The following is a 51,244-nucleotide window of genomic DNA, read 5'->3' on the forward strand; positions in this document are numbered from 1 at the left end:
TTTTCTAAGGTATATGGCATGTGGATAAAAGTTTATTAGCGAACTCTACACATATGTAAAGCTTAATACAGAAGGACATCCTTAGGCACACACGTGGGTGATTGCTTGTATGTACATACATTTCCTATCCGTGCGTTGATTTATTTTTCGGCCCAAGCTTTCATGAATTTCTTCAAATCCTGAATGCTTAAGTCGGCTGTGTCGAGTAATCCAGAGTTTGATATTTCCTTTCTATTCACAACGGCAAAGTTCAAGGCAGCATCGCGCAGATTCTTCAAAGGACAGAATAGAAATTTCTTTAACGTGAATCACATTTAGTAATAAATATTTATGCAAATGAACTGCACCTGCGCGTCACACTCGCCAGCGGCCGTGTAAAGCGTGAATACATTTTCCAACGCCATCTGTTTCTGTAAAACTGATTCGCATTTTCTCTTAAGACCAGTGTCGCAATACGTGACAGCCAACTTCATCAAATATGTGGTAAATTAAAAAACCTGAATATTTTGATCACAATTTAGACAACGTTATGTAATAATTTTGAACCTAAAATGTTATCAACTTCGATATCCGAGAAGTAGATTTTGTCGGTGTAAAGGTAATACACCAATGCGTAGAAGGTGTCCCGTTTGATATTTTGCAATTCTATAGGGCTAAGATTAAGACGATTTATGAAAATTTAAATTAGCCGAATTAAAATATTAATCCTTAGTTACTAAAGCACCGACTTATCTTGTTGCTTCCAATCACGTGAAAATTTCCGTGAAATGTAATCACTTCGTAGGGTCAGTATGGCTTTGTGGACCCGGATCAGGTCCCCCTCCACTTTAAACTCCACGTCTGTTCCGGCTCCATCCTTAAATTATATTTTATCGTTTGTTGGTTAGCGTATCATTAAAGCGGACAAACACGCATGTCAGTAATAATAGCTTATAAATTGCATTATCTACTCTCTTACTATCGCATTTTCCAAAGTTTCGAGGACGGGGGTTTGGCGTCCCTCCTATTGTTGAATCACATTATAACGGTTTACTGTACTTTGGATTGAAGACAATAAAAATTTCTTGCTTACCCCAAACCAACTTAAATAAGACGAACCCGAATACGACAAGCCACAAGATGATCCTGACTGGGATTTTCTCCATTCTCGAGTCAGATGGTTATTGGAAGCTCTGCATAGTTTGTTGCACATAACGACTTGCACATAACTTGCTCTGTTCCTCCAAAGATAGCAGGTGGGTGTGGAAAAGTAGAAAAATTCGAGTCCAATTTTGTTGGACTAGTGAAAATGCCGTTTGGATAGATTTTACCCCAAACAAAAATTCCATTAGCAGACTTTGCGGAACTTTGGTCAGCCATGACTGAAATGTCATCTATAAAGCCTAAATTTGCGGACAACTTAGTTGGTACGGATAAGTTTGTAGTATTTCCAGTGCCCAGTTGTCCTTGTGCATTACAACCGCAAACATAGATCTGGCCAGATGTTGTCAATAATAGGGTGTGCTTATGTCCATTTGCAATCTATTAAAGCATTTTATAATTTTAAGATTCCATACTGCAACGTATAGAAATATCTATTAATTTGGTCACCTTTTTTATCAGTTTGTCAATAACTAATTTAGTCGGTACGTTTGCAGATGCGGTGTTAGCTATGCCTAATTGGCCCTCTTTGTTATATCCCCACGAGTAGACCTTGAAATAGAAGTTAATTGTGAATTTAAAGTTATTAAGTATCTTTATCCATGAAACCTTACATCTTCTGATTCGCTCAAGACGAACGAGGTGAATTCCCCGCAGGAGATTTGTTTCACTTTAATGTTCTGTAAATTTGTGGTAATTTTACAAGGTTTATTCAAATCGATGTCACTTCCCACGCCTAACGGATGCCCCCATGCAAAAACCTCTGCTGTATCCAATGACAAAGCGAGAGCATGACAAAGCCCCACCGAAATTTGAGCAATTTTGACCCCTTCATCAAACTTAAGTAGTGTTGGAGTAGATATTGTTTTGTCGTCCGTTCCAATCCCCAATAGGCCGTTGGAATTAATGCCCCACCCGAAGACTCGTCCATCCGCGGTTATCGCGAAACATTGATTTCCAGTATTCCCAAAGACGAATTCTGTCGAAATGAGCAAGCGCATTTTATCCGAGCTGTTTGAGTTTTATATTTACGCGAATATTATTCCGATTATTGCGTGAAAATGAGTAAAATATTCAATATGAGTTCAAATATTTAAAAAATTCCAGAAAATGTATGTACACCAATATTTCTGACTGTATTAACTCACCTTTAACGGTTTGTCCACATAGGGCGTTAATTTTTATGGGTGTTGAAGCTTGTTTTATGCTTCCAAGACCAAGTGAACCGTCAATGCCGGTACCGAACGCGCACACATTGTCATCTGTAGTTACAAGAAATCCAAATTGTTTGTGGGCATGGGCGACACGAACATTTTCCAAGAAGGAGTCGCCGATAGTGTTGAAAAGTTTCCATTTTCTAAGTTCCTTTAGGGGAATTGTTCTCTGGGTCAGTTTAAAAGTACTCAATTCGACTAGATCGCCCATAATCGCACTATTTGTGAGAAATATGGTTAATTTGACGATGTTAAATAATGGAATGATTTTAATCCTGAATACTCATATGATGGAAAAGAACGAAAGCATATTCAAGTTTGTGGTTACATCAGGCCAAAACGAAATGATAAGGTCGGTTTTATCTTATCATCATTACATATCATCATTATCAAAGCTTTACAAATTATTTATTTCACAGTGAAGAGTTTTATTTGCGAAGGGTGAACTGAAGTCTAATCTAAGCATGACGTGTGTGTATGTCAATGTCGAACACTACTTTAAGCAAGCCTTATTAAATTTTCGATTATTTTTAATTTAAAAAAAACACTGAATTTTTGTTCGCAAGTTAACACAGTAAATGATTACATTTTATTAAATAAACAAGAATAATTTGTTAGCAGAGTAATTTATTTGTGTTACAAAAATATAAAATGTATTACTTTGACTTGAGTGCATACTTTCCCACCACCCACCCGCACGGCAAGAGTAGACCTGCATACGGCAAAAATTGGAATTACACCTGCAGGTCGCTTTCGGCGACCTGCAAGTCCAACTTTCACTCGTCAATTAACAAACTAAAGTGCTTTCAGGCCGCATATCTTCGTCATAGAGTTTTTAGCTTCACTAAACCCTTGTTCCATGTCTTCAAGTCCAATTTCTAAAGTCCAAATCAATTTTGAGTAATTTTATTGTTAAACAATGGTGAATGAATTGGCTCAATTTTTTTCATAGACTTGTTTGTAAATAGTACCGAGAATTTGCTTTAGATTAATACATTAAAAGTTGTATTTATCTCAAGGCTCACATTTATCTCAACCGACTAATTTTAAATTTTTCGCTCACAGAAAAAAGCTGACCTATAAATATTTTTGCGATGTTTTGAATGTGCGTTTTTTGCCTGTGACGGAATTTTTAAGCATGCAAATTGTCCGTCAAAATCGAGAGGTTTTCAAGACGCTGTAACTTTCAAAATTTTAACCTGATTTGATAACTTGAACATGTATGCTCAGAATTACATGTAGTGATTTAGAAAAATTAATTTTCCAAAATTTCATTTTTTAGCTTTTAAAATTCCGAAGTATTTAGCATAAAAATTTAGAACTTTGAAAATTTTTGGAAGCGTATTTTTCTTATATGTAATAATACCTAGCGGAAAGAAATTTACTAACAATGTGATGGTGTGAAGTGTAAACTTCGGATTTGGTAGAAATTTTAAAATTATGTGGTCCAGGTCAATACAACCAACGTTTCTTGAGGCAGTTTGTATGTACGATGGTTGGAATTTGTTAAAATACAGAGGACGAGCCACTTAACTTGAGAAATTTTCAAACGCTGGCGCGAAAAAACTGACCTAAAGTTATATAAACCCGGCCTACACTGTTCGATAGACGAACTAATTAGGTCAAACTGTGATTTTTGCTACTTGAAAATCTGAAAAACTGCTCCTTCCTGATAATTTTAAGTGGCGGTACTAGTGAAAAAATTTTCCAGCCAAGGTTGCACCGGAAGTGTTATAAAAAAAACGGTCAATGCACGTGGATATGAAATTTCTGTGGCCTCAATTCATGGAATATTAAGTACAGAAAGCGTTAGAAGGCAAGCAATTAATCAGGTACTGCCTACACCACATATAAAACGCCCCCCATCATTATGGACAAAAAAGATAAAAACGAAGCTCAACCGTTTGATCGGCCAGGAAACCCCAAAGGGCATTCGCAGTACGGCGAAACTGCTAAAATTGAATCCCACAACTATTCGGAGAGTCATCAAAAGAGATTTGGCCAAAATGAAACCGATGAAAATAAGACGCATGAGTTAAACCTGCGTCACATCACTAATTGCAACTTTTTTGAAAGAAAATTTGTACAAGAACCACCTTGCTGGAGGTAGGTACGAATGTGTGATCACAATCGACGAAGCTTTGTTCAGAGTAGATGACCTGAACGGAACAAGGTCAATTTACTGTACGTCGTGGAGAAAATGTATGAACTAGCTACGACTTGAGATGGACTTTGGAAAAGTTTTCAGGACTAGTGGTTAAAAATAATTCTTCAAAAGTGTCTGGAATTGTTTTCGTCGAGGAAAAAGCGGTTCAGACTTGTAGCTGAGACTAAGGGGCATCATATCGAGCAATTAATTATCATAAAAAAATTCATATGCGGGTAAGAAAAATTGTTGAAAATTTCTCAAGTTAAGTGGCCCATCCTAGATATTAGAGGTCAGAGTTGAAAAACGGGTGATTTTTACCCGGCGGAGGAAGCAAACCCCACTCCTCTCGAAGGAAAACATCGCCCATTTTCTAAATTTCACCTAAAATATTTTGACAAATTCCCAGCATCGCACAAACTTCCTCAAGAAACATTGGTTGTTTTGACCTGGACTACATAATTTTTAAATTTCTACCAAATTGTGGGGGTAGACTTCACACCATCGCATTGTTGGTCATTTTTCCCGGATTAGTTACATATTTTGGAGGAGGATGAAGATTAAATAATCCCAATTAATTGATTAGGGATTAGGGCTCATTGGCAGATAGTGCCATTTGCAAATTTCATACAAATTAGTCTGTGCTCCATTAGCACTTGTTTGGTCAATATCTATGAGAATACGTTGTTGGGAGACCTCCATTATATGTAAGATTTCCAATTTTTTGGACTTTGTTTATTATTATGAATCATAATTTATGATTATATACATGTGAGTAATTTTTAACAAACATCTTATTTTATTTTTGAAGTCGGATATAAGTTTTAAAAGTTACGAAGCGTCTAGAAAAAGTATGCTCTAGGCTGAATACTATGTAAATATCCATGAAATCCACTACAAGCGACAAAACTCAATGTAGTTCAATAAATTGCCAAACCATGGGTCAGCTTGTTTCCGTGAGAGAACAATTAAAACTTAGTCAAAATAAATCGGTGAAATGTGAATACGTAGTCCTGCCTAACCAAAAATGACTACAAAATACAAAAAGTGGGGGGGGGGAGTGATAACAAAATTGCCCAATGGCATAAGAAAATTACCCTGTGAGAATGAATTTCGGGATATTTGTAAATTAAAACCGTCACCTAATTAAAAACGCTCACGCTCATTAAAATCTTGAAGAATACGGGGAATATTTTGAATTCTTTACAATTTTCGTGAATGTATACATTCAACATGTTTGTTTTAATTTTGTTTGCATTTATAAATGCAAATAAAATTAAAACAAACATGTTTCCAAGGCTCAGTCAGGGTTCGCTACCCCGGGTTTTTGTGGGTTGGGGTTTTTGGGGTTTTTGTGGGTTTTTGGGGTATCAAATCTCCGGAAAAACCCTAATGCTTAATGGGGTTTTTGCGGGTTTTTGTGGGTTTTTGTGGGTTTTTCCGGGGTTTTTGTAGGAGTTTGAGGCAGATTGAAACAAAATCCTTTAAACTACAACGTAGATCAATGCTAATTAACTTTTCTGCTTCATCTTGAAATTTTGAGAATTTTCATTTGCGACTTGCCAAATATCATTACATATTTCCAGGTTTACATGTCAAACATGAATTTTCGATGTAAAAGTCCAAATCAATGATAACGGTTAAAATTGTATGTTAAAATTGTACACTAAATTAGTTTATCTCTAATATATAATTTTAGGAATTCTGGTTCAACCTGCCCCAAAATCTACAAAAACCCACAAAAACCCACAAAAACCCAAAAACCCACAAAAACCCCAAAAACCCCGGAAAAACCCCCGGGGTTGGGTTTTTCTACAAAAACCCCGGGGTTTTCCGAACCCTGGGCTCAGTGACTCAGTGACTCACGGGACGGAGCGCATGTGCGCGAAGCGCACAGGCGCTCGGCTTGGTTTGACCTGCATATGAGGTCAGCGTTAGACCTACCTGGCCTCTGGGGTGGTGGAAAAGTATACTCCTCCACATAAATATGTGGGTTAGCGACTTACAATGCGATGGTGTGAAGTGTAACCCTCCGATTTGGTTGAAATTTCGAAATTAAGTGGTCCATGTCAATACAACCAACGTTTCTTCAGGCAGTTTGTGCGATGGTCAGAATTTGGCAAAATATTGGAGGTCAAAGGTGAAAAATAGGTTATTTTTACAAGGCGGAGGAAGCAAATTCAACTTCCATTGTCTTCCCGTGCTAAAAATTACACATTTTTCAACTTTAACCTCAAATATTTCGCCAAATTTTGACTATCGCACAAACTGTCTGAAGAAAAGTTGGTTGTATTGACATGGACCACTTATTTTCGAAATTTCAACCAAATCGGAGGGTTACACTTCACACCATCGCATTGTTAGTATTGTTGAGACAAAGTTTGCGTGACGCGAAAACTGACCACGATTACATTGCTTTCATAACGTTAATTTAGATTGTTACAAAACTTAATTGTGTAAGCATGATCCCTTATCTAATCCAGAGGGCAAAATCGTATATAATTCACGTCAAACTCAAAATTTCCCAAACGAATGATTGATCAACTCATTCGTCCCATAAATCTATAACTAAGTGGTTTTTAATCCCTCGAATTGAAGCCTGACCCTGCATTGTAATGAAGAACTTTTGAACCACGCCAAACTTAACACTTTATCACTGTCGGTCCTGATTACAACGGGTATAAAAGAGTGGCCAAATTATCCTGCCATATTCACAATCTCTTTGCCAATTCAGTTGCAATTATCACCATGAAGCTGCTTATCTTCCTCGCTGCCAGCCTCACCGCCGCGCATGCCGGCACCGTGGATCCCGCCCTGCTCGACCCTGTTGAACACAAGGGCGAAACCGAAGCCATCCTCGAACTTCCCCAAATTATGGGGCAAGTCGAAGCCAACCAGGCTCTCCAATCACTCACCGGTGACGCTAAAGTATCCGCCCTCATCACTACCTTGAAGGGACTCACTTCCGCTGCCCAGGCTCCTTTCATTTCTATCGCAGCGTCCCTTGGTCTGACCACCGAACCCTATTGGGCCTCCAACATTATTCTGGTCAAGGGTCTAACCCCTGATAAACTAGCTTCACTAGCCTCCACACCGGGCGAATTCACCCTTCGCGCCCAAAACATCGCCACAATTCCACCGCAAGAAACAGGGGCCGAATTCAACGCTGACATGAACCAAAATACGCCGCAGTTAGGAGTTGCCCAAATCCGTGCTCCTGTCGCATGGGCGAATAATATTACTGGCGAAGGCGTTGTTGTCGGCATTATTGACACCGGCGTTAACAACGCTCACGTGGCTTTTAACCAAAGCTTTGCCGGTGTTTGGTTAGACCCCTACTACAACCGGCCGGGCCCATCTGACCAGCAAGGTCACGGTACCCGATGCGCGGGAATCATTTTTGGACGTGAAAACGGTGTCGGTGTCGCGCCTGGAGCGCGATACGTCGCTTGTAGTGGACTGAATCATCAAGGATCCGGACCAGAAGCTGTGATCATAAGATGCGCGCAATATTTGATGACGGAAACTCCACGTCCGCACATAATTAATAATTCATGGGGCGGTGGGTCGAACAACACGTGGTTCAACGCAGCTATCTCTGCGTGGCGAAATGCAGGAATCATCCCAGTGTTTCCGGTTGGATCTTGGGCCAGTTCTGCTACCTGTAGATCAGCCATTTCCCCCGGGGATCAACCAAACGTGATCTCGGTCGGAGCCACGACCGAAATTGATGCCCGGTCAATTGACTCGGCTCGAGGACCAAGCCTTGACGGACTTCTTAAACCAGAAGTCTCCGCTCCAGGAAGCAACATTGTCTCTTGTGGGGTGGGAGCTAATGATTATGTTGTCGCGTCTGACGTCACATTGGTGATTTTTCGGCAAAGATTTGGTGTAAAACTCTTAAAATGTCTAAAAAAATTGTTGTAGGCTGGCCCCCACGTGTCTGGAGCTATTGCCCTTATCCTTTCGGCTCACCCAACCTGGATATTCGACGAAATTTACAACGCCCTCGCCAAATCCGCGGCTCATCCAACTCTTTCGAGCGAGGACAGAACGTGTGGATTTCCGGGGCCACATGACTACCCCAATTATTCCTTTGGTTATGGACGTATCGACGTTGCGGCGGCTCTTGGTCTCTAAATTGGTCCTGCATCATGGTTTCAATTAAAACCCTATTTTTGTTCCAACTGTAAATTGTATTGAACATGCTGTGTTACAAAAACAATATTATATTTTAAAATTGTACACTCAATAAATTGCTCTTGGTCAGTTCTCGTCGGCACTTATATTTTGCATATGTGAATATGTTCCCAGTTGGTCGAAAGAATTACGCCTTCTAAATAGTCGTTCAATTGTTTAGAAAAAAGGGCAATTTTTAAATACTAATATGCATAATTTTATGGGGCCGTACATCAATTACGTAACGCAAAAATCGTCATGTTTTAAACCCCCCTCGGAACGGCATCGTAACGCTTCTCGAGTACCTACATACTTTCCCTTCGTAGCGTAACGCAAATTTGATTTCGTATATGTACCAATAGTCATTTGTATTCTTTCAGTCCTACAAAATTCTCTCGTTGGGAGGCTCTCTTGCAGAATAAATAAAATGAAAAATGTACAGAGAGTGCAACACGTTGCTGAAAGCGTATTTGACCTTGAATAACCCCGGAACGGTTTGTCGTAGAGGGCCAAATTTTTGAACAGAGGAGAATGTTATCCTCAAATAGTTGTGTGCAAAAATTCAACTCTCTGCTTTCAAAAATGCCTCCCCCACAGCCGCCAGAAGTCAAGACAGTCATTTCAACTTGTTCCAGAAAAAATCTTGCCCGTGTTTGCAAATAATTTTATTTGAATTTTCTGTTGAGGAATAGGAGTGAGATATGGGTGACATTTGACGAAGCACTATTTTCCCTACAAGTCACTAATTGGGTTCGAAGAGCTTACTACACGACAAAATGAGGTGATTTTTCATGATGACGCAGCGTCTTCCCAGACGGCAAAGTTAACCAAAGATAATGCAAAGGACCTTGAAGCTAGATTAGGGATAAAAATCATTTCAAATAGTGAAATACCTGTACAATCCCCCAATGTAAGTCAAATTGACTACTTTGAGTTCTGATACTTGAAAATTAAAATGTTTCTGCTGGGACCGAATTTTTTAGACGGAGTTTGGAAAGAGTTGAAATGACTGTCTCGACTTCTGGCGGCTGTGGGGGAGGCATTTTTGAAAGTAGAGAGTTGAATTTTTGCACACAACTATCTGAGGATAACATGCTCCTCTGTTCAAAATTTTGACCCGCTACGATAAACCGTTCCGGGTTATTCAAGGTCAAATACGTTTTCAGCAACGTGCTGGACTCTCTGTATGTATAGATCACTTTGCTGGTCACTTCATGGTGCAAAATTTTGTTACAAGTATTTATATTTTTTCATATCCACATTTTATTCATACATAATAAAATACTATGTATGTTACAGATTACCTGTTTCTTATAAACTGAAAATATGCACGCTTAATAAATAATTTCCACACAAATGAATACATCAATTTACATATCAATGATTAAGTGTTTATTATTATACACATATTATGTATCTAGATTTAAACGTGAGAATCGGGGAACTCATTGGATATCAGTACAATTTATATCAATGCATACATACGTAATCATTATTTATTAATTACACATTAACCAACACGGCCAATGTAAAGTCGATGACATGTGACATACATACATACCTATATGTACACACATATTTAATAATGCAAGTTGAAAAACAGGAAAACTCAGATATTGAAAACGTGTGACTAAAGTTATTCTTAATTCTAAGCTTTTGAATGAGTAAATATTTACAAAAATTCTAGTAAATTTCTAATATCCTGGCATCCTGGCATGCGTCCTGGCATAAGTACGTATGTAGTACAAACTACCTAACCCAGACATTTAAAAAGCATATAACCGTTTAGTAAAGTTGCCCACCGAAAAATAAGCTTTTTTGCTTTAATACACCAACAAAGAATGAGGACATTAACAAGACTTCTCGTTTTGGTTGCTGTCGTGTATTTAATCCCATAATTTAATACCACCGCCTTCCAAAAACATGTCACTAATTACCCACAAAGTTACGCATTCCTTAAGGAGCTCCCGTCAAAAAGCTCTGGCTAATGGTAAGTTGTTATCTTTTAAACAATGTAGGCAAATTTAGAATACAAAGAAAAAATTTATTTTAGTAAATCAGGTTAAATTATATGTTCCCTCAGGAGTTGTAGAATAGATAAAACATTATACTAATGTAACCGGGCTATGCAATGCAATACATATTAGGGCATCCAAAACCGGTTTTTCCGATTTTGCAAAACCGGTTAAAAACCGGTTTTCGATTTACCCGAAAACCGGTTTTATAATTTTCCAAAAAAAAAAACGTTTTGTAAAAAACCGGTTTTATCTACCACACTCGAAAACCGGTTTTCGATTTTTGATAACAATTGCTTTAGAACTACAAAATATTAGTCATGTCTTGTTTTTCATGCAGAAATAAATTGTGGTGAAATATTTTTTCCGAAATTAATGCCCAAAATTTATTCAACAATTTTACATTATACTTAACACGTTTTTAAAATTTTGTAGAAAACAGGTGTGAAAACCGGTTTCGGAGAAAATAGAAAACCGGTTTCACGAAAATTTAAAAAACCGGAAAATTCTAAAACCGGTTTTACGAAAGTTTTCCAAAATCGGAAAAATCGAAAACCGGTTTTTCAAAATTTTCCGATTCTGGATGCCCTAATACATACAGAGGCAGAAGAGATGAATACTATAGAACTTGGCATCTGGTCCAACTTTCAAAAATGAAACCAAAAATTATTTAGCGTTACCACAACTTTTCTCTCTCCAGCCACACGGATAAATACTGATACTCCGTCGTACAAAGTTGCGTCTAAATATGTAAAGTAATCTTGATTTCATTACTTTTGCATAATATTAAATTAAGTGTATTATTCAAACCAGGACACACTATTCCTGACGACATGTGTTAAGCACCTTGGTACACCTTTTCATAAACTACCCATGACGGAAATAATTCGGACCTCAGTGATTGCGCAGGTTGCAAGATATCTCTCAGAAGAAAAAGTATGCACCAGAAGGAATTTACACGAAAGATTTCTCATATTCTATAGTAAGTTAGGCATTCATTTTTACGTGAAACAAAATATAACAAAACATTGCAGTTGCCACCATAATTGCAATGCTAGCCATAAAATAGGTGTTTTACATAAACACCAGATGTATTTTAGTTGATTAATTCATGCCCTCTTCGCAAGTTAAATAATTCAAACACTAATTGAATAATTTTGAAATTGTCGTCACGATTTTAAGCTGAGTATTTCGAGAGGATGCAATCAATCAAGGGGATCGTATCTTAAAATATAACTGAGCCCTTAACTGGTTGGGACCTATCGTCATTATGAAACTCGGCAAAGTGCCTACCTATTTAGTACCCTTTGGCCCTGTAGGTATTTCGAAGGACTGTATAAGAAATTTCTCTGAAAGCAAAGAATAAGATATGCTAAAAAATTTCATTACACATGTGTATATATGTACAGAAGTGGCATCTTACCCAATAGTGTCCAGGGGGGGGCGATAATTTTCATACTATCCCCATATTTAAAAATCAAGCCCACCAGAACAATAATTTAAAAGTGCTTTACAATAATCCGAATAAACATGGATAAATTTTCTTCTCTAATTTCACCACGGTCAAGTTATGACATATGTAGTTCACACAAAAAATTAATCACCATTGACAATTTTCACGCTTTAACCACCGCCCAGTTCAAGTGTCTTACTATGCTTTTGGACCATAGATTGCCCATTGGATTGGCTGTCGCATTGTGCACCCTATTTTTGAATCGTGGATTTAATATCTCAGGTAAGATTTTTTTGTCTCCAACTCTTTCCTCATTTACATTATGATGAACAGAGCCGATGTTGGAAAGTCGGGATGCGTATGCGTCTTTACGGCAATATCCCGTTTTCAATTTATCACTACGTTCTGTGATCCTCTTCATTGGATCGCATTATGAATTCTCGCCTACCCAAATATTCAGTGGCTTTAGCAGATCCGGCCGTGGCATTGGTTATCTCTCAAATTAACCGACTACCCGTCAGTTGAATATGTATATATGTACATTTCTGCCTTTTTCGGACCGCATGCCCAATAACCTTGCCATATTTTTATTGCATTAAAATGATTGGTTACCACAACTGTTGGAATGGGGTGATCTCGTTCCAGCAGAGTTGGATGAAAATCAAGAAAAATACAAGTGGAGATGTTTGGCAATAGTGTTTTAGGAGGATCAGCCTCAACGTGATTGAATTTAATTTGAGAAATAAATAGATTTGAAATAAGTTCAACCAGAAATAAAAGTGTACTTTGTTTGATAAAGGAATTATGTATGCCTTGGTCAATCTTATGATTCTAAACATTGCGACCTTCCAGGATTTCAATCATATTTCTTGTGGTAAGGTAAAGATTGGTGGCTTAACACAAGGAATGCATTCAAGCTTCACACAACGTGAACCCTACTGTTTTCCTAACATCAGACATTTTAGCTGCACATATGGCCCAAGAAAATGGAACAATTGCGGAACAGAAAAAGTGGCCTGGAAGCAACCAACAAATAAGTAACCATTGAAACGTAGAAAAAGGTTTACAACCATAAGTTAAGAATAAATTTTCCAGAAAGTTTATATTACCGAAATTTGCACTATACATTCATGCAACATCGTAAAATTATCGTCAACTGTAATAAACGTTGTTTTCGCTACCGTACATACAGTCTTGCATATATTTGATCAGCTGAGCCGTGAGAAGCGCGTGCCCGTAATAAGTATTACCGGTTAGACACGGGACCTCCATAACCCAAGTCTCCGGCAACAAATCATGTCGACCTGTACATTTTTAAAACTTTAGCTTTTCAGATGCGGGCTTAAGAAATACGCAAAACTCTCTACTCACTCTGCCCTAACAAAAACTAGGGAACTTACTCTGGAAATATAAACAGTGATACTGTACAAGATTCTGTGTTTTTATTACTTAGCTTAATTTAGCAAGTAATTGAAATTACTTAATTTTCAGTAAATTTTTACGAAGCTGAATACCATTAGGCTTTGTAAACAGCATGACATATAGAAGGCTAGCCTATGCGCAGTGTTATCGACCATATTTATCAATCAATCCGAATCAGAAGAAAATTTAGGTTAAAGAGCAATCGTGATACGAAAATTTAGTGGGTACGTTAGGTATCCGGGATACCTAAGATTCTGTATATTCTAATATATACTTCCTTAAATAATCGACGCATAACTGAACCTTACCAAGGTTAAATTTTTCGAAAATATTTCCTATTCATAGAAAGGGTTTATGGGGAGGTCTGTCAACAATCGGCAATAATTTTTTCCGGCCAGGAACGATATAATAATTTTAGTTACGTTGGACACAGCTCTGTAAAAAATTTAAGAGACATAATAATCGCGATAATCTAGTCAGGCTTAATAGATTTATGTCCGCCAAATTTAGCAAAGAATTTGTTATTTGAGTGATTAGTTTGTCTTAGCATATCCACCGAATCAAGAGGAAATACTAAATAAAAAGCATGATAATTTCTTTTCATCAGTTGAAAAGTAATTGGAAGTTGATTTACAAACGAATGAAGAAGTCCCTATTTGGGTCTTACTCGATTTTTGTATGATGGTAAACCATGGTCATTTCCCATTAAATATGTGTTCAAATGTTACACATTTGTACAGATTTTGCAAACCAACCCAAAAATTAAGGATAAAAAGCTGGAGAATTTGGTAAAAATTCATTAATACATTGGTATTATGGGATGACAACGAGATTACGAAGGTATTACGAGATTATGAGATTATTATGGCCTCAAACCTCCACATAGTAAATCTTTATAGTAAAGCGTCTGTGAAAAAAAATATCCAAATTAAGTATTCTTCACTGAAAGAGGGGAGGGAACCACCATGAAAAGCACTCGTGGCAAATCAATAACGTTAAAAACTTCGGTTGATAAGGAAAAACTAAATTGGAGCAATCCAGAAAAGCGACAAGGTAGAAAGTAACTAGTGAGAATAATTTTGCCAGGAAATTACGAATGTAAGATTAGAAAGAACCGTAACACAAGTGGTGCCGAAAGTAATGTCAGCCTGTATTCTAAGCTTTCCCCCTATATTAAATAACCCATTCTGACTGCCTTCTAACAATAACTATGGGACTCAGGCTGGAAATATAAGTGCTGAAAGAGTACAATGCTTTATAATTTGATTTTAAGCACAAAATTCAGGAAGTTTCAATCACCGAAATTTACATTATACATGCATGCAACCCGGTTATAATCCTTATGACGAGGTAAAATTGTCGCAATTTTACATCCGTTGCATTCGCTATCGTACAGTCTTATATCGGATCAGCTAGAGCGTAAGAAGCCCGTGACCATGATACAAGCTCGACTCCGTACCCTAATTACCCCCGCAACAGAAATGGTGGAAAACGCGGTGAACCTGTGCAAATTTTTAATTTTAAATGTATTTTAAAAATACATATTGTACAGCTTAAAGTAGCAGTTCAACTAGATCTGTATACACTTATTTTACGTTACACCCGTAATTAAGTACAATGCTCAAATTAAAAATTAAGAGTGTAGCAAATTTAGCCAATGCATAACTAAATACTAAACATATGTAAGACATAGAACATTTGCTTTATCTAAATACCTGTACTTTACTTTATCAAAGCATGCACTCTTCCGAAATAAATTAGTTCAAAATAATGGAATTACTTTGTAATTGCTATTACTGTTTTAGGATATTTTCGGAAGATGTCAATAACACTCTAAGAAATGTTGTTACGATTATAACCGGAAAGTACATACATATGACTGTACCGCCATTGTAATAAATCTGGCACCAACTGGTTATACATAAATTCATCGCAACTATTTCATAGTAACCAACTTATGTAGTACCACGGGGTGAAAAATTTATAACCATAGCGGTAGAGTTATACATATGTATACATATGTTTAGTTTCTGGCTGTAATCGTAACCACATTTCTTAGAGTGTAGCTTAAAACGTAACCCACCCTTAAACTGGCTCGGACCGATCGTAATTATGCAACTAGACGAAGCACCTTTGAAGGTATTTTGAAGGACTGTATGAGAAATCTCTGACAAAACAAAGAATCCGTTATGCTAAATAATTTCATTGCAAATGTATCATAAAACTATCCAAGTACATATAAATTGAATTTAAAATTCAGATTGCCTAAATTTTCAGAATATTTCCGTTAATGCGTGCAAGCCGTATAATCTCTTGAACGACGTACCATTATCGTCAACAAGGTTTTCTCAACCCGACCTTGATTTGTTCGGTGTTAGTTTGTGTTATCCGTCCTATCAAATTGACATGTTTGCTGAACATAATCTTGGTAACCGCAAAAAGGACCTGGGGACCAAATACGGCTGTAACTAGCTAATTGGACCGGCAACCCTCTCGCAACATACCCTCTTCAATTTTCATTAAATTTTTTAGATTGAACAAGACCCAGCAGGACCATCCATTAATTCTCCCTTGCAAAATTATTGCACAGCTAAAGATTACTAATAATTTCTGGACTTGATCAGAAATGAAGGTCACCACTACAAATACCATTTTAATTTTACTACACATTTATCATGACATCGATAAATTCGTAGTTTTAAGTAATAAATAATTCCTGGTAATATTGCAAGCCTCAGCATTTCAAACGATTTATTTAGATTTTAATTATATTCCCTATAGATAACCATGTTAACGTTCTTAACCCCTTATTGACGAATTCTACTGCTCTCAACGGAGAAGTACCGATTCTCGGTCGTACACAAAACTGAGAATGTGCCAATAAATCGGTAACAGCAGATAGACATCAATACACTTAGGGACAAGCTCGCCGAAGAGAATACCCGTAACAGAAATAGTGCAAAATGAAGTCAACCTGTGTATTGTACATTCAAAATTCCAGTTTAGGAGATTCAAGCGAGATAAATACACATAACGCTCTACTACTTTACTTTAAAAAGAACGTCACGATTTTCTATTTGTGGTATCGATGAAACTTCCAAGTTCGGTGAGGCCACTGCACGTAAGCTAATGGTGCCTCCTTAATAAACCCAAATGTGTGTCATTGGTTTATTCTATTCGTTAGAATGCTTGCATTATTACAAAACTATAATTTACAATAGATATTATCACGGCACTGTTGCAACACCAGCGCTATTTTAAAATAAGATTTGAAATTTTACAACACCTAATCAAATCAAAATTTAGCAAAGGCCTCGGTTAATCGTCACTGTAAAATAAATCTGCATCCAAAACAGAATGAAAAACTACTACTGCATTTAGTAAGCGAGGACTAGATTTATTACTACATAAAATTTATAGATAGTCAACAAACGTGGTTAACGTGAAAGTAAAAAAAAACAATTCGGCAACGAATTTTCAAGGTAAGAGAATATAATAAATTTCCTCATTGGTAAGTTATGAGATCAGGTGTAAAAATTGTGATTTTTACAAAATTTCACATTCGAAATTTTTTTCGAATGAGAAATTTAAAAATTTAGAGTGCCAGTTGTAACAATTTACTAAATGTTGATCGTCAAAATTTAACTAGATAAATGACTTTCTCAATAAGCTTAAGAAATTTCTATGTTGTGAATCATAACGTGACAGAGTTCATTTTCACATTCAACACATAAATAACTGTCAGAAATACACATCTCAATTTACGTTTTACCTTTATATGCTGTTTAACTTATGATTTAACTTATGGCTTAAATTAACAGTTCAAGTGAATATACGCATTTATCAATACAACGATAAATGCGCGCTTTCCTCTGGCCAGTTTCTCTAGCCTTCTTAGATTGTCAATCTTCTATCCAGGAAGAACAAGGTGAAGCAGAAAACCAATTATGACACATATGGACGTTAAATTATCAAGTACATACCAGTATACTTTTGAACTAGACTTTCGTCGTACGGAAATTCCAATATTTATTTCTGCCCTCGCCACAAATACCTTTTGTAGCGAAATCTACTCCGTAGGAAATGGTGCCCACTTATAATCAAAAAACTTGAGAAACTAGCCGATCTATGTACCGGTTTGAGAGATATGAAGCCTGTAACCCTGTAATAAAAGAAATGACAACTACCCTAAAGAGTGAAGATTTAAAGTGTCAAAAAGCACTTTAACCACAGATGGTAGTATTATCCACCCATTGCCACTTAGCTCGCTTGAAAGAACCTGAGTTGTGTCTCAGAAAGTTTGTGAGATTTCATTCCACTATTTTTAGTCAAGAAACATAACACAAATCTGCCATTATGTAGCCATCGACCTCCGCACCATTACAACCGTATGCGTTCGTGATTGTCAACAAGCCTTGACAGAAGATAAGGACATTTTCCTTAATTTTCGCGTTCTCTATTAATTAATTCTCCCGTTGTGGGAATAACATCTCGAGCCTTGAGACGATGCTTACAAGAGCATATGTTCCTCCTAAATTAGGACTTTAGTTTCAAATAATCATCAATTCATTGGTTGAACTAAGGTAACTGTACGAAGTCCTTTGTTAAGATTTAAAAATTACAATTAGAGAAGGACAAGGTGCACAAATGTCGATCTGGGGCCAAGACTTTTAATTTTTTAATTTTTAAGATTATGATGGTATAAGAATAAATCAGTGTGCTAGACTTGAAAAAAATTACCTGCAGCAACTTTCGTAGGCTGAAAAATGGAAATTTAGCCATGCCAGTTTTTGACACCTTAAGGGGACATTATCTTCAGAACGGCTACAGATTTGTGAAGACATCGAATTTAGGAAATGAAGGTACTTAAATAAGGTTACTACAAAATCTCATACTAACCTTGTATCTCGCAAACCGGCTCCACAGAAAAATCCTATATCACAAAAATCATAAGTTTTTTGATGTTCGTTATAATATTTTGCTTATATGGCATCGATTGAACCGTAGGATTTTGCTCGAATAAATTTTTTATGAAAGACCTATTATACCCATACACCATATAAAAAATTAGGCGGTAAAAACCAAACATGTCAAAATTAAACATTGAAGTCTTGAAAATGATCGCCTATTTGATCTTTTATCTCAAAAACTAAGATACACGCCACCGCCCAATTTTTTATATGTTGCATGGGTGTAGTTGGTCTTCGATAAAAAATTTATTCGAGCAAAATCCTACGGTTCAATCGATGTCATATAAGCAAAATATTAAAAAAACATCGAAAAAACAATAATTTTTGTGAGATCGGATTTTCTTGCGGATCCGGTTTGAGCAATTTTGGATTAGTATGCGATTTTTTAGTTACCCTATGTAAGTACCATCATTTATCTAATTGGTTGTGTTCAGAAATCTGTAGCTGTTTTGGACATAATGTCTCCTGAAGACCTTAAAAATCGACATATGTCGATTTTTCGCTATGTATCGAAATGCTGCGCTTTTGGCCTTGGAGGTAACTTTTTCAAGTCTAACATCCTGATTTATTCTTTCAATAACCATCGGTACCATCATAATCTTCAAAATTAAAAAATTAAAAGTCTTGGCCCCAGATCGGCATTTGTGCACCTTGTCCTTCGGATTCTCTTTTTCTCGGACTATTTTTTTCTGACTTTCTTAAAAAATAAAATTCCCGAGAATGTATAAGAGGCCGCAAATTATACATCGATAAATCAATCTGTATTTGAATATATAATTAGGTGCAGTTGTGGCTACAAAATTTCCCTACTAAATTTTCGGTATTTTTTCTTTTAAACGTAGCTTAAAAATTTGCAATATTTTGTCTTTAAGACATTTCTACCAGTGATTTTGTCAGGCTAAATATATTACGATTTACAGTCAAAAAATGTGTATTCATTTTGATAATTTGAACACACAAATTTTGAACACTACTAATATTATTTTTATAATTAAGACATATTTTACTGATAATAAAAATTATACTACGTACATCTTGAAGTGCGGGGAATTACTTTGCCAATATTATTGTAACCGCAGACCTTAAATTGAGTAAATGTCTACGCGTCAGTAAATGGAAATGACCTTTCTGACTAGAAAGTGCTTTCCTTGGTTGAGCGGATCTGCTGATTATCTCCGAAGGTACGCATCTTCAGACCTATAAATACATAGTAAAAACGGCCAGGTTACGTAAAAACGATTACCCAGAAATATTTCAATAAAAAACACAATTTTTAAAACTGCAAAAGTAAATTTATGTCGTATGAAAATACCTGCTAACATCGGACGTGCAAATGAAGGGAACGAGTTTCATCGATTGCCAATTAAGTTTTCAAAACGAGGTGCCTATAAAGTCAGTCGCAAATTGGGCAAAATTTAAGGTATCGACATATGGATCTTTTTGTAATGACGGTTGCATTTAATTCAAAAAATTTGCATACCTGTGTAAACTGGGTTCCGTTGATGAATTGTCCTTAAAAATCGCATTTTCAAGACCTCTGTCCCCTCCCTGCATTATATATATTTGTAAGTTAGGTGCACATATGTTTATATATTCTACGTATATAATTAATTAATTTGATTGCAAATTTATAGTCGAAATCCCCTTATTTTATAAATTTTTCTTTACTTAAACCTTTATTAAATAGGTTCATTGTTATGCGTAAATAAAAATCGCAATCATTGACATAAAAAGTGAATACATACATATGTGCATATTTACTTACAATTTCCAAATGATGTACTACAAGGGCGATTTAGATAAATGGCGGCAGAAGGAGAATTTAGACGTGACCATAACCTGGAAATGTTAAGTAAATAAGTAATCTGGCAATTTCACAAGAATATGAGTACACACCAAAAGAAAACATAGATACATAACGCTCGCTTCGAAAAGGTACGATGTATACATAAAGGCGATTTTTTTTGGATTTTTTGCAAACATTGAAAAACTTACATATTTAACAGTACACAGGGACAATCAATTAAAATCTATAAATCACCATGGTCAACACTGCAACAAAAAAATTAGAAATGTAACTCCCCCCCCCCTCACTATTGAAACGTAGTTTGATTTTATTATCAGTTCTTCAGAATAAATCGCCAAAAACTGTTGAAAGCAAACCAGCACACGATGTTGTGCACAATATCAGGTAAATGAAAGAATTTGGCAAACTTTATGCGAAGGGCCATTCAAAAATAATTTGATTATTTCAGTCTTCTGTAGATAAAGCAGGTTTTACTTTCTTCGTCACCTAAAACCCATGTAATCTCCAACCAACCTAAGCGACACAAAAGAATTAAAATCATGACATTAGATTGGAACGGCCCCCTCATGAAGTGGGTTGCAAGCTTAAATAGTTATTTATATCTGCTCCCGATCTTCTCCATTCGGATCGAGTGCATAGAAAAATGCGAATGTGCATGTATACATGCATCGCTTTATAAATAACATTCACCCCAAAGAACAGTTCAAGTTGGGCGTCATAACGGATGCCACACTTTCCAGCAAGGATCTCAACACGCGTAAAATTGGCAATCCCCAACGTGACAAGTACATACTGACTTATGAGCAATGCAAGTTTTTCACATGTAAAACGCAGATTTATCAATGCAAAAAAAAAACAGACAATATTATCTATCTCGTTCATCATAACAAATCATTTATGTAGTTACATAAATTTTTATGGTGCGATAATTTCACTTCGAGTACTTATTAAACATATATTGGTGTTGCCAATTAAGGTATGTATGTATGTACCCTAAATATTGTCTGGGATTTATTGGAAATGAAATTGGAATGGAAATCTAGGAAAAATTTTCTAACGTCATATTTGCACCACTTCTTACATAAATACAACACTAAATACGTACATACAGTATGCAAAATATGTATAAATTGTTTCGCACAACATTCGCAAAACAGAAAAAACATAAAACTTAATGATAAATTTTATCTGATAAATTATGAATTTAAATTAGCAATGAAATATAAATTTTACAATTATTTTAATTTCAAAATTGGAATTGGTGCATGGTTGTCGATCGTTTTCATTTCACTACCCGTTCCTTTGCCACGATCTGAGGAAAAAGGTTCCAATGATTTTTTGGGTTGTACCAAATTTCCTCGGTTGTTCATAGGGGACTCAAGCGACCCTAAAATTTACGAAGAAATTAACATTGTCAAATTCCCAGTTAAAGAAAATTAACACCTACACTCTTAAAAACAATGTCATTCTTCTGAAAAGTTAATGCAATCTAAATTAGATATGTAGAAAAACTATGCTACATAAATTCAGAATAACGGTAACTTGCCAAAGAGGAAAGTTTACTTTTGATTTGTATACATAGCTTATTAAATTAAGAATTCAGACTGCATTAAATTTTCAAAAGGGTTGCCATATTTTTAAGAGTGTATGCATATCTAGGAATTAAACTAACCAACTCTATTCCCCTTAGCCAGATTATTACTGGCGGGATTCTTCATTTTGGCGGCCAATTCATGTCCCACGATGGGACGATATCCCTTACTGACAACGTTGGAGATACCGGGTTTCTCACCGTTAGGAACCTTCAGCCCTAACGGTTTGGCTGCTATCTTTGCAGCCGAATAGCCTGCCAGGCCATCCGACACGGGAACCAGGGCCATGTGTAAACCCTGCTTGGCCGTTATTTTCGTCTCGCCTTTAATCGCACTGGCGAGATCATGACCCATAGCGACGTACCCGTGAGGCTTGGCCTTTTTTCCATTTATGAGCTTGGCGCTTCCTGTGTAAAGAAAAGGGACTCAATAAGGCGAGAAATTACAAATTTTCCAAGACAGGAACGGCTGTACATTACGTCATCAAAACAAACGCTGATTTTTCAATCGCTTACCTACCCGTTCCCTATCCTACAATTATTTAGGTCAACACAAGTAGGATGGGAGATCCGTCTTTTGATGACGTAATATATGGAATTTTTACACATCAGATGGCAACGCGAACCTATTTGAGGCGCGGGCTATGGCGTCAATTTATCTGATTTTTTAGCGGAGTCGCAATGATGACCGAATAGGAAATCCGATTTTTTGGCCGCAGCGCCCGTAAAATACCGCGACTTGTATTCAACTCACCCGTGATAATCCCGTCCATCGCTGCCCCGCCAGCGATTCCTCCACTAACCGCGCCCACCGGTCCGCCAACCGCGAGTCCGCCAATTCCTCCCAGAGCAACGCCTGTACTTCGAGAGGCGGATTTCATGGCTTCGTCCCCTTTCTTATTGTCCCCCAGGGCGTAGTGTAAACCCCCCTTGACATGTCCAGCGACTGGAATTGAGTCAATTACGTCGTCTAAATCGTCAGCAAACTTCTTCTGAAGGTCGAGTGCTTTCCCTGGCTCTCCTCCGATGGCGTAACCTATCGCAAAAATTTGACTTGCTTAAGTCTTCATATGTGCCAATATTTTCTGAATTTTGTAAATTCTTTACCTGCAGATGCGATTTGCGAGATTACAGGAAATGTGTTTTTATAAGCAAAGTTTTTCTGGGTAACAAGTGCTCCCTCCGCGTTGCCACCGACCCATTGAACGAACGATTTGGTCTGCGAGACCACCGGAATGCTGTCCGTATTTCCCATCTTTGGTATTTCGGGAAAGTTCTAAGCGTCCAAAAGCGACTTTTATGGAGAAATAAGTTATTTAAATCAAAAAATACTTTCGAATAAATTACTAAACTCTAATTTGACGATTCTCAAGCTGCTCCAATAAACCTATGTATCTTTGAATAGACCCGCTGCTCAGGCAATCATCTGCAACGATCTAACCCACTGATGAACGGTTCATGTCAAATTTATGCCAAAAATTTCCATTGACTAGTACCAAACCAGGTTATTGACTAATTTATCAATTGAATAAAATTCATATTTTGATATAGAAGAAAACACGCATGTTGATTTTTAGCCCAGTTGATGTGATACGAATTCTGGTTTTGGGGAATTTTTGTACTTTTGACTATTATTTTGCTGTCATGCGATATTTATGTATTGTGAAAGTGGGGAAGAAAAAGTGACACCATTCCGGTCGAGTCATTGCCCTGCAAACCCAGTTTGGTGAAAAGAGTTTGCTTTTCTAAATTTCTAAAAGATGCGATTTAATGATTTTATCAAACAGATAAAATATTTCGCTTGACTTTTAATCTTACTTTCTGGCACAACAAATGAAATGTATGCAAATGAAGATGCAAATATACAATGCTACATAGCTCAAACTTTAATTATACGTATGTGTCAAATTTAACTTTTGCTTTGAAAGAGTTTGTAAACGATTAAGATAATAACATATCATCTAACCTATTCAACTTGCAAACTACATACTAATTTATATATTTCTCATATTTATCCAGTCTCATGTTTTCTAAATTTAAGGAGGTATTTTCGCAATACATGGGTGTGGTTTGTGAAAGCAATTTATTCGAACTTTCAATGCTAACCTTGCATCATCATCAGGAAATCAGGATTTTAACAATATTATGGATCGAAATATGTACATTGCAGTTCTAAAATTTCATATTTTCTACCAAATCAGAACAAATATTGCCTAGATTAAATATCAAATAAATTATATTGCAATAATTTTGTGATATTTTTAAGGACACGAAAGTGCACGACTATTACCTGTAGTACATATTTGCACAATTATCACTTTTACATTGCACATCGATCGTTTTCCTCATTCCTGTTATGAGTTTTCGGAAATTTCCATGAACTGACCCAAATTTAACCACAAGTTCCAAGCATAGCACCAGCAAACAAAATAGCAGACATATCCCATACACATAAAACCCTGTGGCCACCTTTGAATTAAAGTCCAATTTTGTGAAGGCTTCGATCGTCGGATGTGTCCACTTGTCATAGTGATGAAACAATTTGAAAGGTTTTATCCGCCTATACCAAGCATTCCAGTAAGCATAAATGCCAGACGATATTACAAATTTTAGCCTTTTATAAGCAAACGCATCCATGACCGGATCACCACTCCATCCCTCATTTTGCATAAAAAATCCATCATCAACCGCAACAAACTTCTTGTTAAATGCGTTATCATTCAAATAAGGGAGAAGATCTGCAACGTTTTGCCGCGTGTCCATGTATCCCGTCTCGCAGGTTGACATTATTTCTAAAAACCTCGCTGATTCGTTGTTAAGCAGCAGTATGACTGATGTCTCGTGAGCCATTATATTGGACATATTTGCAAAATCTAACCCTGGTATGGACGATATCCATATCTGCGCCACGTGGCGGTAATCTCGAAATAATTTTGCACTCTGAGCAAAATACGCAACCATCCAATGCAATCTTTCCACCAACTTCCAATAGAACATTAACGTTTTCAGGTACCGCGGTACTCCATCGCCGCCAATCCCCAGGTCCAAAGTTTGGTAACGCATCGCCATTTTGACATTTTTGAAATCAATTATATTTTTCCATGGTGCCGAAACCGGTTGGTGCGATCATGTCAATCGTGAAGGCGGTTTTGTACCAATTAGTTAACACAGTTCCCAACAGGATGGTCCATAAAAGAAGCACCAGTTTTAGTCCAGTGGTGTACCTCCGCGCGTAAAGGTTTTAGGTTCGCCGAGGACGGAATTTTCTAGTAGAATTCCCGTAGCTATGAACCACCCGGGCGTTACACCCTTCGGAATTATGGCAAAGAATAAAATTACCGAGACGAAACTAACCACCAGTATGGTCCACGTACAAGTATCGAATGGGTCAGAAAGAGCGCGAAATTGGGAATTTTGGGTTCCCACCTGGTAGCATGAAACTATCCGAAAGGGATACGTTTCCTGTGGAATGACGACGAGTCGCATTTTGTCCGCAGAGTACAGTTGGGGTTCCCGTCGGAATATGTAGACATCATATTCGCGACGAAAGTTTGGGGTGTACATAATTGTTTCGTTTGACACGTGAGGGAGCAGGTCTTGAAATATGATAAAGGCGAAAAACTCGTCAAAACTGGTTAACTTCGAGAGCTGATGAATATCATAGAGAGTCATATGCTGGCTGTGGGAGGCGGCGCCAATCTTAAAAATATTAAAGAGTTCGTACATCCTGGGTAATGTCGCCCAGGCACTGGGGAACCAGAAATATTTGTTCAGCCCCCAAATTTGGCTCAATATTGGGGCAATCTTGTCCCAGCAGGTGCTAAATTTGCAATTGATTTCGTACCAGGGACGACTTTTGGCCTTTCCTGTAATCCCGACATATTGACGATTATGGATGTGCATCTTGATTTCACTCAAAATCTGAATAGCCCCGCCAGAATCGAGACGAACCTCCATGAGTAGATATTCTCGATCACCAAAGGGAACAACACCCTTGTGTGATTGCGCCAGTACGGATAAAATTTTCTGAAACAGGATTTTTGTCGCCGTTAACCACACGTAGAATTGCGGTTTCACATTGTCCCCAGGCATGTATCCGCGTCGGACGACGGTCGCCAGCTCCAACTTCTCCTCAGCTGTGAGTGGTTTTCCGTAGGGGTGCTTAGTGACCTCAGGGAGAACGAGGATGAAAGCCCAACAAGATTTCGAGGCTTCGTTCCTTCTCACGAATGCAGCACGGGCGGTTGGTTGACCGCTTACCCCTATCGGGAACTGGGTCATATTTCCGGCCTCGTTTATAACAATGATAGCGTTCATGTCCCATTTCAAGCAGGATATAACTCTATTGCTCGGAGTGGCTAGGATGGTGGTGCAATGGGAGAATGTGTTCAGTATGAGGTTTATGGGTTGAGCTGCATAATCAGAGCAAGCTCTGGCGTGAGGGATAAGGAAGTATATTAAGAGCAATGTGGTTTCACCTACCAGGAATTTCGCCATTTTTTAAACTTGTGTATACAAAAAAATGATTTGACCGGATTTCCTTAACTTTCCAAGTAGGTGTACAAATAAATACAGATAAATGTAGTAGACAAAGCAGATATTGATATATGTACTAAACCTTTTAACATATCTAACTCTGTACATCATTCATATAGCGATATTGGCTGCGGCGATCATTTGAACGAATAAATTCATTGATTGATTGATTGTACTAAACCTTTCAAGAAAAATTCACTGCTTTCAAGTGGCAAATCATAAGACGTGTGTCACTTACAGAAACAAAGTAATGTTGGAATTTTTGATATGTGTTAAAAATGTAGCTTTGCCCTATTATTTTATTATTTACAGACAAGCATTTATTGTTCAAGTCATTGTAATGTCAACTTGGGTGGATAAGGGACGGTCCATTAATCGTGTCACGCGATAGGGGGGCAGGGGATCCAAGGATATAGTGATTTCGTGTCTATGCGACACGTGTGAAAGAGGGGGAGGGGGTGGGGGGTTTAGAAAATCGCGACTTTTGCGTGACATAATTTATGGATCTCCCCTAAGAGACAGGCGAACTCACCCATCTTGACAATAGCGGTTAAGGCTCATGAGATGAGTATGTTTCCTATACATCAGTTTGCAGTCAGTCAACAGAAGCAAGGGGACAGCCGATGCTGTACATTGTAAGTAATTTTGACGTACATAAGAATTGACATTGAGTGGCGACAAGATACTATTATTGTCCTGCATGTCAAAATATGTTCATAGATTGGCAGAAACAAGGTGATACGCCTTGGAAGAATTGTAGCAACTTAGAACTCAAATATCTCGGAATAGGGCAGACGAAATTACCTCGTTGTTATTTCAAAAATAATCTAAAATAATCTAAACGGATTGATTATATCATTGGTAAAATAGTGCGAGAACTAGACGTTGTTTAGTCAGAAATATGGGCTTTAATGAATACGTCGATTAAACCGGATGCAAAAACTATTTATTAATCTATATATGCGTCTCATGAACCTTCCTGCGCAGTACAGGAAGTTTTCATGTTCGTCTGTACTTGCATTTTTTGTCGTGCTTGAAAATCAACAAGTTTATAATTCACTTTCTGCACAAACGTGTATACAATGACAGAATAATATTGTTTGACGTTTAACTTCATAAATTAAGTAGGTAATGAAGTTCATGAGATTAAAATATATAACAAATAACATATGTACAAATATAAATATTAGTTTAAAATATTTTGTTCGCAGGTTTAACAATGAACTTGGAGCATCTCTGACCATGTGAAGTCATGAATTTCCGTATCTTACCAAGTTTATGATGCATGTTTTTGAACAAATAAACAAATTCGGAAAAACATTTGTGTCCCATTAAACTTCATGAGTTATTTAGGTCATGAAGTTCATGAGATTAAAATATTAGACAAAAAACATACATAATCTTCAATCATCTAATATTATAATTCTAATTTTTAATAGACTCACAATTGAAAATTTTGTTTGCATCGGTATAAAAATGAGTTTTTATGTAGAATATCTATCATGAGAAGTAATGCATCTCTGTATTTCGGACAATGGAAATATGGTCTACTTATTAAAATTAAATATTCATTTTCGCTTCCGATCCTGCTTTTTGTTCACGTCAGTATAAAACCGGACCATTTTCAGTCGAATAGTAAGTTACGAAGAAGATTTGGTATAATCGCCAAGTGTAAAACACAATTTTATTTGCATATAAATAATCTCGGAAATTTTGGGAGGAAGTTTGGCAGAAAAAATGAAATTGTTCGTGATTCTCGTTTTCGTCATCGTCCTGGTAAGTACCTATGTACATATTCGTCTACGGCTATCTTGTCCAGTCTTAGAAACTCAATACTAATATAATTCCAAGCATGATTCATGGTTGACTCTAGCAAAGGGAGCATTCATATTATATGAATCATATATTACGTCATTAAAAAGGTGGTAGCATGGATTTGTGTCGTACAAGTGTCTTCCTCATGTTAAGCTTAACATGACTAGGATAGGGATGGGGTGGGTGAGTGAGATGTCTAAAAATCGGCGTTTAATAACCACGTAATATATGGACATTCCAAAAGCGGTATTGATAAGTAATTCCGCATAGTATTTGGTAAAAGTTTGAACATTTCGGCAACAAATTTCTGCGTACCTGTATAAATATAATACCTACCTTAGCCACCAAGAAGTCAATACATATGCCAAATTTCTAAGAGTGTATACAACCTAATCTAATTACAGGGAGGTGTTCTTGGCCGGGGAATAATTGGCGATGGGGAGATTGCGCTAACTGAGGGGACCGATGTGGTCGATCAAGGGAATCTTGAGATCCTTCAAAACGGACCTGGAATACAAAGATGTTGGGGCCGTTGGTGCTTTTGCATCAATGGAAACTGCCGAAAGGGGACCATTTCTCCTCTGGAGGAATAATTGTAAAAATGCAGGCCAAGAATTAATGGAGAACCGCAATTTTAAAAACTTTAAAATTGTTTACCATTTAATCGTAATTTTAATCGTAATTTTATTCAAAACACATTCAATTTAAAAATTGAAAAAAATATTATTCATTTATTAACTAAAGATTCAAAGACATATCTGTATTTATTCAGCATTCGTTATTCATTTTTTACTCATGGCATCTCAAATTCGCGGATGTTCGCGATTGAATCGCGATTCATTGTTTGAAAAGTCTGGATTTGCAATCTGTGCTAAATCGAGGGTAAGGATGACTTGATAAAGAGCAAACCCTTACTCTGGATTTAACTCAGTTTGCTTAATTAAATAAGCAGAAATGAGCATGCATTTACTGTTCAAGAGGGTGACATTATTTTTAAGGGTGCAAGTTATTAAAAACATATCGTGTTTGGTACAAATGTGTGTATTTATGTAGGAGACGTGCAAAAATTGTGCCACGCGCAATGAGCCAGATTTCATGCCAACCTTGGCCTGGAGAATAGATTTCTACTAGACCGCGTTGCATAATTGATGGATGACCCCTTCCACAAAAATCTATTCATGCATAATATTAATTTTGCTTAGTTTGAGCATGCACTTATGTATGTAAGAGATAATCTCCAATTTATAAATTCACAATTTTTGTACCAAATTCTCTCAGTGTTAAGCAGACTACTTCAAGTGACGGCTCGAAAAAATTTCGAAACACAGTTTAAGAAATAATTTTCAGAAATATAATTCTTAAAAATTATAAATTTCAATAATTTTACGTAATAAGAATACATAATTGGAGGTAAAAATTTCTTAAATGATTTTGAATTCCGTGATTTAATTATTTTTATTAAATATCATTATATATTATTTATTTGAGTATTTATCCAGATAATTTTTTCACCCTTCTCTCCTCCCCCCAACCTATTTTTCGTTTTCGTAAACGTGATTCAACGCAACACTGAATTTTCAACTAATTTTAAAAACTCTGAAACACACCAAAAATCTGTCAAGTAGTAACAAAAATTATGAAGTATTTTTAATGTTGAGTAAGAATAATAAATAAATTACTAAATAATAAACTAATAATATAGAATAAAATATTACATAAAATGTAATATTTTTAACAATATTGTTTAATTAATTACAACTAATTATTTAAATTGTGTAAATATCTTAAATCAAAAAGTATTTTTTCCAATCTTCTTAAAATATAACTTTTCCAAACTATTTTTTTAACCTCAAGAAAGTTATGTACATATGTAACCAATGGTGCCTCTTATTAAATATATATACATATGCACTTATGTAAGGCTCAAATAATCTGAAATTATTTTCGTTTAAAACACATCATGCGCTGAAGGTGTGGGAGTTTTGAAAAACCTAAAGTATTTTTCTCAATTCCAGATTCCCGCGCAAAAATGATAGTCTTGTTCCGGATGGTCCAACTCGTCTTAATTTTTAACTTGTTCGGCTGCATTCATCCTGGAATAGTGGATTCCGCTACGATTTGCCTTTGCACTGCTCCCAAGTGCAATAGTTACAAGGATACGTATACCTGCCAAAAAAATGGGTTCCTGGGCCAGGATCTTTTTAGGAGTGAAGGCACTTGCCAATTTGTCAACCAACTATGCGGTTTCCGATGTCAAGGAGGGCCCTTGGAGGTGTGTCCCTCCATTTAAAAATAACTGGGTAACATTGCAATAATTCGATCAATTTTGTCGTAAAAATACAAGACCGGGTTTATGTAATAAAGTCTTAAATTTTCGTGCTGTAAAAAAAGTTTTCTGTTTTAAATACTCCTTACATATATGATGGGGACGTTCATAAATTTCATAACGCAAAGAGGGTTGGGTGGTTGGTCAGGGCCCAAATAAAGTATGTAGTGCCTATTTACTAGAGGTCGACGCTGACAAATTACTCGACGGCGGCGGCGCGTTAAATACTACCGGCGCCGGCGGCGGCGTTGACCTCTGCTATTTACATATGTGAAACATATTAAAAGGGGGTTTCGTCGCTGTGTACAAAAAAATCAAAAAATTGACGTTACGAAACTTACGAACATTATGCCGTTTTTATAAACGGAACTCGAATTGCATATGTACATTCAGAGATAGTCGGGAGCACTGGCCGCGGACAAAATCTGAGGACGTTATCATTGCAGACTGGGGGGAGGTGTTTGGATTAAATGCCTGATGATGAGGACATCGAGGCTACATTGTCCCTCCGTTATTGAGCAGCTTCAGCTACACCATGCGATGAAATTGTCTGGATTCTGTCTGTCCGTCCGTCCGTCTGCCTGTTCGTCTCTCCGTCCATCTGTCCGTCGGTCTGCTTGTCCGTCCGTCCGTCTGTCTGTGAGCAGGATAACCGGAGAACGGTTCGAGATAATTGAAATCGGTTTGCGTCTCCCCAGGGGGAGACCCTATCAACTCTTGGGGTCAATCAATGGGATGTGGTCGGGGCAAAATGAGTTTTTACTGCAAGTGAATCTACAGATGATTGATAGAGAAATTAAGTATAAACGGATTGCGTCGTACCAATTGACAGAGTGTTCGGGAAAAATGAGATTTATACTTAAATTGGGGTGAAGTGAGAATGAAGCTTACTTCCTTATGTGAATTTACGACAGTTCATTTATTATAAGAAAGCCCGTGCATAAAAAATTTCTCGGATGCAACCCCTTTTTATTATTCGAAATCTACTTACTGGGCCCAGGCTAAGTGTTAGTAGCTAATAATATTAAAACCGCTGGAGATATTGAAAATCTGATAAGTGCTTTGGATTCCTCGTGCGATTTTGCATACATAGCATAAATCAGTTTTTAATTGCTTGCGAAGCATATCAGCAGGGAAAATCTTGAAAGGACGCGGGCGACGTCCATTTTTCACCAAAAAAATGGGACGAGAAATGGCGAATTTTGAAAATGTGACTGGAGTCGAACGTGTACTTTAATTTGGTTCAACTGACTATAAAAACGTTCATGGGGACTGGATAGACTATGTGTTAAAATATGCATGTTAACAAAGTTTTCCATATTTATCAATTTTTAAGTTTGTCGACTTTTATGAGGGCTGAGCATTTTCCAACCTTTTTCCCAGGACAAGGGATTAAAAGGGTCCTTTTGTTTTTATGCCTCATTAGAAGGGACACTTCGTTTGAGCATAACTCTGCGTAGTTTGTATGGTCACTTCTGACCACATATTATTACATATGTATGAATGTCTCCTATGTACTGTCAAAACCTTAAAACCAAGTTGTTTAATAAAAATCACCATCAGTCTAAAAATATCTTCCAGCGAGATCATTTTTACTTTCACTATGAACAGTCGAAGAAAATTTTTTTGAAAACCTCCAAGGACCACACCCATCGTGAAGGCGCTGAAGGACAGAGTCCAAAAACATCCACGAAATTCCAGCGGAAAATAGCCTCACAGCTGACATTGTGGATGCAAATTATCCAATGAGTACTCAAACTGAACCTTAGACTTAAGGCTTCGAAACGTAGTACTTGCCACCTCTTGATGATACCCAGAAAGAAAGCCCTACTAAAGAAATGAATGGCTCTCCTCAAGCGGTACGCGCCAAAAAAGTGAAGAGTATTCTTTTAACAAATGAGAAGATTTTCACATCGGGAAAATATTTTAACAAACGAGTTGACCTGATCTAAGCAAAATCGGTCAAAGATATCCTCTGATACAGAGAAAAAGTAAAAAAGTCACATCATCTAGGTTTTGTGATGGTTTTGTCAGGTGGGAGCTAATTTGGGTAATTTCTCTGCATTTTGTTGAAAATGGGGGGAAGGTGGTGGTATCGAATTTCTTAAAAAATGTTTTCGAGTCCGTGGTACATGCCCTAAGTGAGATCCATTTCAATGGAATCGATTTGACCTCTTAGCGGGACTCCGCACGAGCTTATAGTGCAAAAAATGGCCGAAGCGTGCATAAAAAACCAAATTCCGGACTATATCTCCAATTGGAAATGGTCATCCTCCTTTCTGGATTTAAATGCCCGGATTATGAAAAACGGCCAAAGTTAGGGGCAAAGGTGTGTTCTAAGCCATATAGAAGTCTGAAAGCTTCAAACAAATTTTTTGACCACGAAATGGAGCAATTTGTCCACCGATTCCGAGCGTGCTCCGAGGTCTTTAGGCCGCGTCTTCAGCTCTGCATTAATGTTAGGGGAGGAAATTTCGGAAACCAAAAATTGTTTTCTACCTAAAAATTAACTGGCATTCCATTAAAATTTACTAGAAATTTTTACTTTTAGCATTTGCAAATATTTTTCCTAATACCTTGGCTTCATTATGATAGATAAATTAGTTTAGATACATTTGCAGGCAGCTGATCCAAACTGCTTTAAGTTTAAAATGTGTAATTAATGCATTCATGTAATATGTAGATAATGCATTGAAGGATGAAGAGATGAAACCACAATGCTACATGGAATTCGATAATTTTAGCATCTTTACTTCGGATACTGTTCAATTAAACTTGATCCTGTTAAAATATGCATGTTAACAAAGTTTTCCATATTTATCAATTTTTAAGTTTGTCGACTTTTATGAGGGCTGAGCATTTTCCAACCTATTTCCAGGACAAGGGATTAAAAGGGTCCTTTTGTTTTTATGCCTCATTAGAAGGGACACTTCGTTTGAGCATAACTCTGCGTAGTTTGTATGGTCACTTCTGACCACATATTATTACATATGTATGAATGTCTCCTATGTACTGTCAAAACCTTAAAACCAAGTTGTTTAATAAAAATCACCATCAGTCTAAAAATATCTTCCAGCGAGATCATTTTTACTTTCATGGTAGCAAAGCCGTTAGTTTGTATGATTCATATTGTTGGTCTCAACCTGCCTCATGGAGTGTCTCAAAAGTGCCCCAGTCTCAGAGTCTGTTAAAGTCTCACAACGAGAAGAACTGTTTCCTGTTCAACACTTGATAAACTGAAGTAGATCAGTGTTACTGTTATGAAGTGAAAAGGTCAATTCATCAGTTAATAATAGCAGTAAGTCTCCACTGCCCAGTGCCAGTCTGGACGGAGTAAGCCTGTAAAAGTGTGCCGTGAATTGGACCATTGTTTGGACAAGAGACATCAACCCTTTGACTCTACCCGAAGCTGAACCTTCCGCCCGAGGACGAGTTTTATTGAGGACGACCACTCTACCCAAATCCTGAGTTCCCGTCTACCAAATCTCAACCTTTTTCGATTCTACTGCTCTTTATTAGGCAAAGAGAAGGTAACAAGTCTATTTCTGTTTTTCGCTTCTGCTTTCCCTACTCCACAACGACAAGATGACATCAACAATCAAAAGAATAGATGTTACGCACATTGTCGAGCTAGGCGACACCAATTACGCGAGGTGGAGACTTCAGATAACTTTACTTCTCAAGTCACATGACCTGTGGGAAGTGGTCAACGGCACTACCCAACGACCTGCAGATGAAGCACAACAGCCAGCATGGGATAAGAAGGATATACAAGCACAATCCATCATTGTCCCCACTCTCAGTGCCACTCAAACAAATCATATTTATGACTGCGCTACATCAAAAGCAATGTTTGACAAGCTGAAAAGCATCAATTCAGATTCAAGCTCGCTTAACAAGCAACATACCATGGCTAGATTCTTCAATTACAAAATTGGCAAGAGTCAGTCATTGATTGAAGCATTTGCAGAGGTGGAAGAGCTGGGCAGAAGACTAAATGAAATGGGAGTCGTCATGCCTGAAGCATCCATTGTCACAAAGATTGTCTCAAGTCTCCCCGACGAGGAGTATAATGCCTTCAAAAAGGCATGGGACAGCGTTCCGGATAAGGACCAGAGCATGATAATGCTACTTGCCCGTCTGAAGAAGGAGGAGTTGGAGAGGAAGGAATCCAAACCAGCAGCAACCAATCAAGATGCAGCAAAGGCATTCTTGACCCATGACCAGAAGAAAGACAAGAAGAAACAGAGCATTGAAGAGTTGAAAAAGGCAACAACCTGCCATGGGTGTGGGAAAAAGGGCCACTGGAAAAGGGAATGCAGGAGTAATCCACAAAATCAGAGCAATAAACCTTCAGATAATCCCGCACAAGCCAATAGAAGCCCTGGGAAAGCGTTCATGCTAAATGCAATACAAACCCCCATGCAAGCACCCGTGACTGAACAAGTGTGGCTAAGCGATTCTGGAGCTAACCAGCATGTCTGTGGAGATAAGGCATGGTTTACAAGATATGAAGAGTTTGACACTCCCAAGTCAGTCTTCCTAACGGACAAAAGGGCTACACAAGCACTAGGAAAAGGGACAGTGACACTTGACGCTTACATCAACGGCATATGGGAGGAATGTACCATAGATAACGTGTTGTACATACAAGGGGCTGTCAACCTTTTTTCTGAGGGATCAATGGCTAAGAAAGGGTACTCCATCGTCCGTGACAAGAATGGAGCAACATTTTATCAGGATGGACGGTTTAAGGGGCCAATTGCCGAGTTCAAGAATGATATGTATGTCATGAAGTTTCGTCCCACTTCACAAATTATTGCTGCATACATGCATCCCGTGACTAATGCTAAACTATGGCATCAACGCTTGACACACATTAATATGAACTATGTGGTGGACTCGATCAAGAAAGACGCAGATCGTGGAATTGACCTGGAGGCCGTGTCACATAAAATTATGTGTGAAGACTGTGAGATTGGGAAGCAATCTCGAAAGCCATTTCCAGCCGCAACAAGAAATGCAACGATAAAACCAGGAGAAATGGTCCATATGGACTTAGCCGGAAAAATGCCTGTTGCATCCCTGGGAAGAGCTCAATATTTCTTACTCTTGAAAGACGATGCTACTGGCTTCCGCACTGTATATTTTCTCAAGAGCAAAGACGAAGCCAAGGATCGTATCAAATGCTACATTGAATTTATGGAAAATCAAACAGGAAGAAAGGTCAAGATATGCCGTTCAGACAATGGTGGAGAATTCTGTAATTCTACTTTGGCATCATACTTCAGAGACCGGGGAATAATTCATGAAACAACCGTCAGCTACAATCCAGAAATGAATGGGAGGTCCGAACGTGAAATAAGAACTTTAAAAGACTGTGCTCGAACTATTCTGCTGGCAGCTAAATTACCCGAATCTTTATGGGCTGAAGCCGTTGCCACCACCGTCTACGTCCACAACCGAATACTGGACAAGCAAAGTCCAAATATAACCGCATTTGAGGCAATATTTGGCAAGAAACCTTCACTCCGTCATTTGAGAGTCTTTGGTAGCGTAGCATTTGCACATATACCAGCCCAGAAAAGGACGGTCTGGGGAGCAAAGGGAGAGCGACTTATCCTGTGTGGGTATGCATCAGAGAGCAAGAAATATCGTCTTTACGACCCTGAGTCCGGACAAGTGGTTGAGGCAAGAAATGTATCTTTCCACGAAGAAGCTTTTGAACCGACAGTAATGATACATGGCGAAGAAGAAAGAGATGAACCTGATGAATCCAAATCTGAAAAAGATGATGCAAAAGATGATGCACAAGATGATGCACAAGATGATGCAGAATGGACGGACGAGGAGAAATACGATCCCGAGGACCCACAGCCTGATCAAGTTGACCCACAGCCAGTACAACCTGACAACGAGAAAATGGGTGACGAATTAGAAGTCCAAGTTAAAACTGAAAAAGGAGACTACACGGCTCGCATTCCATCGCAAGGGACGACACGTGTTGTCTTGCCTGAAACAAGTAAAAAATCAGGAACCACTCGCAATTTAAGAGACAGAGCTAAAATTAAGAAACCAGATAGATATCAAGCTCATGCCATTTATGCAGACAAAGAACCTTCAACTTATAAAGAAGCCGTTGAGTCTAAAGAGAAGGAAGAATGGATAAAGGCAATGCAAGATGAGATTGAAAGTCATAAGAAAAATGGGACTTGGAAATACGTGAAGAGGTCAGCCAATGCAAGATTACTCGACAGTAAATGGGTATACAAGCTTAAACGTAAAATGGATGGAACAATTGATCGATTTAAAGCCCGGCTTGTCATACGAGGGCATAGACAGAAAGAAGGCGTCGACTATTTTGAGACATTCTCCGCCGTATCTCGGTACGGGTCCATAAGACTTCTACTAAGTATAGGTGCAGCAAAGAAAATGCATATCGCACAGCTAGATGTCCAGACAGCCTATCTCTACGGGATTCTAAAGGAGACCATATACATGTCACAACCTGAGGGTTTCCACAATGGAGATGACTCCATCGTGTGCCTCCTGATCAAGGCTTTATATGGATTGAAACAGGCTGGAAGAACCTGGAATGAAACATTCACCGAATTTCTCGAGAAATTCGACTTGCACCCATGTTACTGCGATCCCTGTATATTTGTTGGAGATGTTGATGCAATAATCACTTATCTCAGCTTATGGGTGGATGATTCACTGGTCATTGGAAAAGATAAAAATGCCGTGCAGAAGATCATCAATGCAATCAAATCCTACTTTGAAATAACGATAATGGAGCCCATAGCCTATGTTGGGATGCAAATAATCAGAGATGGAAATGATGGTTTACTTTTGTCACAACCTTTTTACATTCGTAACCTGCTTGAAAAGTACAATATACTGGAGTGCAACCCGACGAATGTGCCGATGCAACCTCATGCAGGAGAACTCGTCCCAGCCGCAACAATAAACGAGACCCTTCCGTATCGACAGCGCGTTGGATCATTAATTTACCTAGCCAAGTGCACACGCCCTGACATCTCATATGCAGTGTCCCGCCTGTCTCAGTTTATGCACGCATACGACGAAACTCACTGGAAAGCTGCAAAGCAAGTCCTCCGCTATTTAAAAGGCACCGAGGAACTCGGAATCAAATACAAACCGTGTGAGGATATGATTCTCAGGGGATATACAGATGCAGATTATGCTTCCGACAAGATGGATAGAAAATCTACAACAGGTTTTGTCTTCATGCTAAATGACAGCGTTATTTCATGGTCAAGCCAAAAGCAACCCATTGTCTCAATGTCATCAATGGAAAGTGAATATATATCTCTCGCTTCTGGAGCGCGTGAAGCCGTTTGGTTACGACGATTTCTAGAAGAATTAGGATTCCCACAAGAGTCCCCAAAAATAATTCATGTTGACAACCAGAGTGCAATAAAATTGGTCAAAAATCCAGAGATGCACTCAAGATCCAAGCACATCGATGTCCGGTACCACTACACAAGAGAGCTAGTTAGTACAGGACAGTTGGCAATTGAATATGTACATACCAGTGAACAAATTGCAGATGGATTAAGTAAGCCACTACTGAAGACCCAGCATTTCAAGATGAGACAAGATCTCAGTATGGAAAGAAATGAGACAAAGAAGAGCAAGGACAACCCAACTAAAGTAAAGAGAGGTCCCCTCCAAGCCAACTTCTCACTGATGAGCCTTCTCACCATCCTTCTTATGTTTATTACGCAAGCTTGTGGGGTGACACATCAGAATGCGATCCCTTTACTATGGAAAAAGAGTCCAATCCCAGTTACAACGGGATATAACCAAGTCCACTTGCTCGTCAAATTCATGAACCCGTGCGAAATTTTAACACAGGATCTACTCCATAAGGATTTAAGTGCCTATGCAACCGAGAAATGTAACAAAATATACGACGAAATGTTCCTCGATGAGCTAGAAAAAATGTGCCCTAAAAGAAAATTCTCCGATCATATTAATTCGCGACATACCAGAGAGATTGGACGAAGAGTGAAGAGAGTCCTCCCATTACTTGCAGTTGGAGTAATAATTGGTGTGACTGTCCTTGTAGCCGGCTTATCAGTTGGTGGAGCAATCAATTCGTTTGTTCAAACTGGAAGAATCTCTGCTTTGCAAGGAACAGTAGCGGAACAAAGAGAGATGCTGGATGAATTGGAACGTCGCGTGGAAATATCGGAAAGAGAGATTGAGAAGCTTAAGGTTAGCCTAAATGCTACACTAGAACAGCTTCAGCTACATCAGCTTGATCACGACGAACTCAAGGGAAAATCCATTGACACCAATTTCGCAATTGCCTACCTTACCAGTCGCCTCATGATAGGTAGAGAAATAATTAGAGAAGCAACAAGACAGTGGCGGCGAGGAAAAGTTTACGCACCACTAATGGATTTCTTTAATTTCACGTTACCCTGTGGTGATGCTTGCCCAGTCAGCTTCGCACAATCTCAAAAGTGCGAAATATCAGATGACAGAACCAAGCTGTATGTGGACTTCACAGCAACTGAAATTAACAAAGATTTGCAACTCATCGAGGCAGACTCCTTCGATCTCAAAGTTGAAAGGAAGAATGAAACCTGCGTTCTAAAGTACAAGGGACCCCATAATGCCATCCTTTCTACGAAAGATGACTGCGTATACTCCATCAATGTTAAGGAGCCTACAACCCCCGACCTAATTGTTTCGCCCACTCGAGGATGCACGCCAACAGCGAAAACAAAGAACTCCAATCACTTTGACATAGACCACTGTTATGACAAGAACCTTGCTGAACCATGGGATTTTGTACAAATCAAACTACACCATGGACAATATCATATCTACTGCCCTGGGTCCAATATTACCATTGAGAGGAAGCTGCAACAATGCCCTGCTAGCGTGTTCATCCTTCCAATGAATGCTAATTTTAAAATAAATGATATTGAATTTTCAGGAACTGAATCCAGCCTTGTTCACCAAGAGGTAGTCGACCCACTATTCACGATGAAAGCCAACTGGCACTTGCAGCCTAGTTTCAACTGGACCAGTCTGATGATCAATGGTTCCACTGACGAAGGAGGGTCAATCCACTACCACACAAGCAATGAACCAGCCTGGTCAACAATGGAATGGATCTTAACCCTTTGCATACTAATAATAGTTGCTCAAGCCACTCTTTGTGTTTTCCTTTTTCTGAAAAGCCGGCCAAATGTAATTTCGGTTAGGGCAAATCCAGTGGAAACTGCCGATATTGAACTTTAAAAATTGAGGGAGGATGTTAAAATATGCATGTTAACAAAGTTTTCCATATTTATCAATTTTTAAGTTTGTCGACTTTTATGAGGGCTGAGCATTTTCCAACCTTTTTCCCAGGACAAGGGATTAAAAGGGTCCTTTTGTTTTTATGCCTCATTAGAAGGGACACTTCGTTTGAGCATAACTCTGCGTAGTTTGTATGGTCACTTCTGACCACATATTATTACATATGTATGAATGTCTCCTATGTACTGTCAAAACCTTAAAACCAAGTTGTTTAATAAAAATCACCATCAGTCTAAAAATATCTTCCAGCGAGATCATTTTTACTTTCACTATGAACAGTCGAAGAAAATTTTTTTGAAAACCTCCAAGGACCACACCCATCGTGAAGGCGCTGAAGGACAGAGTCCAAAAACATCCACGAAATTCCAGCGGAAAATAGCCTCACAGCTGACATTGTGGATGCAAATTATCCAATGAGTACTCAAACTGAACCTTAGACTTAAGGCTTCGAAACGTAGTACTTGCCACCTCTTGATGATACCCAGAAAGAAAGCCCTACTAAAGAAATGAATGGCTCTCCTCAAGCGGTACGCGCCAAAAAAGTGAAGAGTATTCTTTTAACAAATGAGAAGATTTTCACATCGGGAAAATATTTTAACAAACGAGTTGACCTGATCTAAGCAAAATCGGTCAAAGATATCCTCTGATACAGAGAAAAAGTAAAAAAGTCACATCATCTAGGTTTTGTGATGGTTTTGTCAGGTGGGAGCTAATTTGGGTAATTTCTCTGCATTTTGTTGAAAATGGGGGGAAGGTGGTGGTATCGAATTTCTTAAAAAATGTTTTCGAGTCCGTGGTACATGCCCTAAGTGAGATCCATTTCAATGGAATCGATTTGACCTCTTAGCGGGACTCCGCACGAGCTTATAGTGCAAAAAATGGCCGAAGCGTGCATAAAAAACCAAATTCCGGACTATATCTCCAATTGGAAATGGTCATCCTCCTTTCTGGATTTAAATGCCCGGATTATGAAAAACGGCCAAAGTTAGGGGCAAAGGTGTGTTCTAAGCCATATAGAAGTCTGAAAGCTTCAAACAAATTTTTTGACCACGAAATGGAGCAATTTGTCCACCGATTCCGAGCGTGCTCCGAGGTCTTTAGGCCGCGTCTTCAGCTCTGCATTAATGTTAGGGGAGGAAATTTCGGAAACCAAAAATTGTTTTCTACCTAAAAATTAACTGGCTTTCCATTAAAATTTACTAGAAATTTTTAGCATAAAAACTGTTGAAGCTACAGCGTTTCAATCTAGTAACATATTACTTGGGCCACCTAGTACATATGCGTCTCATAAACCTTCCTTCGCCGTACAGGAAGTTTTCATGTTCGTGTGTAAATATTTGTATTTTTTGTGGTGCTTGAAAGTCAACAAGTTTATAATGCACTGTTTGCACAAACACGGAAAGAATACTATTTGTATGGCATTAAACGTCATAAATTAAGTATATGTCATGAAGTGCATGAGATTAAAATGTGACATAAATAACATATATAAATATTAATTTAATATATTTGGGTCACCGGTTTCAAAATGAAACCGAAGTCATGAATCCCCGTATTAGAACAAGTTTATGAGGCATGTTTTGCACAAATATACAGATTAGGAAAATCAATTTGTGTCGCATTAAACTTCATTAAATACATAATTCATGAAGTTCATGAGATTAAAATGTAAGATAAATAAATAACATACATAATCTTCAATTATGTATCTGTGTAATATTATAGGTAATAATATTTTTTTAAAGCCACCCAATTGAAAATTTGTTTGCAAAGTAGTAAAAACCAATTTTTATGAAACATATCTAATCATGAGAAGTAATGTATCTCCATATTTCGAACACAGGAAATATGGCGTCCTTCTTAAAATTAAATGTAACGCAGAACCAAGAGTTTCGCAAAAATTAACTTTATCGCCTCATTACATATCACCGACTGGTAACTGTTCGGTGACACGCTGTTTTGTCAGAAATTTGGACTTTGATGAATGGATCATCGATTGAACCGGGTGAAAAAATATGTACTAATCGAAATTTACTTAAAAATGCAAGCACATACTTGAGTCTCATACGCGACTGATCATACGCGACTGATCATATGCGACCTCAGTCGCGTATCCTCGGTGTCTTACCGAGCAGTCGACTGCTCGGTAAAACACTGCTTTGTCGGAAATTCGAACTTATCTGAATGCATGAATTAAACAGGACGCAAAAAGGATTTATTTAGCAAATCTAATATTGAAAACGCAAAACTTGCGTCTCGTGAACTTTAATGCTCAATAGGGGATGTTGTCATGTTTACATTTGCATTGTTTGAAAGTCTGTTTTCCAAAATGCATAAACCGTGACAAAATAATACTTGTATGGCGTTAAACTTCATGTACAACATTAAACGAATTAGATCATAAAGTTGATGAGATTAAAATATTAAGTAAATACGTAAATTATACAATTTTAAATGACGTACATATTTAATTTATTATTATAATTTTTTGATGCGATCATCATTAAAAAAAAGTTTTACATCAGTTTGAAACTAAATTTTTAGCATATCTGGTCACGAGAAGTCATGAATCTCCGTATTCCCGACAAAGGAAATGTGGTGTATTGTTAATCAATTAAAGTCATTTGCGTCTCAAATGCTCGTTTTATTCACCTTGCCATAAACTCGGGTCATATTCAGTCGAGTAATCAGTCACGAAGAGGATTTCATATAATCTCCAACTGTAAAATACAGGCTTACTCATAATTTCTAGAATTTTGTAGGAAAGTTTGGCAGCAAACATGAGATTGGTGGTGATTTTCGTTTTTCTCGTGGTTCTGGTAGATGCATATTTTTTAACGAACATGTTCATCTAATCAGGGCTTTCTAATTAATTAGTCAATCTAATTAATTATTTAATTAAATAGCATGTTTAAGCTAATTATTAATTACTAATTGACATTAAGTAGTACTACCGAAGTTAATTTTAATTACTAATTAATTAGAAAATCAGTAAAAATCAGCAATTAATTGGTCAATGTTGTAATTAATTAACTAATTAATTCGCTTAATTAGCAACCTGAGTCTAATTACTAATTACCAATTAATTAGATAGAATATTTTCCTCTTAATTTTCAATTACTAATTAATTGGAAAAGCAGCTAATTAAAAAGCTCTGCATCTAATTTAAATCAATTAAACCTTATTAATCAACCTCATTAACCTTAAAACCTTATCAACCTTAAAACCTTATAAATTAAACCTTATCATCAATTACTACATTAGATAGATTTGTCAATTGCGAGCAAAGATTCACGCAAATTTGATAATGCATGCCAAGGTTATATCCAATTTTATGTATCTTGTGTGGGGTTGCTAATACTTACTTCTTACTTTGACTACATATTTTTTTTACGTTTTTGGCCATCATGTGTACTCTTAGAACTAAAGTATAAAAATAATACCATGAACAACTCTACCAAAGTGAGTTGATTAGTAATTCTGCGTAATATTAGCTCGGTATTATGTAAAGTCGTGCATTGAATATAATTGGGTTACGATTATGAGTAGAGATGTACATATTTACATATGGCTCTACCGAAATGGTGGTGAATTTGTCACCGAGTGGTTATAAATTTCCTATGGTAAGACATTTGAATCGGTGTTGATGAATTCAAAACCATAGCTGTAGATTCAAATATGTATATATACATACTTATTAGCTACAATCATAACCCAATTATTTTTTATTTATGTTGGCAGCAAATATTTACGGACAGTATAATTTTAATACCGAGGGTGTGGTAACTTTAATACCGAGAAGCCAGTACCTGCGTGATTGATTATACCAGAGTTATAACAATAAGGAGTTCCAACTTTGTAAAAAAATCGATTTTTTCGCTCTTTCACAAAACGCTTTTTTCTCAATTCCGCATGCGATTTCGAAATTTTTTACAATATTTTTTCTTAAAAATAAAATCAAGGTTAAGATAGTTTTATTTTTGGACCAAAGGAGTGAACAAAGAACAAATCGCATCGGAACTGAGAAAAAAGTGTTTTGAGAAAAGAGCGAAAAAATCGAATTTTTACAAAGTTGGGAGTCCCTAATGTATGCCAACTACTCTAATTTATTGCAGGGAGGTGTTCTTGGCCGGGGAATAATTGACGATGGGGAGATTGCGCCAACTGAGATGACCGATGTGGTCCAACCCGACCAGCTGGAGATGATTCAAAGCGGGCCTGGATTACGATGGTGGTTTGGCGGCGAGTGGTGTATTTGCATCTTTGGAAGGTGCCAAACGGGGACTTTTTCCCGCGCAAGAAGTCAGCAACATTGTGATGAACTTAATTCCAACTAAGTGAATCTTAGATTAGATTAATCTAAGATTCCAATTAACTTCTAATGAAAATATTTCAGTCATCAGAACTTAATAAATTTGTTTCCTTTAAGAGTAGGGTACAAAATGAATAATGAATAAATATATTTACTCATTAGTCATTATTGATTTACATATTTTTTATCTCAAATTGGATGGATTTCACAATATACCCCATGTATTCAGGGTAAGATGCAAAGTTAATGCTGAGTAAAATTACTTATTCATTCTATACAACTAGAATTGATAATGAATACAAACTAATTGAGTCATTAAAAAATTTGGGAAATTATTTCCTCACTATTTATGAATGGATTGAATAACGTCTGCATAGATAATTTATTCATTTCCTATTAAACACATTAAAGTGAATACATATATCGTCATGCTCACCTCAAATTGTAACGAGTAACTCATTTAAGTGAAAACTGATCCATTATAAGAAATAACTTTGTTAAAACTAAATCGCCGGTTATTTTCTACACCGTATACAACCTTTTATTATAAATCTGCGTTTTTCGATGGCATACCACAGAGCAGAAATGCCGATACATAAAGCATAAAGAATGAAAAGCATTTTAATCTTGTCCACCCCAATGGGCTCACCTTCCCTGACAAGTTCAACCGAGTTACTTTCTCTCCTATTGAGGATCGCTTTTTGAAAATAGTTTGTATAATTTTTTTCTGGAAATTTTTGTTTCACCTGTTCCTTGTAGAAATATTTGACCTCATTAAGAAATTGATGTCTTTGAAAATTCTTTCCCCAATAAGCTAATACTCCAGCTTCGCTCATGTAGAAAATATTTTCTTCAAAGATTACCCCAAATGGGTTTCTAGAAGTTACCCAAGGCATATGCTCTGTGTATAGGATCTCCTCGTGATTAGAAATTATGAAATATTTTTTGAATACACCAAAGGAAGTTTCCAAGATTTTATGTGTATCTGAATAGTCAATCACGGCAATTATTGAGGGGGGTATATTTTGCGTTTGATTGCTATTAAGTCGCCCATTTAATGATGCCCATCGAGCAAAACTATATACATTCAAGCCCTTTACCCATTGTATTCTTTTCTTGAGCTGGTGTAGCGTTTTTCGAAATTCGGTTGAGTGTTCTTCCACTGCAAGCAATTGTGGGATAATATTTTCTTTCACAGAGCTAATCTCTACAAAATTATTCTCATGTCTAGTGAAGGTTGTGGCACATGAGACAATTGGAATATCTTTTGTTCGTGCTAAATCCTTCAAATTTTGTGGTACCTGGGGCACCCTGTTGGATGTGAAGAAAGAGAAAAATTCACCACTAAAAATACTTCCCACATAGAAAGCATTAAACAGCCAAATTAAAATTATCCAATAGGTCATAAACACGCGGAATCTAGTAATTTTAATTGCCTCCATTGGTTTGATGACAAAATTGGTGCCCTGCAGAAGGAAAATGCTGACAGTCCACATGGCCGGGGCAAACACAAATTTATGATTTTTAAAAATTATCAAGCTAAAGCAACCTCCAAATAATATTAAAATGGAAAATGACAAAACGTCAAAAATCCTTATCAAAGAATGTGCATTTAACTCAATTGGTAAGGTAAAAATTGCAGCGTACACTTTCCTATATTCTATGCCTTGTTTAATCCAAATTAATCTAACAACTGATCCTGGCGTTAAAAAAATGTGTTTTAGCGTTGCCTCATTGTAAACTACATTCGACGCAATGTATCCTATAATGTTTCGCTTTGAATTTATAGCTGTAAAATTCAATCTATGGATTAGTTCCGATACTGGGCAAGATCTTTCTGATGTTCCCAAACCGGAATGTTTTAAACTGCAAGGAATTTTCCAAAACCTACGATATTGCATTGAAGGGAAGTATATGGGATGATGGTTAAAATTTTTTATCAGCTGCTTATAATATTTTGAGAACTTTGAGAGGGTCGTGTCTTTCACGGGAAACAACTTTGTAATTAAAATACTCCTATCGTTCTGATCGCTTATCTGCTGAATAGGAGTGCAGGTATAACACACAATTGATAAAACACGCGAGGTTATGTTGCTGTGTAAAAGGATGGATGTCAGTCTAAAATCATAATTGGAAGAGAAATAAAAATTAAATAGGCGATGCAAACCGCCTGGGTAATGGTCAAGGATTATGATGTAGTCTGGATCTTCATTGAATGCCGCAATTCCCCACATCAACAATAATGGATTCACTGGTGGAGAAATAATGACGATTTGACAATTTGAAAAAATCCGACCCGAGTAATTTTCTTTGAATGGGAAATTCTTAATAATTCCTTCCCCATCCAATTGGTTTACGTCGGCTCTAATGTATCTGTTTTTTGGATAACTTAAGTTTTCCATGACAAAATTAACGTTTAGAAGGTGATTTTGATGTTGAATTTGGTTAGAAATAATGTCCCAACTTTTGAAATCTTTGCTCTCGTAAAATACTTGGATTGTGCAATAATTCAGTGTCTTTATAAATGAGGTCCAGGTTGCAGGTGATGAGACTTGTTTATCATTTCCTATCGATGCGTTAAATTTATTAGAGAAAATTAACAATAATAGGATAAGTCGAGTTTTACACATTTCAAGGTTTGGATGAAACATGCACACAAATTTGTAATCTAAACTCCAAATGAAGGTATTTTTGATTTCGAATATTAATTTCGAATATAATAATTCAAAGAATTCAGTTTTTCTTATAAATCGAAGAACTTGCATAGGGTCTACCATGGTCGAAATTTAACAAGTAAATATACGAACAATCGTGCAAATTGATTGGGTAATGGTTTTTATACTTATATAAGTATTTCTTGGTAAATCCTGCAAACTAATTTAGATAACGATAATGGGTTTCCATATAATAAGGAAGTTTATGTTTTGCTACAGCACTAAGCCATCGTAATATCCATGCCCATTTGTGAAATGTTATTACAACAACATAAATAAGATATCAACAGAGGGGTAAAGAGAAACAAGTTTTTATAAGAAATAAATAGACAAAAAAGTATTTCTGAGAAAATACACACGTGTGTAATTATACAAATTCTTATGAAACCATTCACATATGTATACGATTGGCAAATTAGAGTAATTGTAACAGGAAATGAGTCTAGAAAGTTATGTTATATAAAAACAGATTAAATATATTCAGGTTAAAAATTTAGGAACTGGTGGTCTCCAGTTCCATGGGACGCAGCGACACGAGAGAGGTATGTATCTTAAGTATGGAGAGATCCACTTAAGTCTTGCGGTGATGGTGACGAACGTGCATAAATAATTTCCTCACAAATAATTTTATGTTGTGGATAATACTATTACACGTTAAATATGTCAATAAATATGCCACATAGTAAGGTATAGATTTTGAGAAATTTAGCACATTCTTGATTCACGGCCCAACTTGTATTGGTACACATTTATGTACATGGTTGTGACACATTTGGCGATACATACAAATATAAAAATTATAAGCTTTGCAGAGTGTGTTTTTTAACCTTAATTAGTACGAAATCGAGATGCCACAAGTTCGTACTTCGTCCTGCACAACCAAAGCAATGTTACTGATTTACATAAGTATGTAGGTATAATCACAAGTCCAAGATCAAAGATTATTTACGAGTACATACATATGTACGTATTTAGTTTGCTTGTTCTGTTGCGAACAAATTTGACTTTGAGGAAGACAGCTTGTTGAACTTTTCACTATTTACATATGTAAATATGTACATGTGTCTGTTATCAAGTTTGCCCTGAACTTCGTCCAAGCATCGGGTGATGGTTATGTAAATAATGAATTTATTATGTTAATACATACGTACGTACATACAAATTTATCTACATTTAGTCATGAGAAAATAAATGTCTGGCACACTCTAAAAAATGATGCTATCATATCGAAAGGTGTATCACTTTGAAATCTAAATTAAGTATACTATGCTAAATCCAACGTAACGGTAATTTAATGAATAATAAGGTTTGCTTTTGAGTTAGCATAATTTACTCAATTTTCAATTGGGAGCGCATTTACTGTACAAAATGGTGACATTATTAAGTAGCGTTAGCTACTCTTGTGATCGTTTTGTCCGTCCGGCCGTCTGTCCGTCTATAAGCAGGATATCTCCAGAACGAGTCAACATAACCAAACCCCGTTTTCGCCATTGTGCTTCTAATTTTTAATTCTCGGTCGGGGTCAAAATGGGGTCAATGGGACCACACCCCACTGCGCCAGGGGGTGTGGTCCAGATTAAATTTATCCTCAATTTTCATGTGGGGTGTCATTTTAAAGGAAATTTCATCACGAATTCAATGGCGTTAAAATTTTTGACCCAGTGAACGTGAGGACTAGGTCAAAGGTAAAAAAATACATAATTGTCATGTGGGGTGTCATTTTGAAGGAAATTTCACTGCGGCTTCAAGAACGTTAATATTTTTGACCTCATGACTTTGAGGACGACGTCAACAGTCAAAAGTACATGATTGTAAGATATTGTGTCATTTTATAGTGCACTTTGATCATTCATACTTTTTTATATCCGTTTGTAAGGGTTTATTTTTAAGAGTGCAAGCTATCAAAGAATACTGACGCTGTGTGTTCTTGTCGTGTAACGCCCAAAAATCCAGAGTTCTTCTATCCACCCAATTTCGACATTTCATTGGCCTGGAACGTGGATCTCAGCGTTTCATAATTTACGAACTAAATATGCATCTCTCCTACAAATAAACTGTTGATCCATTAATTTTGCGAAGTTCAATTAAGAGTTCAACCTCTTATAAAATTGTTAATTTTAATAAATGCTCTCAGTGTCAAGCAGACTATTCTAACTTAAGCAATAATTTCATAAACATAAGAAATAATTTTAAGAAATAATTAAGCTCGACAATTTTAAGAAACAAAACTAATTCTCAAAAATCTTTTGGGTAGATAGGAATTTGGTAAATGTTTTGAAATATTTATTATTTATGTAATTTGCCTCGATTTAGTGCAATTTTATGTGGAGTATTTTTTAATTGGTTAAATACGTATTATTTTTCATTTTTATACAAAAATTTATTTTTTCATCTAACCGAAATTTTGACCGATTTTAAAAATTCGAAAACATTTTAACAATTTCTTAGTTATTAGCGTTAATTAATGATCACAAGAATAAATTAATAATTACATCATAAAATATTAAGCAATATGCATAAATTCTATTGCATGATATTAAATAATAATTAATTAACCATATCCTGCGTTAAAAAATATTTCGAAAATATTTCGAAATATTTATATTTAAAAAGGTCTTTAAATTTTTCTTTAAAACGGTTAAATATTTTGTTTAAATGAATTTTTGAAATCGTAAGAAAACACACTTTACGGGCTTTTGGGCGAATAAAGTGTAAAATAATTTTGTTTCACAAATCACATCAATCCCTGCAAATGCTAAAGATAAAAAAAACCTGAAATATTTTTCAAAATTCCAGATTTCCGCGTACAAAATGGCAATATTGGTCCGGCTTGTGGGTCTTCTCTCACTTCTGATTTTATTCACCAGCCTTCTTACTGTGGAGTCCACCATAATTTGCATTTGTGCAGCTGCCAAGTGTAACAATGAAACTGATACTTGGAGTTGCCAAAGTACTGGGGGCACCTGCCAATTTGTCAACCAACAATGCGGTTTTCGATGCCAGGAAGGCTTCCTGGATGTCTGTGCCTCCGTCTAAAAATTGGGCCGCTGATTACTACACAACTTGTGTTAATCTATTAAATAAACAATCAAATTCAATAAAGTCTTAAATTTGCGTGAAGTAAACAAAATATCTAATTTTAAGTACATATTTATTTATATAGCTATATACGTACTTATTCTATTGGGACGTTCGTAAACTTCAAAATGCAAAGTGGGTGCTCAGGGCAACCTGGAAAATAATAAATAAAGGTTGATGGCTGTTCAATAAATAAAAAATAAACCGTAGTAACGTTAGAAGTAGCTCACCCTGTCATAATAATTTGCATTTAACTTTCCACCTAAGGTAGGGAATAGGCCGACAAAATCGATGATAACTCGCATAGATTCTTGCACCAATGCTGCAATATAAACGGAAAAATATTTTTAAGAATCCGGAATTAGTTTGCACCACTAGTGCAACATTAGCGAAAAACGGGATGCATAATTTTGAAAACTTTGAAAAAATTGTATCATACAATTTTTTGGGAAATTTTTTTATCATACAATTTTTATTTCGTTTAAGCTTGAAATGCGTGGGCATGAAGTATTTTTTCCGATTTTATGTTGCTTGTACAAATTTTGAAATTTTTAAAATTTTCAAAAATGCAACAAACCAAAATCGTAGTAAACCACTTCGTAAAACGGAATTATGATGGACTCCGTAATGGAGAATCTGTATTTTCTCATATGCCAGAAAAATGTCACGGTGAAAATGGGAGTTCTCGCTCACGGATTTCGTCATAATTTCGTTTAAACTGAGCATTATGAAAAATCCTGAAACACGTGTCTAATTATTTATCTAAGGCTACATAATTATCGTCGTTTCGTCAAAATCGGGGCGAGACCGCTGGCGTCATCGCATTTTTAGAGATCCCGTACTATATAGTGGCGGTGGAGCACGTTGACCTAAAAATGGTCAAACATAATTCTAGAAATCTCTAATTTTGATATAATATCCTAAATATATCCAGCCACAGGTATTCGCCAACAAAGAAGACTGAAGTCCATTGTCCACCTCGTATTTATCTTTTGTCATCACGCCCGCCATTACTGCTTTACCGGAAGACTTTGCAACTTCATGGGTAATTATCTCCTAGCTGAATCGAAATTTTCTTAACGTTTCTACTGTTTCACAAACCTGGAAGTATGTATTTATACAAATAGCCCAAATTTTTTTATTGCGTGAAGATAAGGGTTGAATGTGAGGTTTTCGTTTTTCAG

The 51,244-nt window shown here is 36.9% G+C and overlaps 3 protein-coding genes and 3 long non-coding RNA genes across 8 annotated transcripts; 3 read left to right on the forward strand and 3 right to left on the reverse strand.

Moving 5' to 3' along the window:
* Positions 1-1,542: 1,542 nt before the first annotated feature.
* LOC118437048 (RCC1 and BTB domain-containing protein 2-like) lies at positions 1,543-2,565 on the reverse strand. Its single transcript, XM_035855819.1, has 3 exons — positions 2,289-2,565; positions 1,755-2,119; positions 1,543-1,692 (listed from the first exon to the last, which is right to left on the reverse strand). The coding sequence occupies exons 1-3, from the start codon at positions 2,563-2,565 to the stop codon at positions 1,543-1,545; spliced, it is 792 nt and encodes a 263-aa protein (XP_035711712.1).
* A 4,659-nt stretch (positions 2,566-7,224) lies between these two features.
* Positions 7,225-8,772, forward strand: LOC110854940 (subtilisin). Of its 2 annotated transcripts, none has more exons than XM_022103368.2 (2): positions 7,225-8,367; positions 8,428-8,772. In XM_022103368.2, the coding sequence occupies exons 1-2, from the start codon at positions 7,249-7,251 to the stop codon at positions 8,638-8,640; spliced, it is 1,332 nt and encodes a 443-aa protein (XP_021959060.1). In that variant the 5' UTR covers positions 7,225-7,248; the 3' UTR covers positions 8,641-8,772. The 2 variants fall into 2 exon arrangements, with proteins under 2 accessions (XP_021959060.1, XP_021959061.1); XM_022103369.2 differs by having other exon boundaries at positions 7,225-8,325.
* Positions 8,773-10,044: 1,272 nt separating this feature from the next.
* On the reverse strand, positions 10,045-20,713 carry LOC110854941. 2 transcript variants are annotated; one of them, XR_004835774.1, is made up of 7 exons: positions 20,535-20,713; positions 20,305-20,378; positions 20,020-20,087; positions 19,852-19,924; positions 19,572-19,736; positions 18,469-18,502; positions 10,045-18,393 (listed from the first exon to the last, which is right to left on the reverse strand). It is a non-coding gene; the product is annotated as an uncharacterized LOC110854941 (long non-coding RNA). The 2 variants fall into 2 exon arrangements; XR_002548389.2 differs by lacking the exon at positions 18,469-18,502 and having other exon boundaries at positions 10,045-13,451.
* A 505-nt stretch (positions 20,714-21,218) lies between these two features.
* LOC118436968 lies at positions 21,219-23,359 on the reverse strand. The gene is made up of 4 exons (XM_035855690.1): positions 23,045-23,359; positions 22,692-22,973; positions 22,019-22,345; positions 21,219-21,733 (listed from the first exon to the last, which is right to left on the reverse strand). The coding sequence occupies exons 1-4, from the start codon at positions 23,190-23,192 to the stop codon at positions 21,582-21,584; spliced, it is 909 nt and encodes a 302-aa protein (XP_035711583.1). The 5' UTR covers positions 23,193-23,359; the 3' UTR covers positions 21,219-21,581.
* Positions 23,360-42,651: 19,292 nt separating this feature from the next.
* LOC118436937 lies at positions 42,652-44,603 on the forward strand. The gene is made up of 2 exons (XR_004835796.1): positions 42,652-42,775; positions 44,072-44,603. It is a non-coding gene; the product is annotated as an uncharacterized LOC118436937 (long non-coding RNA).
* Positions 44,604-48,968: 4,365 nt separating this feature from the next.
* On the forward strand, positions 48,969-50,114 carry LOC110855008. The gene is made up of 2 exons (XR_002548400.2): positions 48,969-49,247; positions 49,779-50,114. It is a non-coding gene; the product is annotated as an uncharacterized LOC110855008 (long non-coding RNA).
* The last annotated feature ends 1,130 nt before the right edge of the window (positions 50,115-51,244 follow it).

Source organism: Folsomia candida, unplaced genomic scaffold (genome assembly GCF_002217175.1).
Source record: "Folsomia candida strain VU population unplaced genomic scaffold, ASM221717v1 Fcan01_Sc011, whole genome shotgun sequence".
Classification (NCBI taxonomy): Eukaryota; Metazoa; Arthropoda; class Collembola; order Entomobryomorpha; family Isotomidae; genus Folsomia; species Folsomia candida.

Excerpts from the sequence above, each read along its gene's own strand:
- LOC118437048 (XM_035855819.1), bottom strand. The coding sequence starts at position 2,565 with ATGGGCGATCTAGTCGAATTGAGTACTTTTAAACTGACCCAGAGAACA. Across the intron at positions 2,120-2,288 it reads ATGTGGACAAACCGTTAAAG|AATTCGTCTTTGGGAATACT; the intron begins GTGAGTTAATAC and ends TCATTTCGACAG. Across the intron at positions 1,693-1,754 it reads TCTTGAGCGAATCAGAAGAT|GTCTACTCGTGGGGATATAA; the intron begins GTAAGGTTTCAT and ends TTCTATTTCAAG.
- LOC110854940 (XM_022103368.2), top strand. The coding sequence starts at position 7,249 with ATGAAGCTGCTTATCTTCCTCGCTGCCAGCCTCACCGCCGCGCATGCC. Across the intron at positions 8,368-8,427 it reads TCGCGTCTGACGTCACATTG|GCTGGCCCCCACGTGTCTGG; the intron begins GTGATTTTTCGG and ends AAATTGTTGTAG.
- LOC118436968 (XM_035855690.1), bottom strand. The coding sequence starts at position 23,192 with ATGGGAAATACGGACAGCATTCCGGTGGTCTCGCAGACCAAATCGTTC. Across the intron at positions 22,974-23,044 it reads CTCGCAAATCGCATCTGCAG|GTTACGCCATCGGAGGAGAG; the intron begins GTAAAGAATTTA and ends TTTTTGCGATAG. Across the intron at positions 22,346-22,691 it reads GATGGACGGGATTATCACGG|GAAGCGCCAAGCTCATAAAT; the intron begins GTGAGTTGAATA and ends TTCTTTACACAG.